This window comes from Oryctolagus cuniculus, chromosome 14 (assembly GCF_051225735.1).
Source record: "Oryctolagus cuniculus isolate XC-2025 breed Fujian yellow rabbit chromosome 14, ASM5122573v1, whole genome shotgun sequence".
In the NCBI taxonomy this organism is placed as follows: Eukaryota; Metazoa; Chordata; class Mammalia; order Lagomorpha; family Leporidae; genus Oryctolagus; species Oryctolagus cuniculus.
Window position 1 is genome coordinate 83,503,635 of NC_142880.1, and position 72,089 is coordinate 83,575,723.

General features: G+C 41.6%; 1 long non-coding RNA gene across 1 annotated transcript; it reads left to right on the forward strand.

Annotated features, from left to right (window-relative positions):
* The first annotated feature begins 14,243 nt into the window (after positions 1-14,243).
* Positions 14,244-41,965, forward strand: LOC149122416 (uncharacterized). Its single transcript, XR_016220819.1, has 2 exons — positions 14,244-14,986; positions 41,600-41,965. It is a non-coding gene; the product is annotated as an uncharacterized LOC149122416 (long non-coding RNA).
* Positions 41,966-72,089: the final 30,124 nt, after the last annotated feature.

The following is a 72,089-nucleotide window of genomic DNA, read 5'->3' on the forward strand; positions in this document are numbered from 1 at the left end:
TTCACCTCACCCTGGTTAGAAAGGCTCACATTCAGAAATCTACCAACAACAGATGCTGGCGAGGATGTGCAGAAAAAGGGATACTAACCCACTGTTGGTGGGAATGCAACTGGTTAAGCCACTATGGAAGTCAGTCTGGAGATTCCTCAGAAACCTGAAGATAACCCTACCATTCAACCCAGCCATCCCACTCCTTGGAATTTCCCAAAGGAAATTAAATTGGCAAACAAAAAGGCTGTCTGCACCTTAATGTTTATTACAGCTCAATTCACAATAGCTAAGACCTGGAACCAACCCAAATGCCCATCAACAGTAGACTGGATAAAGAAATTATGGGACATGTACTCTATCGAATACTATACAGCAGTCAAAAACAACGAAATTCGGTCATTTGCAACAAGATGGAGGAATTTGGAAAACATCATGCTGAGTGAATTAAGCCAGTCCCAAAGGGACAAATATCATATGTTCTCCCTGATCGGTGACAACTAACTGAGCACCAAAAGGGAAAGTTGTTGAAGTGAAATTGACACTATGAGAAACAGTGACCTGATCAGCTCTTGTCCTGACTGTTGATGTACAATGTAATACTTTATCCATTTTAGTATTTTTTTTTGTTCTAGTACCATTGGTTGAACTCTGTAATTAACACACAATTATTCTTTTTTTTCTTTTCTTTTTTTTAACTTTTATTTAATGAATATAGATTTCCAAAGTACAGCTTATGGACTACATTGGCTTCCCCCTCCCCCCCGATGACTTCCCTCCCACTCGCAACCCTCCCCTTTCCCACTCCCTCTCCCCTTCCATTCACATCAAGATTCATTTTCGATTCTCTTTATATACAGAAGATCAGTTTAGGATACAATAAGTAAAGATTTCAACAGTTTGCTCCCACACAGAAACATAAAGTGAAATATACTGTTTGAGTACTCGTTATAGCATTAAATCTCAATGTACAGCACATTAAGGACAGAGATTCTACATGAGGAGTAAGTGCACAGTGACTTCTGTTATTGACTTTACAAATTGACACTCCTGTTTATGGCATCAGTAATCTCCCTATGCTCCCGTCATGAGTTTCCAAGGCTATGGAAGCCTTTTGAGTTCTCTGACTCTTATCTTGTTTAGACAAGGTCATAGTCAAAGTGGAGGTTCTCTCCTCCCTTCAGAGAAAGGTACCTCCTTCTTTGATGACCTGTTCTTTCCACTGGGATCTCACTCACAGAGATCTTTCATTTAGTTTTTTTTTTTTTTTTTTTTTTTTTTTTGCCAGAGTGTCTTGGCTTTCCATGCCTGAAATACTCTCATGGGCTTTTCAGCCAGATCCGAATGCCTTTAGGGCTGATTCTGAGGCCAGAGTGCTGTTTAGGACATCTGCCATTCTATGAGTCTGCTGTGTGTCTCGCTTCCCATGTTGGATCACTCTCCCCTTTATTTATTCTATCGGTTAGTATTAGCAGGTACTAGACTTGTTTATGTGATCCCTTTGACTTTTAGTCCTTTCATTATGATCAACTGTGAACTGAAATTGATCACTTGGACTAGTGAGATGGCATTGATACATGCCACCTTGATGGGATTGAATTGGAATCCCCTGGTATGTTTCTAACTCTACCATTTGGGGCAAGTCAGCTTGAGAACACACAATTATTCTTAGGTGTTTAAATTTTAACTGAAAAGTGATCCCTGTTAGGAATCTGGAAAGCATTATGCTGAATGAAATAAGCCAGTCCCAAAGGGACAAATACCATATGTTCTCCCTGATCAGTGACAACTAACTGAGCACCAAAAAGGAAACCTGTTAAAGAGAAATGAACACTATGAGAAACGGTGACTTGATCAGCCCTTGCACTGATTGTTGATGAACAACTTAATATGTTATCCCTCTTAGTATCTTTTTGTTTATTTGTTCTACTTAATATTTTTGGTTGAATACTGTAATCAATACACAGTTATTCTCAAGTGTTGAAACTTAACTGAAAAGTGATCACTGTTAAATATAAGAGTGGGAGTAAGAGAGGGAAGAGATGTGCAATTCGGGACATGCTCAAGCTGACTTACCTCAAATGGTAGAGTTAGAAACATACCAGGGGATTCCAATTCAATCCCATCAAGGTGGCACGTAGCAATGCCATCTCACTAGTCCCGGTGATCAATTTCTGTTCACAATTGATCCTAATGATAGGACTAAGAGCCAAAGGGATCACATAAACAAGACTAGTGTCTGCAAATACTAACTGATAGAATAAAAAAGGGAGAGAACGATCCAACATGGGAAGCGAGACACACAGCAGACTCATAGAATGGCAGATGTCCTAAACAGCACTCTGGCCTCAGAATCAGCCCTAAAGGCATTCGGATCCGGCTGAAAAGCCCATGAGAGTATTTCAGGCATGGAAAGCCAAGACACTCTGGCAAAAAAAAAAAAAAAAAAAAAAAACAACAACAACAACAAAAAAAACACCTAAATGAAAGATCTCTGTGAGTGAGATCCCAGTGGAAAGAACAGGTCATCAAAGAAGGAGGTACCTTTCTCTGAAGGGAGGAGAGAACTTCCACTTTGACTACGACCGTGTCTAAATATGATCAGAGTTGGTGAACTCAAAAGGCTTCCATAGCCTTGGCGACTCATGACAAGAGCCTAGGGTGATTACTGATGCCATAAACAAGAGTGTCAATTTGTTAAGTCAACAACAGGAGTCATTGTGCACTTACTGCTCATTTAGGATCTCTGTCCTTAATGTGCTGTATATTGTGAATTAATGCTATAACTAGTACTCAAACAGTATTTTTCACTTTGTGTTTCTGTGTGGGTGCAAACTGTTGAAATCTTTCCTTAATATATGCTAAACTGATCTTCTGTATATAAAGAGAATTGAAAATGAATTTACATCAGTGAATGGAAGGGGGGAGGGAGAGGGAAAGGGGAGGGTTGCGGGTGGGAGGGAAGTTATGGGGGAAAGCCATTGTAATCCATAAGCTGTACTTTGGAAATTTATATTCATTAAATAAAAGTTAAAAAAAAGAAAAAAAAACTTCGTCAACCTCATATCCAGGATTTAATTATTAAAGGGTAATGACTGACACATCTCAAAAGAAGGGGACCCTCCGCGCACTTGTTTGAACATCACCAGACTCTTGTCAGATGAATCCTATGAAGTATGCCCTGATTTTGTCATCAGTTTCAAGGGGCATAACTTCTTTTCCAGCTGTCGTGCACCACCTCACTCTTTACCTGTTTTGCAACCAAGAAAAGACTAGTACCACAAAGTCCTCAATCTGAGAATACATGGAAAAGTTTCTTCTTGTCTTTTTGCACCTCAATATCAGCTTTTTCGTGCACAAAGATTCTACTACATTTACTTGAGCTGACTTGAGCTCCCTCTCAGTTCAGGCGTATTTTGTTGTTGCCATCATTTTCATATCTCTGGTAATTTTCTAGATGTTTTCAAATGACTTAGTCATCTGGTAATATCTTTCAAAATTGCTTTATTTTAAAGTTGGAGCCACTGTGGCTGCAAGGCCCAGCTGACAACCCAGCTGCCTTTGCCTGGAAGAAAATGTTGGTATTAGTGTTCCTGAAGGTCAAGCTGACCTAAACGAATCTACTTAAAGCTGATACAGGCAGGCATTGCTTAACAAGTGGGTTAAGTTCTGAGAGATGTCACAAGGCAACTTCATCACTGTGCAAACATAAGAGTATGCTTATACACACTTAGATGGTGTAGGGTTCTACATACCTATGCTATATGGTACACATACATGGTATATAGCCTCTGGTTCTAAGTCCATGCTGAGTAAAACTACATGAAATTAAATCAAGTACACAAGAAAATGATGACATTAAGGGGCCAGTTAAACAGGAGATACGCAAGATTGTTGCCACTATGACATGGCATAGTGTTATTTTTAAAATTTTTATTAAATGAGGAAAACAGATTTCATGAATTTCATAGGTACAATTCTAAGAAGATAACCATATTTCCTTCCTTTGCTCTCCCATTCAATCTCTCCTGATTTGCTCCTTTCTTTTTTTCTTTAATTGTTGTAGTAACATACTTTTAATTTACTTTATAATAACAAGCTTAGTGCACCATTAACCAAAATGTTCAACAAGTGAAAAACAGGCCACTGTCCCATAGGAATATGGACAAGGGCTATAAACAATAATCAAATCATAAGATGCCAGTTTCATTCTTATGCTTTTTTTTGCATAGTGTTTTACAGTAAACTTATTTTTATCAGTTTATATATAAACCAGTATAATAATCATTAAATTTTTTTTTTTTATTTGACAGGTAGGGTTATAGACAGTGAGAGAGAGACACGGAGAGAAAGGTCTTCCTTCTGTTGGTTCACTCCCCAAATGTCTACCACGGCTGGTGCTGAGCCTATCTGAAGCCAGGAACCAGGTGCTTCTGCCTGGTCTCCCATGCAGGTGCAGGGGCCCAAGCACTTGGGCCATCCTCCACTGCCCTCCCGGGCCACAGCAGAGAACTGGACTGGAAGAGGAGCAACCGGGACCAGAAATGGCGCCCATATGGGATGCCAGCGCCGCAGGCGGAGGATCAACCAAGTGAGCCATGGCGCTGGCCTATAATAATCATTTATTATCATTATCAAGTATTATGTGCTCTGTAGAATTGTGCTATACTTTTCTACAATTGGCACTGTAGTAGGCCCACTCTACCATCACCACCAATACATGAACAATGAATGCATTGTACTGTTATGACAGTTATAATTTTATTACAGCTATGAGGTTACTAGGTGACAGAAATCTTTCAGTTCCATTATAATCGATGGGACCACCATTGCACCTGTGGTCCATCTTTGAAATGTCCTTGTCCCAATCATGCTTATGTATATGAGTGGATATTTAGTAAACCTTTAGATCAAGGCTACATCTGATTTTATTACAGAGGCAGCAGTCACATTACTTGGGAGAGGAGGTTGTATGATAATTTTGTGGCATTCCCAGTGATCTTGTTTCTGCTTGTGATTAAATAACACTATGAAGGGGACTTATTTTTCTCAGTTCTTCAGCGTCTCAAGGTGACTTGATGTTCTGTGAGGTTGTTCATGTCCAAGAAGAGAGCACAGAGGCCTGGTTACGAGTCAGCCAGCTCCAGGACTCAGAGGCTAATTTCTGTTTCTCAGAAATGACAAGTGAAAGTTTTTTTTTCTTTTATCCAGCAAAAGGATAACAGAAGGTAAAAGTGGAAGTAATGAGATTTGGTAAATTCTTTTTCCAACCCCTAGTGAAATAGTGGAGCTAGGCAATCTAGATGCTAGAATCATCACATGAAATGTTAATGGCATGCTTTATCATGGATAGTTAGGATGACTTCACTTGAATCACTGATCTATCTTAACACCACTAAAACTCACGCAAAGGTTACGCACTTCCTGATGTGACTCCTAGCACATGTTTGAAATAGTCTTGCTAAAGGATTTGAATCCGAATCCAGTAATTCTCTGATCACATTACCAGTTTACAGGAACTACGGGGGAAGAACATCATCCTTAAATAACACCATGGGGTAGAATCTGAAATACAGTACCTGCAACACTGGCATCCCATATGGGCGCCGGTTCAAGTCCTGGATGCTCCACTTACAATATAGCTCACTGCTAATGCACCTGGGAAAGCAGTGGAAGGTGGCCCAAGAGCTTGGGCTCCTGCATCCACACGGGAGACCTGGATCCTGATTCCTTGCTTTGGTCTGGCTCAGTCCTGGCCATTGTGGCCACTGGAGAGTGAACCAGCAGGTGGAAGATATCTCTCTCTCTGTCTCTCCCTTTCTGTGTAACTCTGCCTTTCAAATAAATAGAGTAAAAGAAATAATCTAGTATATTTAGAAAATAAATTACATTAAAAAAAGGAGAAGTGGTTTAAAAAGGACTCACAAAACATGCAAAATCAAGGTGTAAATTCTGATTGACAACATGCCATGCTGGATGACTTTTATGAGAAAATTGAGTAGGGATTGGGGGATAGGTGGTATGAAGAAACAATTATAAACTGTGTTGGTTATGAAAACGGCATTATGATTATTTGAAAATGTTATTATCTGTTAGAGAAAAGTTCTAAACTATTGAGAAGGATATGATGTTTGATATTTATTTCAGAAAGAAAAATTTGGAAAGTTTAGAGATGAAACAAAAATGACAAAATGTTTCAAATTCTTCAAGTTGATTGATGAACCGGTCATTCTTTCTTCTGAGAAGCTCTGCAACAGTTTTTTTTTTTTTAAGTAAACATTACTTTCTCCCACATTATGTGTCTGTATGTTTGTCTCCTCCGCAGTGCATGGTAGCACACTCTATGCAACGAGTGGGGAAGACAGTCCCTGTCTCACTGTCCAAAGTCTTAGGTAGAAATAGGTCTGTTTCCCGAAGATCTATTGGGTAATTCTCATATGCTGTTGATGCTCAAACCCTTCTATTTTATAAGTATGTGGTCTCTCTGGAATGAGCCTCCCTGAAATGACAAAAGTCTTCTCCAGTTAAAATTTAAAACTATTTTCTGCCTCATTCGTTTCCTCAAGGTTATGTTTCCATCAAAACTAAAAAGGCACTTTATTGAAGGAATGGAATACTTAATAACATGAACTATAATTCATTCCTATATGGCGGCTGCCATATTCAGCGTTTCAAGGATGAGTTGATAGGCAGTTGGATGACCACAGTATTGCTTGGGAAATTTCCATGGAACGAAACATTTCAAGGCATCTTCCACCCAGGAGCAAACCTTCACTAGATGTTCAAACATTTAGAATCTCCTGTGAGCTGGGATAACAGTCATTGCCTAAAATGGATGAGAACTAAGGGCCAGTTCATGCGAGTATTATAAAGCCCTCTTGTGCTGCCTATTTTTAGCCTCAGTTTTGCTCCCAGAGATGGAGGTGAATTACTTTGTTGTCCAGCTCTCTCTGCTAAATGTGCCTCTGACATCCTCTTTATACTTACTCAGTAGATTGGCATTTTTGGTTTCTAATCTCTATCAAGATTAAAGATTCTTAATAATTTAAGGACGCTTTCTCAATGAAATTCCGTGCATCTGTCCATATTCAGAGGGTGTGGGAGCAAAATCCTGGGTTACATGATGTAGGTTGAATAGAATCATTTACAGTACTTAGTGGCTCTTTGATAGATTGTCTCTTTTGCAAATTTGTCAGTTTTTGTAAAATAGGCTGAGTGTTTTGTGATCCCCAAACTTTTACGACATAGTTTTATATGGTTGTCAATCAAAATTTTGTCTAAGAAATGTCATGTTACCATTTGAAGGTAACCCATGGCACCTCTTTAGATTGGTTTCATTCAAAAAGTGACAGGGGTGACAGGAAATGAGAATCATTTATCCTGCATGAAGACAGGGTCAACAGCTCTGCCACCGAAAGCTAAAGCTCACAAGTCTTTTCTGTTACTTTGGGGAGGCTCACTTTGCCTCCCAGCCTTTCTGTGAGTGAGACAAGCCCATGTTTAAGGGACACTGAGAGAGGGGCCGGCGCCCTGGCTCACTAGGCTAATCCTCTGCCTTGCAGCGCCGGCACACCGGGTTCTAGTCCTGGTCGGGGCGCTGGATTTTGTCCCGGTTGCCCCTCTTCCAGGCCAGCTCTCTGCTGTGGCCAGGGAGTGCAGTGGAGGATGGCCCAAGTCCTTGGGCCCTGCACCCCATGGGAGACCAGGAGAAGTACCTGGCTCCTGCCATCGGATCAGCATGGTGCGCCGGCCGCGGCGGCCTTTGGAGGGTGACCCAATGGAAAAGGAAGACCTTTCTCTCTGTCTCTCTCTCTCTCACTGTCCACTCTGCCTGTCAAAAAAAAAAAAAAAAAAAAAAAAAAAAAAAAAAAAAAAAAGGGACACTGAGAGAGAAATAATCCTCAAGGCTATTTGCTCTTCCAAAAGATTCAGGTAGGGGTAGGGAGAGGAGATGGAGAGGTTTCACTAGATTTTTAACCATTTACGTTTGCTCTCTATTGCTTACTCCTGTTCATGATTTAAAAGGGGACCTACTTTGACTACTATTTACATTAATTTTTTTTTTTGACAGGCAGAGTGGACAGTGAGAGAGACAGACAGAGAGAAAGGTCTTCCTTTGCCATTGGTTCACCCTCCAATGGCTGCCGCGGCTGGCGCACTGCGCTGATCCGATGGCAGGAGCCAGGTACTTATCCTGGTCTCCCATGGGGTGCAAGGTCCAAGCACTTGGGCCATCCTCCACTGCACTCCCGGGCCACAGCTGAGAGCTGGCCTGGAAGAGGGGCAACTGGGACAGAATCTGGCACCCCGACCGGGACTAGAACCCGATGTGCCGGTGCCGCAAGGTGGAGGATTAGCCTAGTGAGCCGCGGCGCCGGCTACATTAATTTTTATTGAACTCTTTCCTTAGTAGAACCTACCCTTTGACTATAGTATATATCAAAAATATGTTATCTCTAAAAAATAAAAATAAAAATAATTTAAGCTCCTGATCTCTTTTATTTGTTTAGAAAATGCCTAGTTCAGGCATTACGTATCTGTGAATTTAACAGTTCCAATTTATTCTTTGATGAACTTCAAAGCAAACAATTAACTCATTGACCTTGAGAGATGAGCATGTTGATTCCAGTTTATACTGTCACAGGAGGTTTTTCTTGGAGGTTAAAAGAAGAGCCTGTCATTGTAATCCACGGCTCCCTCAGTCAATCAAGCAAATTGTCATCTTCTTGAAGGGCCTAGTGCAATAAAGATCCATCTGGAGAAAAATCAGGCAGGTAAATTTCTGACAGTTTAGATTAAGATCTACCGGGAAGCCGTTGCATTTTGCTTTTGTTAAAGGGATCTGTTTTGCTCCCTGTAACCAGGCTCTTACACGTAGGGCACCTTGAGATACTCTGCCCATGATGCCAGTGAACTCTGGACCTTGCCTGCTTGGTGAAATCCTTCCATACAGAGTCCTTGTAGCTGAGTATCTGGCTATCTGTGGCTGCTTAGCACAGCACCCCAGACAGTGGCCTAGACTGCTTAGCACACCGCCCCAGACAGTGGCCTAGACTGCTTTTGGTTTGGTTTTGAGGTTCAGGAATTTGGATGTGGTCCAGCGGGGAAGACTCATCTCTGTTCCCAGGGCTCTGTTCTGGGGCTGTGGCTCGGGTCACGCAATGGCTGGAGATGGGAACAGTCAGAGACTGGTAAGGTGTCTTCCTCTTTATGGGATCTCTGGCTGCTCCAAGTGGCTTCTCCATGTGATCTCTCTGGATTCGTGGTCTTGGAGTAGCAGGACTTCTTCCACAGCTGCTCAGAGTTCTAAGAGCGAGTGTTCCAGAGCACCAAGGTAGACACTGCAAGGTATTTTATAATCTCGTCTGGGGAGTCACACAGCATCACCCTATGATATCCATTTAGTCCTTCAGGGATAGCTGCCATTGAGCCTGGGAGGAAGACTACACAAGGATGTGAATACTGGGTGGGTGGGCCATGGGGTGAGGAGGGGTGGAGCATCTGGGAAGCTGACTACCACAGTGAGTCATTGCCAGAACTGGTCAGTCTCTCACTATGTCCATTCTCAGTACCAAGACTTCTAAGTCTTCTTGCAAATGGACATAAGCTTGTTTTCCTTCAGGCATCCATTCCTACCCTTGGCAGCCCCCAACCCCACAACACCCATTGTTTTCATGGGCAGCGAGAGAGAGCCTAAAGCGTTTCTAATTCTGACTCTTCACGTTTATAGCTTTCAGTGGCTGATTACTGTTCTTAGGATGAAGATTTTTGTTCAACGGATATTTATTGAGTGCTTACTATGTCTCAACAATGTTCCAGATCCCAGGGATACCAAAGAGATAGAATGGAAAGAAATTTCAGTCCTCATGGAGCTTGCATTTCAGTGTGTGAGTGTGTCTGAGAGTAAATAAATGTTGTGTTAGGGATCAAAATAAAGCTGGTGAAGGAAAGGGAAAGGGGTTTGCAGTTTTACATCGGATGCTTAGGGAATGTCTCCTGGAGAAGACAACTTCTGAGCAAAGACTCGAAGTAGGTGAGTGTGTGAGCCATGCAGGAATCTGGAGGAAGGGAGTGTGTAGAGGGAACAGCAGGGGGGCTGGCCCTGTGGCTCACTTGGTTAATCCTCCACCTGCAGTGCTGGCACCCTATATGGGTGCCGGGTTCTAGTCCCGGTTGCTCCTCTTCCACTCCAGCTCTCTGCTGTGGCCTGGGAAAGCAGTAGAAGATCGCCCAAGTGCTTGGGCCCCTGCACCCACATGGGAGACCAGAAGGAAGCACCTGGCTCCTGGCTTCGGATCAGTGCAGCACCGGCCATGGCAGCCATTTGGGGAGTGAACCAATGGAAGGAAGACCTTTCTCTCTGCCTCTCTCTCACTGTCTATAACTCTGTCAAAAAAAAAAAAAAAAAAGAGGGAACAGCAAGCACAGAAACTCAGAGGGAAGCAGGATACTGGATGTGGGGCGTGTGGAAGAGGGCAAGAGTAACAGGAGTAAAGTCCTTGACCACCTGATGGTCTGGGCTTCTCCACGGTGCCTGAGATAGGCAGCCTTTGAAGGCTTTGGGGAGAGTGGTGATTTGGTTCAACTCACATCTCAGCAAGGGGAGAAAGAGGAAGACCGTGTATGCTGGACAATGAATGGTTTAAATGATTTGGACCCCAAACCTGTGCACGTTAGTCATGAAAGTCTTATGCTAATATGTACTAAAAGGGGGGACACAATCTGATTATGGTGCTTATGGGTAGGGCCTTTGGGAAGTAATTAGACTGGATTCAGCTGTTACCGTGCAGGCCCCATGATGCAATTCTGGCAGGTTTATCAGGGGACATTGACACACACAAGGCCTGTTCCACCTCAAGACTTTGCCAACAAGGAGGCCATCCTGAGATGCCAAACCAACTGTACTTGGTCCATCCTGGACTGTGGCCCTTCATAACTGTGAGCCAAAGTAAAGCTCTTTGTCTTTTAGCATGAGCTTGCCTCAGGTGTGAGTGTCTTGTTACAATTAAAACTGACACTATGTCAATAATCTACAAGAGAGGAAGTGGTGGCTTGGAGAACAGGATGATATAATGTGAGTGATAAGAAGTGGTCCAGTAAAAGATACATATGTTGGAGGTAGAATTGATACATTTTGCTGATAAGTTCAACTTAGGATCTGACAGGGGAGGAATCCCAGATGATGTCCAGTGATTACAAGTATAGACGTGCCATTGATTGAGATGGGGAATTATGTCAAAACAAGAGCTTTGGAGAGAGTTCAGTACCGACATGAACAACAACAATACTGTAATATGTCCCTAGACGTGGTGATGGTTAATCTGAATGTCAGCTTGACTGGATTAAGGGACACCCAGGGAGCTGGCAAGGCATTCCTTCTGACTGTGTCTGTGAGGCAGCCTGCAGAAGAGACTAGCATCTGCCTCTGTGAAAGGAGTTGGGAAATTAGGAACATCCTCCCTCACACAGGGAGTGAGGGCACCAGCCCATCAGCTGAGGGCTCAGCGAGGACACAAAGGCAGAGGAAAAATAAACTCTCTCCTCCGAGGCAGGGACACCCTTCTCCCACCCTGGGACCTCTGAACTCCAAGTTCTCTGATCTCCAGACTCCAGAACTTGCAGAACCAGCTCCCCAGTTCTCAGGCCTTCAACCTCAGATTGAGACGACGTTCTCAGCTCCCCTGGCTCTGAGGCTTCCAGACCTGGACTGAGCCCTGCTACCAGGTCACCTGTTCTCTCGCCTTCTGATGGCCTCTTGTGGGACCCCTCAGCCTCCACAATGGTTGAGGTAATTCCCTTTCCCTTCCCTTCTCATATCTCCTGTTGGTTCTGTTTCTCTGAATAGACCTGCCTAAGACAAAGGCCACACTTACCTCCCCATATCCTGAGCCCTGATCCATGCTTCTTGCACCCTGTGTTCTGTCATGCTGATTTCCCTCACGTTCTTGAATGACAGGTGCTCTCTTCCCCATCAGAGCTGGCGCACATGTGTTCTTCTGTGTTCTCTCTGTTCCTCCTTCCTCCCAACTACTTAATGCTTATTCCTGTTCACGTTCTCAAAAAAGCCATCCTGATACCTTTAGCCAGGTAAATGTCCCCATAAAACCCTCTAAGTGTTGTTTAATGCCTGAACGTGACCTCTGCAGGAGTATATGTTATGTGGGAAGAGGACCCCTTTTCAACTGCTCATACTGCTCTCTCTGGTACCTACATGGTACTCGAGGAACCAGGGAGTGCTCAGTGATTATTTGAAACATCTTCATTCTTCATTCCAAGACTGCAACACCATCACCTCTCTAACCCTAACCCAACCCTAACCTCATCACCTCATCACTTCTCATTTTGTTTTTCTTTTGCTCCCTGTATCACTGCTTTTTCTTTTCTATCTTTTTAAATTTTTAAAGCTTTTATTTAATGAATGCATTTTTCATAGGTACAACTTTAGGAATGTAGTGGTTCTTTCCCGCATACCCACCCTCCCACGCCGATTCCCATCCCACCTCCTTCTCCCTCTCCCATCTCCTTCTTTTTTATGGTTCATTTTTAGTTTGATTTTATATACAGAGGACTGACTCCATGTTAAGCACAGATTTCAAGAGTTTGCACCCCCCCCCACACAACAAATAGAGTACAGTTTGAGAACAAGATTTGCAGTCAATTCTCATACTATAACTCATAAATGACAGAGGTCCTACATGGGGAGTATCACCTCTCATTTTTAAGAACTACTTCCTTAATACAAAATATCCTGAATAGCTATTGTCAGATGGACAGAGATTTGACTGATATCTCTGGAAACCCTCTCACATACCTGACGACTCTCTCTAATGTCCATTGTGGGGAGCAACTCGGACTAGACTGTTACTGGAATTAAGACTTATTCTATGCATCTGCTCTCCCACAATATGGTGCTGGGAGAGGAGCAAACAGCTTCTACACAGCTGCCTCTCACCAACTTGACAAGCTGCAGGAGCTGCTCCTGATTGGAGGAGAGCAGCATACTCGGCGTGTGGGTAGCAGAGTTGGGATTGGTGGAAGAGGACTATAAAGGAGGAGAGAGACAACATGCACCAGGGAACATCTGTCTGAAGGAACACCTGTGCAGCCCCTGAGAGAGCTGGCCGGCGGTGTGCCGCTCCCCTGCGGAAGTGGGGAAAGTGGCAGGGGGAACCGCCCTTCCACGGAGGTGGAAGGGTCGGTAGCCAACCCGGGAAGAACCAGCAGCAAACCCGGGGAGGGCTGAGCAGACAAAAGAACAGTGCAGGGTCCTGTGTTGTTCCTCCACGAAGAGGGGGAGCGACATAATGGTGCCGTGACTCGGATATGAAGTCTAGGCAGGGTTTAGTGTCGTTCCTCCACGAAGAGGGGGAGCGACAGTCCATCAAAACCATATCACATTTACATTAGAGTCAGACTTGCCCAAGAATTTTCTCCAGTTGAAAACACACTGCCGTGTTCCAGGGCAGGTCAGGCAGTGCACTATAATTTAACACTGTAGCATTAGCCAGAAATAAATCCTCTTGTGGAGATAAGCCAGGGCCGGGGGTCCTCTTTGGCTGCTCTAGAGAGTTGGATGTAACAGCAGGGCTGTTCAGATCCAAGTCCTAACGCGGGCAGAGGTCGTCCCTGGATTGTCCTGCGTTGTCCTGGCACCCGGACCACTAACGCTCCCATCCTTTTGATTTTGTGCTTCTTCCCCACCTCTTATCTGAGATTGCCAGAGATACTCACATCTTTCCAATTTTGTAATGAAAGCCTTGACATTAAAGGGGCTTTGGAACATCACAGATGGTGAATGCAGGATCCTCTGTATGGTGGTAGGGAGTGTGGAGGAGAGGGTAACGTCCCGTCTTAGCACTCTAGAAATCCTAGCACGTAGGCAGTTTCTACACAAATTAAGATAGATCCAGGGGATGGCTGTTCATCTCTCACCTTTCCGAGTCTCTCTTGCACAAATCACCCAACTTCTAATCTCTCTGTACTTCGCTTATTCCAGCACGGGCACTCCCAATTAGCCTTTCTCTTCCAGTTAAAGTCAGTGCCAGTCAGACTTGTGAAGAAAGTGAAATTTGTCCCTTTTGAATGTATTTGTTGAAATTAGTCTGGTTGTAGGTGGTTGAAACTAGGAACTGAAACTCAAACTAATGTAAAAAGGAAATGTAGTTTTGTTCACCAAAAATGTTCAAAGGCAGGTAAAAGAGAAGTCACAGCTGAGGGAAGCCAGCCTTGCAAATTACGGGGTCTGGTTCCCATCACCCTGAGTTCAGATTCCAGCTCTGTGTTCCATCTTTTCCACCCACGGCTTCCAGCCTCAGAGTGGGAGAGGTCCATGACTTTCCTCCAGCATCTGTAGCTACACTTGACCTTAACCAATCTTGTATACCATGGGAGAGAGCATTTAGATTAGGCAACTCGGGCCGCACGTCTACTTCTGTGCTGATGGTGGGGGTGATTCTGATGACATTCCTACCCAACTCACAGCGGGCAGGGCAGTCCCCAAGCAGAAGAAATTCAGAGGCGTCCGTGCAATGATGAGGTCGGCTCCGCTGCCTTCACCACCTGCCAGGGAGGAATCTGTTTCCAGCCCTCAGTACTGGGTGGTTCTCTTCCACCCAGCAGCCTGACTCTGCTGCAGCCAAGGACAGAGCAAGGACGCGTAACTGGCTGCTTCCAGCATGCGAGGCATGACATAATGTCCAGGAAAGTGCAGCTGCTGAAAAATTTGTTTTTGTACCAAAACAATATCATTCGATTAAAATTCCGTTCATTTGGTTCTCCACCACCTTAAACTAATAGGACTTAATTAGATCCAAAGGGCTAAGGGATCCCTTTCAGAACGTCCCAACAGTCTTTCCAACATAGATGAAACTGGCCAGTTATGGAGAAAAAAGACAAAAAGTAACATATCACCAAGGAAGAGAAGGCCTGGCTGACTTGAGTGCTTCAAAGGACTACTTTGTACTCCAATTTTTAGGAAATACTTCTGGGACACGCAAACGTAAGTTCTCCTTTGTTTGAAGTTATAGCTTTCAGAGTTAATTAAAGCAGCATTTCAGAATCTAACTCGTCTTGAAGAAGAGAAGCTTCTGTGCGATTGAAACTGTCCTGTTTAGGCAATATTCTTTGGAATTATTTCTATGTAATTGGAAATGACATGGAAAATATAATTTTTGAAATTAACTTGAAAGTTAAATTAACTTGAAACACTATAAAGTTCAAACTTTCTTGCTTGGTCATAGAAGGTGAAAAGAAAAATTTCACACTCTAATTAATTTCCATGGCCCTTTGCCACAAAATAGCAAGTACAATACAACATATTTTGTACTGTTTTAATTTTTCCATTTGTTAAAATTATTTTTTGTGTTATGAAATAAATGAAACTGCTTTTTATAAAGCTTTAAGAATTTCCTTGACAAGTCTTCTCTGTGTCAAGTGTATTACCAATTAACACCTTTATTTTAATTGATTCACAATCTTTTCATGAGTAAGGGATTGAAACATATGAAGCATTCTCAGTGAATAATTCAACAAGATGGAGAAAGATAAATGGGTCATCGTAAAAATCTCAGTTTTCCTTTTCCAGGAACAATAGCTTAAAATATTTAAAAATAGATCATTTAATACTGCGGAAATAAAACCAAGTCAACAAGCAAAGGGTAATGCCATGCTTTACATGTTATGATGAAAACTCAGCACATTAATCACTAATCTGAAAGTTCAAGTCATCATTAAGATAACTAAAAAAATGATTTAAACCCAAATTCCTCCAAAAAGGTTATGACATACGGAAGTAATACAGTCATTGAGTGTACATACAGAACTTGATGTTTCCTGAGTTGTAATATCTTCTCTTGCTAATGTCAGGCTCTTTGACCCTACTCCTTTTCTACCTCCTTCCCCACATACGCCCTTCCCTGGGAGTTTCTGGGGTGGCTCAGTGAGCTCAGACCAGCTCCTGCCACCCCTCCCTTTCTTTTCTTATATTAATTAATTAATTAATTTGAAAAGCAGAGAAAGGGAGAGGGAGAAGAGGGAGGGAAAAGGCAGAGAGAGGGAGAGGGGGAGGGAGAGATTTATTCTTTCTGCTAGTTCACTTCCTAAATTCTTGTAACAGCTGGAGCCGGGTCAGGCCAAAGCTAGGAGTCTGGAAATCTTCCTGGGTCTTCCCTGTATGTAGCAGTTTCTCAGTTTCCCAAGTACTTGAATCATTACCTGCTGCCTCCCGGTGTTACTGACCCCAAGTTATTTGGCTCACGTGCAAGTAGAAACGGACAAGAGGCCAGTGTGCAGCTCAGCAAGATTTATTGGGGATTTTTCTTGAATACACGGTGGACAGCCCTGCCAACTGCCTAGATGGGGAGAGCTGGGCAGCAGCTTTTATTGGACGATGAGGAATGGCAGCTGCCCCTGGGTGCACGGCACTTTGCACCTGGCCTGGGATTCTGGCTCATACCCCTTAGCACATGACACTTCAGCTTGCAGCCTGCTCAGTATTCTTCACAGGTGCGGTTCCTTCTTTCGGACAGAACACACTCAATAAGGTGTGTTGCTTATTACAGCTACTCTAGAAGGTCATGTGTGGGTCACACTGGTCTATTCTGGGCAGGTGTGCAGGTCAGGGAAGTATATAACAGGACAGCAGGGGGTCTTTTGTGGTCAGGGTCTGGATGCTCCTTGCTCCTGATTGGTTTGGAGCTGGAGATAGAACTGTGTCAGGTTGGCACAGGTGTGTATGTGTGTGTGTGTGTGTATGTGTTGGGGGTTGCGGCCCCATTGGTCCCATACTGCTGCGATGTGTTCCTGGAGCCCCGAACTTCATCCCATGCAAAAGTGAGGGGTATGTTTCATATCAGTGCAGATGTCATAGGGGCTCAATTTACATTGAAGTCCTGGAGAGCTGTGGCTGGATCAGCTGTCAGCTTTTATGCCGACAGCTCCCAAGCACAGCCCACCTCCAGCAGGTCTCTAACACCCAGGAAGCTGAGTCTTCAGGTGGTTTCTCTGGATCTTTCCCCAGAAATCATTTCAACTATGACTTTTCTTAAATAAGTATGTTTGATTCAGGGTGAATAGTAGATAATGCAAGGTTCATTTATTTATTTTTTTAGGTACAAAGGCACAGAAAGGTCTATTTTGGGGGTCCTGTGTTTTCAAAATGTAATTGATTTTTAGGTCACTTTCCCTCATTTGTAAGTAGAAGTCTGAAACTCATCAATAAAATGTCATTTCACAGTCATTAGATATAATATAATCAAATTATTCTGAATCAACAACGTTCATGAGATTTACCTTGTTTTAATATTGGGGGAATTGAGTCCTTATCACCTTCCTCAAACATGCATCTTGAGGGTTGAATTAGCCTGCGTGAGTGTCCCTTGCTGTTGGAGTACCTGGTGCCTTGTGTGCAAACCTTTGAGGAAAATCTGAGGTGGTGCCAGCACATCCCAGGGGTCAGTGTGCTGTGGGTGGTGCAGTTGCTCGCAGGGAAGCTTCATTTGGTTGTGACAAGTAAAGGAGACGGTGGGAAATGTAAAGGAAGTGCCTCCCTGAGCAGTCATCTGCCAGGGCTTTGATAGCAAGGGCTTGGGTTGTATGCAGCCTGTAGGAGACAGGGAGGGAGCAGGAGAGTCCTTCCTGATCAAGAATCGTCCACCTTCAAACGCTGTCTGCCTAGAACTCCAGCTCAGTCTGGTTTCTTGCAGCTTTGGTGGACCCGTAGCCTGGCCTCCCTTTGAGTACAGTGTTTTAAGACAAGCCTTTCTGGAACATACTCTGAAATAGAACGTTGGCGGAGTAGACTGTTTCAGATTCTCTGCTTCTATTCCTGTGTCCCCATGCTTGCCCAGTGCCACACTCCTGGTTACAGTAAAGCAGAGAGGAGGAGCGCACAAGCCCTGGAGCAGGTGTCTGCACTTGAATCCTGCTGCTCTACTTTGCGTCTGCATCTCTTTGAACAACATCAGCTCTCCAGTGTGCAAAGTGGAAATGGGAATAATGACAGGACCTGCTGCACACAGTTCTTGCGGGGGCTGCATGAGTATAAAACTTGCGAAGAGCTTAAAAGTTACCTGGTCTGTGGCCGCCTCTCAAGAAGTGGCAGCTGCTCTTGATTGTATCTGTTTTATTTCACAGAGAGTTTTCCATTTGAGAGACCAGCTCTGCGAAGCACTCAAGTGATTTAGATGAGTGGTTTTCACCTAGGAGCTCACATCACAATCACCTGGGAGGCTTGTTAAAACCAGCCTGCAGGTCTTCACTCTCAGGGCTTCTGAGTTAGCAGACCTTTTGGAAGGCTGAGGGGGTTTAGTGAGAGTTTGCAGTTCTAAGAGTTCGTGGGTGGTGTTGCTGTCGCTGGCCGTGGACCACATTTCTAAGGTTTTGCCAGGAGTGGAGAACTCGGTGTGGAGGCTAGATGCTTTGTTGGTGGGTCTTAGTCTGCTGTGCTGGAATTCAGAGCAGGCGTCTCTGTCGCAGGGCAGATGTGGAGGGCGAATTCAGAGAAAACAGGAGTGGAGCGGGGGGAGGGATGCTGAGCTCGGTGGGCACCCCAGCCTTTCAGGTCTGGACGTCAGTTCTAATGGCGCCTGAAGGGCATCGGTGCCGAAATTGAGCGCAGCCAGGGAAGACGAAATCTGACAAGCAGTGTATTTCTTCTTACTTGTGGTGTTATTATTTTATTTTTTTGCCTCACATCCCCCCACCCCAACAGTTAAATATGGTGATTCCTACCCTCCCCATATATGCTTATTGTATTGATAATGGCTTCCTCAAATTGCTGAGATCTTAAAACCAAAGATAAAGCAAAACCTTCAAGACAAACTTCATTCTTTAGACCTCATTTTGGCTACCATGTGTATCTCTTTTGAAGACTTTCTGTTTTCCCTCTGTCTCTGATTCCCATTTCTTTGTGCCTTAGAGAATCCTATGACTTTCCGTAACAATGAATTTTCTTTAGTTTGGGACAGGAACAGCATCCTAAGAGCTTCCAGGTCACATTGTACTGGGCAGTCCTTATTTGATGCCACCTAAAGTGACAGAAGTAACAACATGAGGGAACTTTGTACAACCATGGGCCAATTTTTTTAGGACTGAAGCATGAAGCAGAAATATCCTCATGTCTTTTTATATCTATTAATGTTGCTAGGATGAGAAGAATACAGATTGTTGGGATTTCTTTTTTTTTTTTTTTGGACAGGCAGAGTGGACAGTGAGAGAGAGAGACAGAGAGAAAGGTCTTCCTTTGCCGTTGGTTCACCCTCCAATGGCTGCCGCGGCCGGCGCGCTGCGGCCGGCGCACCGCGCTGATCCGATGGCAGGAGCCAGGATCCAGGTGCTTTTCCTGGTCTCCCATGGGGTGCAGGGCCCAAGCACTTGGGCCATCCTCCACTGCACTCCCTGGCCACAGCAGAGGGCTGGCCTGGAAGAGGGGCAACCGGGACAGAATCCGGAGCCCCGACCGGGACTAGAACCCGGTGTGCCGGCGCCGCTAGGCGGAGGATTAGCCTAGTGAGCCGCGGCGCCGGCCAGATTGTTGGGATTTCTACATTGAATAAACACGGAGGCAGATAGGAAGTAAGTTTATGCCACTCCAAGTGTCATTTATACGAATGATCTTGTCCCCATGAGAAATGCTCTCAGATCAACAGATAGCATATTTACACAGGTGTGCTTCTAGGCCTACTGGCAATAGATTGGAGAAATCTCTTAATATTAGGAGCTTCCAATACCTGTCCTGGGAGGCAGAAGGCTCCTCTGCTCATTTTTCCTTTTTCCTTTTACTATCAGATCCTTCTAAAGGAACAGCAACACAAACTTCAATACACCAAGGAAAGCAGTGACCCATGTTTTGGAGTCATTTATTTGATGACAATAATCCAATGAAAGCAATTAGTTGAGCAAATGTTACAGAAATGATAGAATTTGTTCTGTGGTACATCATTAATGCAAAATGCTATCTATAATCTATCGTGTAATTTTATGTAACTTCAGGTCTTATTGCAATACTTTTTTTCGTGCTGATACAGTGGTAGAAAATATGATTGCCCCTGTGTATTAGAAAACGGTGAATGTGTTTACATTATGAGTGCATTATTAAAAATTGTATAGCTTTGCTTTTCAAGTAGCTTTTAAATTGATTTGAGAGAGAGAAAGCGATTGAGCTTCTGTATGCTGGTTTATTTCCCAAATGCCTACCCTGACTGGGGCAGGGCAGGCTGAAGTGAGAGCCTGGAACTCAATCCAGGTCTCCCACATGGGTGTGGGGACAAAACTACTCAAGTTATCATTGCTGCCTCCTTGGGTCTGCATTGCTGGGAGACAGGAAGCAGAGCTGAGAACTGAATTCAGGTTCTGTAATATGTGACAAAGGCGTCTTCACCACCAGGCTAAATGCCTACTCTCAGCTTTGATTTTTGTTGTGAGATTTCTCTTTGGTATAATTAGGGGAATTTTAGAACTTGGTTAGGTAAAGGTTTTTCAATGCTGTTGAAATGACATTTGTGGTGTTGGCATTATCAAGCAATGCAGAGGCCACCAAATACCGTCCCTTAGTGCCTCATTAACTCTCCTAGAAGTGACTTTGAAAACACAAAAGGTTCCCGTAAGTAAATGTGAAATGGCAATATAAAGTTGGCATGGAAGTTTCATAATTAAAATCTGGAAGGCTTTACTGCTGTTTCTGTACTGTGTCCTGAGGTTTACTGGTAGGTTTGCTGTTTCGAATCAATGCCCTGAGATTTTGTGGTGTGTTTCTCTAGTTGTACGGTAAGTTGGGATACTCCACTGCCCCCCTTCCTTGTGGTGTCAGAAATGAGCAAATCACCAAGACCCAGGATCCTTCTCCAGTGATGAACTGTGTGTAGCTGCTATTCATAGAGACCAGACTTGTGCAGCTTGACAGTGGGTGGTTGTTCTCTGTGATAAGAAGCCTGAAGTAAGCAGTTAGTTACTGGTGTCATTTAGCGCCTCCAGAGTGCCCTGGCCAAATTCTCTGCAATCCTTTTGGTGTTCCCCTCCTAGCTGCTGGAGCTTTAGCTATCATATTTGCTTTCCAGTCAGTGGTAAATAGGAGGGGTTGAGAAGACCCATTGAGAGCAGTTGCTTTTTGTTTCAGATGTCATATCTGTCTTCAAGGGATCCCCAGACATAAAACCCAGGGTTCTATGCATAAGGAAGAAGTTGGCAGACACCCGCTGCCACCATGACTGGCTCCCACAATGGTCTCTAAGCCCTTAAGACACACACACACACGTACACACACGTCTCTGATCTAATCCCTTCCCCAGCACACTACACCTCAGCTTTCTCGACTCCAGTTGCTCTGCCTGTGTTCCCATGATCCGCTATCTGAGTTTGGGTTGTTCCAGTAGTAGATTCCAAGAGAAGGTTTTAAAAGCAAGTGGTTTATTTGGGAGGCACAGTAGGGAAGACCTTTTTCTCTCTCTCTCCCTCTCTCTCTGAAACTCTGCCTCTCAGATAAATAAATCTAACAGAAAAAAAAAAAACCCTCACTATCAGATTCCAATTAAGATGTTTACCTGGGGTGGGGGAGGCCTATCTCAGAGTCCACCCTCAGGACATAGAATGTTCTTTCTCATGGGGTAGGGGGTGGGGGCAGCAATTAGCCCTAAACCTTATATCTCAAGATCATACTTGAACCTTCACTGCAGGATTCCAAATCCTACCTTTCCGAATAATGATTAGTGCAATAGTGAGTTCTATATGCTCTGATAAAAGAACAGTGTACAATGAGAACTTCAAGGCAGGAGTGTTGACTATATTTGAATTGTGGTGGCCAGGTGAGCAGAGGAAGGTGGAAAGAGGTTTGCAGGAGAAGAACATTTATCAGTGTGGTAGACAATTCTAAAGACAGTCTCTGACCGAAATTCTCTATTCTAATCCCTGTAACATGTACATACAATGAGGCAGTGCTCTCATGATTAGGTAATGTTATGTGGCAGAGCTGCTCCTGAGAGAGATTACCCAGAGAGGCCAGATCTAATCATATTAGCTCTTAAGAGCAGAGAACGCTCTCGGTAGTGGCAGGAGAGGAATCCAGAGATATTCAGGCATAGACATATGCAATGAGAAGGAGTGCAGGCAGCTTGGAGACATGAAGGGCAGCCTTCATGTCTTCTAACGGGCTTCCACATTTGTGAGATAATACATGCATGTAGTTTTACGCCTCTACATGCATGGGAATTTGTTATGCTGTGCAGCAGTAGAAAACACACCAAGGACGTTTTGCATAGGGTTACAAAAATCCGTGGGTGTTTCCCAGACCAACTGAGATAAAAGGCATTTTCCAGCAGACTAGGTAGAGCAGGCGCTGTCGGCACCCACCCACACCTGTTGTGCCTATCGCTCCATGACTGCCAGCTGCCAAAACCTGACTCTGTTTAAATGCTTTCTCAAAAGTGGCACAGCCAAAGAGCCAAGGAGGTAACATACCAGAGAAGAGCCTTCCACCAGTGACTGACAGTAGGCAGTGTATAAATGCCTCAGCCCTTCACTTTGCTCAGACAGCCCCAGCATGTACCCCTCATGCAATGGATCGCCAGTTGCCATGGTGGCAGCAGGCTTGTTAACGCTGTCTTTACTAGCTGCCTTCTCTTCCCTCTGATTTCCTATGCCCTGGGGATGGACTCTGGGCTAGGTCTCCCCCACCCCAGGGTAAACATCTTAATTGGAATCTGGTGGTGAACATTTTTCTTTTATTTTTTAGATATAATTATCTGAGAGGGAGAGATAGAGAAAATGGTTTTCCATGGATTGGTTCACTCCCCAAATGGGCACAATGGCCAGAGCTACACTAATCTGAAGCCTGGAGCTTTTTCCAGATCTCCCATGCAGGTGCAGGGGTCCAAGCACTTGGGCCCTCTTCCACTGCTTTTCCAGGTCTTAAGCAGAGAGGTGGGCCGGAAGAGGAGCAGCCAGGACAGGAATAGGCCCCCATTTAGAGCCGCAGGTGGAGGCTTAGCATACTGCGCTGCAGAGCTGGCCCCTAGCGAGGGCCTTTGTAAGCCTATTTACAGCTGTGACCTAGAGCACACTAGGGAACATGCCCAGCTGCTTTGACCATGAACCAATTGGGTTTGTTTATGGCTGTACTATTTTTTAAAAATATTTATTTATTTGAAAGAGTTACACAGAAGGAGAGGCAGAGAGAGAGAGAGAGTCTTCCATCTGTTGGTTCTCTCTCCAATTGGCCACAACTACAGGAGCTGTGCTGATCCGAAGCTAGGAGCCTCTTCCGGGTCTCCTACATGGGTGCAGGGGCCCAAGGACTTGAGCCATCTTCTGCTTTCCCAGGCCATATCAGAGAGCTGGATCAGAAGTGGAGCGGTTGGGATTTGAACTGAGACCCATATGGGATGCCGGCACTGCAGGCTGTGGCTTTACCCACTACACCACAGTGCCGGCCACCAGCTATACTATTTAACACTGTGCACTCTGGTCAGGTGGTTGGGGATAACTGATGTTATCCACTGGCTGTCATTAGTCCCTCCCATAAATAAGGTAAATGCTTCTAGTAAAACTTTTGGGGGTGATTTCCTTTGGATTTAACATTGTGTCTGAGTCCTCTTGGACTTCAGGTTCTATAGTATGACACCCCCAAATTTCGTTTTCTTAACAACAAAGTTACCTTGTTGGGTTGTTGTGAAGTTTAAAGCAGGTAGTATATATAAACTACCTCTCACAGCGTTTGACACATCATGTAGAAGAAATATTTTCTAAACAGTAGCTTTTCATTTTCATATGCTTATCTCTGTCCTCTTCACCATAAACCCACAGGCAGTATGGATTATGTTTTATGCATATTTGAATTTCTAGAGTTCAGCATAGATCCTATGTTCCTTTGTGGATTTCAGTATTTGTTGAAGGAATAAATACATGGTCTCTCCTATCCAACAATGAGCATTTCAATATATTTCTTCATTTTGAGAGTTGTTGAGACCCTGTAGAGTAATTGGTGTGAATGTAGTTTGCTAGGGATAAAAAAAATGCCCAAGGTATGGGATATGTTTGGTACCCAGTTGATAAAGGCAGAGGCAGGGCATGGTACCCAGAGAAGGCAACTCTGTGTCATCAATGATTCTTGATGATCTGTTAGTTTTAGTTATTTCTTATTGAGGGCAATTGGCTAAAACCCATCAACTTGCTATAATTGATTTTGCCAATAAGAATACTTTTTTAAAGTCTAGGATTATGAAGATTAAACCACATGGTACCAAAAACGTAAGTGTTTTCAATTGATCAGAAGTTATTGCAAGGGAAAAACAGAAGACATAACACAGAGGATGGAGCCTATATTCACGAAGGAATACAGATTTTTTTTTTTAAATAGAGGGTGAGGGATTAACATTAAAATCACTCTAATTTACTGCTAGGGGATTCAGGTTGCATGTGGGAATTTGACCTAGAATAACTTGTAGACAAGTTGGAGAGCCTTTGTTTGGAAGAGATTTAAACGAAGATGCTAATAAAGGTAGACATAGTTAAGTTAGGTCTGACTGGTTCAGTGCTTTGGCTAGACTGTCAGCTTAATTTATTTGAACAACCTGTCAACTAGATTTATTTTAATGAATTACTCCCACCATTAAAAAAAAACTATGGGTTGTTTTTGTTACCAATATTAGGATGTTATTAAATCAGCTGTTTAATGAAGACTACATGATGGAAGCAATTATGCGTGCTAGTTCAGCCTTGGACTTTATTGCTCTAAATGTCAGTAGATCATTTCCTGTCAAAATATTTTGCCAGCTTTCAGTGGATGAACTTCACAGTCTGGAAAATTCAGCACTTCCCTGCTTTTCAAGGGCAACAGTGCGGACGCACACTCACCAAGGTGCTTCAGTGGGTTATGAGATTATTCCTAAACAGAAGTCCTGAACAGCAGTGCGAGGCACTTGTCCCGTGTTAACATCATAATGAGTTTCTCATGAGGGATTTAGCGATTCACATTGTGGGTTACTGGAGAGATTTGCAATGAATTCAGTTCTGCAGAGCATATCACTTTAAGCATAATATTCATGAAAGATGCTCTGGAATGAAAAGCACTCAGCCACTCAGGAGTCCACATTTCATGTTTTTAAGTGAACAAAACTTCTTTGAAACCCACAAGAGGAAAATCAATTTTTGTAGCAAAAAGCTATTGGAAGGTAATTGTGGGACATTCAGTCACACAGAGTTTAAGAAAAGAGTTTTTTAAAAAAGGTGACAGATGGGGGCTTTTTATTGTGGCACAGTCGGTTAAGCCATTGCCTGTGGCTTTGGCAACCCATATGAATGCCAATTTGAGTCCCAGCTCTCCACTTCTGATCGAGTTTCTTGCTAATGCACCTGGGAAGGCAGTAGAAGGCGGTCCAAGTTCTTGGGCCCCCAAGCTAGAGGCCTGGATGGAGTTCCAGGCTCCTGGCTTTGGCCTGGCCCTGCCTTGGCTTGCATGGCCATTTGAGGAGTGAACCAATGGATGAAAAATCTCTCTCTAATTCTACCTTTTAAATAAATAAATGTTAAAAATATAGCATTTGCGAAAGCAATTTTCCCATTTTTGTTACACTGAAACTTTGGTTTTCCATTTCAAGTCAGTTGGAGATGACATCGAAAACCCCTGCTGAGTGGTGCGTTCTCATTCACTGATAAATGATGTGCAAAGAACTCCTCTCACACATCGAAAAGAATGATTTTTTCTTCTTGTATTCCACGTGTAACAGTTGAATCAGCATTTTTTCTTGAGGTTAAGTGTTGTTGAAAGTGTGTGTCTAAGTTGAAAGTTTACAGAAAGGGAGAATATTTCTAATAATAAACTGACTGACTAATTCATCAGATCTTTTTCAAGTGCCTCAAGTAGATGAAGTGAGTTGATTGGTCACAGATATCATTATTACCAATGCATGCAAACTCTATCTTCAGTATCATCGTTTTTTAAAAAAATCAAACTTCCTTCAGTCCTTATGCTCAAATGCATGCGTTTACCTAGATATTTGTTTATCCTTTTGAAAATTTCCTGTTGGTTTGTGTGCATGTTTTAAGATGGTGATTGTATGTTATCTACTACTGTGTGAGACTCCTTAGGTTTAACTCGGTGTCACCGTAGAGCTCCCTCCATGTTGTTATGGATTGCATCTGACTGTCACATAGTTTATTAGCGTATGCTTGGCTTCCTTCTAACTCTTTTCTACTGTACATAATGCTGCAATACCATCCTCACACAGGGTCTTGTGCATTCGTTCCGTAGAATAATTAAAATCAAACGCTGTGTTCCTACTCTATTGAGTTCAGATTGCCCCATGCTTTTCATTTTCATTGCTGGGTTTCTTTGAGCCTTGTTTTCAATGCTTGGGAATTTGGTTTGCAGCCTCACCCGGGGTTGTGTTTCAGCCCCTCTCACTGCATTGACAGCTTCCCACTTAGCAGTTTTCGGGTTATCTCAGGTTTTGTACTGAACGTTGTCTCATTCTAAGAATCAACAACACCGAGCCTGTGGGCACAGGACTCGGGTCCTGGCCGGGAAGGTGTTTTTGGTCGTTTATGTGTCTCGGGTGTGCAGCTACCCTCAGGTGATAGTCTCAGCTAGTATTTCAGATGTTTTCAGGGGGAGGATCGCCAACTCCAGTCCTTCCTGGTTTTAAGTGGTGGAATGCACATGTTATTTCTCATTTAAGTCCTTTAGGTCCATATTAGGAATCACACTGGTCTTTCCTGGTGTAAATTATCCTTGTTACATAGTGTCTCTACCAGAAGCACATAGTTAGGAATTTTTAAACTTTTTTTTTCATCTAATTTGTTTTCACTTGAGTCCTTGACATGCCTTAAAATCTGCATATGTTGCTGATCTTGAAGCTCCAGTTCAAGTTTCTTTCTTTAAATTTTATTTAAGGTATTCAAGTTTCATGTATTTCATATATACAGATTTAGGAACATAGTGATAATTCCCACCCAAGCTCCAACTCTTCTGCCTCCTCCCTCTCCTATTCCCACTCTTACTTTTTTACAAAGATCTATTTTCAGAGCCGGCGCTGTGGCTCACTAGGCTAATCCTCTGCCTTGCGGCGCCGGCATACCGGGTTCTAGTCCCAGTCGGGGCGCCGGATTCTGTCCCAGTTGCCCCTCTTCCAGTTCAGCTCTCTGCTGTGGCCCGGGAGTGCAGTGGAGGATGGTCCAAGTGCTTGGGCCCTGCACCCCATGGGAGACCAGGAGAAGCACCTGGCTCCTGCCTTCGGATCAGTGCGGTGCGCCGGCTGCAGCGGCCATTGGAGGGTGAACCAACGGCAAAGGAAGACCTTTCTCTCTCTCTCTCTCACTATCCACTCTGCCTGTCAAAAACAAACAAAAAGATCTATTTTCAGTTTACTTTATACTCATAATGTTAACCCTACATAAGCTTTTTTTTAATAAACAATTGAAATTCTTTTTAGACCCTTGGTTCACATGACAAGGAGTTCATAACTGGGTTGAAAGGTCCTAAAAATATATCTGTTTAATTTCAATGTTTTTCTACTGCAAAAACACCATCTTGGCACAAGTCTTCAGAGTAATTGACTGTCTCTGGTATCAGATCTGTCCAGTCCTTTGGCCTGAGAAGAAGTATCTTGAAATTCTAATTAAATGACTTTTGAATTTGAAAAATCTCTGTGTGTGTCTTAATTTCTAAATTGCAGTCAATGGTTCTCTTCATAAAATTATCAGGCATGATATTTTGGATGTGATTTCTGTAAACACCCTGATTATCAAACTTTATGAAACTCCCTCCCTGATTCTTCAAGAAGCCAGCAACTTCCTCCTCTGGTAGGGAGGACCCAGGACCCTACAGGCTCTTTCTATAGCTTCCCAGGAAAAGCTGCCATTGGTGGTCACCAATATCCACTTTGTTTTCTTCTTTTTCTCCTAGGAGTTAAGCTATTTGTATCTCAATCTCTGGAAGCATTTTTGGAGAGGAGGACAGGGGCTCCTTGAAAGTAGTCTGTGGATGTAAAAACCTTTGCTTTTAAAAACTAGAAGTCCAGGGTTGGTATTTATTCCAGCATGCATTTTGTGTATGTATCTTTTAAATCCTCCCATAGGCAACTCTGCATTTTAAGTACATAGTTTGAGATTTTGCGGATTTTTAGAATTGTATAATGACTACTATGATCATAGTATGTTTTTATGACCTAAAACAGATTTCTTGTATCCCTTTGCATTCGGCACCCTATTCTGACTCATTGGTTTCTATTGATCACTGATCTTCCTATCACCACAGCTTGAACTTTTCTAGAATTTCATATAAGTGGAATTGTAAAATGATTTTTGATAATGAATTGTCTCCATTGTCATGATGTAATAGTTCTATCTCTGGAAGTGTTTCTTTTTACACATCTGCTTTGTTTAGTATTCATATAGCCACAGCAGCTTTTTATATTAGTTATAGCATAGTATATAGTTTTCTACCTATTTCTAGCTCCATTGAGGCATATTTGATGAGTAAAAATTGTTAACTTAGGATGTACAACTTAATGTTTTGATGTATGGATACAATGTGAAATGATCACTACAAGCAAACTAATTAAGATATACTTCATAGATACTTTTTCTTTTCTTTCTTCTTTTGTGAGAACATTTAGGATCTACCCTGTTAGCACATTGCAAGTAAATAGCACAGTAGTGGTAACTATAGTCACCTTGCAGCTTGTAGGTATTAGATTTCCAGAATGTATACCTCTTGTAGGTATTAGATTTCCAGAATGTATACCTCTTGCCTAGCTGAAACCTTGTGCCTTTTGACCAACATCTTTGCTTTCTCCCTCTACCCAGCTCCTGACAATCACAATTCTCTCTGCTTCTGTGAGTTGAACTATTTTAGATTCCACAAAAAAGTAAACCCATACAGTGTTTTTCTGTCTGTGTCTAGCTAATGTCACTTAGCACTGTTTTCTCCAGATTCACCCATTTTGTCGCATGGTAGGGCTTCCTCCTTTTTAAGGCCCTCATTTTCATTATCCACTGATCTGTTGCACACATAGATGGTTTCCATGTCTTACCTGCTGGGAATAAAGCTGCAACGAACATGGGGTTTCTGATATTTTAGAGATCCTGATCAAATTTCCTTTAGATGTATAACTGGTAGTAAGATTGCTGGATCATATTTGAAAGGCAGAGTTGAAGAGAGAGAGAGAGACAGATATCTTCCATCTGCTGGTTCACTTCCCAGATGGCCGCAATGGCCGAAGCTGTGCTGATCCTGAGCCAGGAGCTTCTTCCAGGTCTCCCACAGGGGTCCAGGGGCCCAAGGACTTGGGCCATCTTCTACTGCTTTCCCAGGCCATAGCAGAGAGCCAGATGAGAAGTGGAGCAGCTTGGTCTCGAACTGGCGCCCATATGGGATTTCAACACTTCAGACCAGCGTGATAACCTGTTGCACCACAGCGCCGGCCTCATGTGGTTTCTATTTATACATTTTGAAAAAGTTCTAAAACTACTTCCTGATTTAAAAAAGTGTTACATATGTGTGTTTGATGTAGTATGAATACATACTGGTTCTTTTGCTAAAGAATTAATGTTAATTGTTGCTATTCTTGCATCCTGTTCATGTAATGTCAGTTTTTTGGGGGCTTTATTTTCTTATAAATCACCACATACCAAAAAAAAAGTAAGATGACAGGGAACTTAAATATGACCTTAGAAATAAATGCGGCCGGCGCCGTGGCTCACTAGGCTAATCCTCCGCCTTGCGGCACCGGCACACTGGGTTCTAGTCCCGGTCAGGGCGCCGGATTCTGTCCCGGTTGCCCCTCTTCCAGGCCAGCTCCCTGCTGTGGCCAGGGAGTGCAGTGGGAGGATGGCCCAAGTCCTTGGGCCCTGCACCCCATGGGAGATCAGGAGAAGCACCTGGCTCCTGCCATTGGATCAGCGCGGTGCGCCAGCCGCAGCGCACTGGCCGCGGTGGCCATTGGAGGGTGAACCAACGGCAAAAGAAGACCTTTCTCTCTGTCTCTCTCTCTCTGTCCACTCTGCCTGTCAAAAAATTAAAAAAAAAAAAGAAATAAAATGCAGCTTCTGTTCTGATATATTTCAAGGCAACATTGAACAGACCACATATTAGCAGTCTGTACCCATGAACAACATGCCCTTCATTTTTGCATTGTCATTCATTAATGTATACGTTTTTGAAATGACATGTGACTTTGCCAGAATTATCTTCATAATGGAGAACTGCCTACATGAAAATCCAGTATGCTGACCATCCACAGACTAGACAGTCGTAAGCAGTAGGGTTATTCTGGAAATGATTATAGCCCCATGCTGAGCGTGTCTGCTATACAGAGACTGTCTACTGACCCTGAAGCCCAGGCAGCCAACTGTCCAGGCCATCTGTAAACAGTGAATGACATGCAGGCAGATTTTTTTAAAATGAGAAATAAATTTTACTCAATTTTCTCTTGTACATTTACTTTGCTTGTTACACATAAATAGGAATTTTTATGACAAAGATTCTCAACTTCAGTTTCTCTGCTAGCAACAGCATTGTCTGGGAACATGCAAGAGATGGAAATTCTTGGGCCTAACTCTAGTCTTATTGAATAAGAGACTCTGGAGCTGGGCTCAACCAGCAATCTGCATTTTAATAAGCACTCTCTCTGATTGAAATACTTTCTTAAGTTTGGAAGTCACTGGTCAATGGAATTTGGTAGCACAGAAAATTTATCAGGAAGAAAATTAGAAAGGTCAATCCTATAAAAAAAACTTTTCTAGATAATTATGCTCGACTTTCTGTTTGTAGAAACTTGATGCTATTTTATAGTAAAACTCACCTTAAGATCCATGTCCTTAAGAAAATGTAGGAATTCTTCAGTTCCTTTGTCTTATGAGAAATGCCTCTTTAACAAGAGACAAGCAATAACGACAGTCCATTCTAAAATTCAAATATTTACTTTGGTTTCATTTAAATAACCAAAAGTTAACAAAGTCAGCACTTCATACTCCAAAGTTATTAAGTATAAAACCAAACAGGCTCAGTGAATTTCCAAGTGTTTAGCTACGGGATTCATTAGTGACCTGAGCCTTCCCTATTCTCAGTGCTCCACACTCCATGTCTCTAGATTTAAATGTAGCACTCTACCTGTGCTGATCATCCATCAAAGTATCCAGTGAGCAAACTGGCCATCATTTCTTCCTCAATAATATCTCGTGGTTTATTTCCATTAGTTGAAGGAAATATACTATAGGACCAAATGAATTCATGTTAATTGGAAGTAGCTGCTTGTTAGCCCATACTAGTTTCCAACAAAGCATTTGAAACATTGAATCCAAAAACAAAGGACAGACTTTTCAAGTACCATATGGGAGATATTTTGAGTTATCCAGATGTTTCTGACTTTATTTAAATACTATGCAGGTGATCAGTGAATATTTGTACTTTCTTGCCATCACATGGTGGTTGTGTTCTGGGTCAGCAGTGACCCTTTTCTCTGAGAACTTATTGTGCTCAGAGCTCATTTGCATGAATGAACACATCAGTTCTTTGGCCACTGATCAGTTAGATTGCTTATGATACTTAAAAAGTTATGGGATAAAGCATGCAACATAAAGTTTACTAACCATTTTAAAGTTTGTTATTGTTAATTTTATGTACATTTTGGTGAAAGAAATCTCTAGAACTTATCATCATGCCAATCTGAAACTCTAGTTAGTGAACAACAACGTGACCTGTCCACCTTTGGAAGTTACTATTCCACTCTTTGCTACTTTACAAGCCTCAGGTAAGTGGAACATGTAGGATTTGTCTTTAGTCGCTACCTTATTTCACTCATTGAATACCCTCAGGTTCTTATCTGTGTTGTAGCATGTGATGAGATTTTCTTCCTTTTTAAGGGTGAATAATATTCCATTGCTTAAATATACTACATTTTGTTCGTCCATGTATCTACTGAAAGATATTTAGGTTTCTTCCATCTCTTGGGTGTTGTAATTAGTGCTGTTATGAAAACAGGAATGAAAATACCTCTTTATTTTTCTCAAGATTTATTTTATTTATTTGAAAGATAAAATGACAGAAAGAGAGGGAGAGATGGTGAGAAAGATCTTCCATCTATTGGTTCACTTACCAAATGGTCACGATGGCTGGGACTGGACCAGGCTTAAGCCAGGAGCCAGGAACTCCACCTGTGTATCCCATGTGGGTGTCGGGGTCCCCAGCACTTAGGCCATCTTCCATTGCTTTCCCAGGCACATTAGCAGAGGGCTGGGTCAGAAGCTCTCTGATATCGGATGTCAGCATTGCAGGCAGTGGTTAAGCCTGTTATATCAGAACACCAACATGAAGACCCTACATTCAAACTAATCTTTTGAATATAACAAAAGTCATATTGCTAGATCATACAGTAATTCTATCTTAAATTTTTAAAAAACCTCTTTATTGTTTTCCAACATGGCAGGCACAAAGGTTCTACTTTTTCTACTTCCTCACTCAAACTTGTCATTTTCCATTTTTCTGAGAGTAGCCTTCCCAGCAGGGTGATGTTTTGTTATGGTTTTGATTTGCATTTCTCTGAATAGTGAACTCGTGCATCTTTTCATATGTTTTTTGGGCCATTTGTACTTCATCATTGGAAAAATGTCTATTCAATTCTTTTTGTCTATTATTTATATCAAGATATTAAACTTCTTAATTTTTTTTGTTCTAAATACATATCCCATATATCAACCTAGTCTCAGACTTTATTTGTAAATATTTTCTCCCAGGCCATATGTTGCCTTTTCATTCTGATGTAGTTCACTCTGTGTATTTTTGCATCTGTTAATTGTACTTTTGGTGTATAGCCAAGAAATCATAGGCAAATCCAATGTCACAAAGATTTACATCTGTCTTGTCTTCTACATGCTCATGTAGTTTTAAGGAGCTAACATGTCATGTTCAGTAACATTTTTGGGAAATTTGTGTTTACTTTTAAACACATATTGTGACTATTATATATGAAATAAACCATTTATTTGAGATAATAGTATGAAGAAAGACAAAACTCTAAAATTTGCCCATCTGTTGAGATACTATAACATGAACTATTTCAGGTTCTTCTTCATAAGCAATACATGATTTTTTTAAAAAAATTACCATGCATTGAAAAAAATCTTCAGGAACAAACTTGTAGTATTGTGTTTCAAGCATGGAAGACAAACCTTATTTTTTATTGAAATATAAAGCATCTCCTATTTATCAAATGCCTGGCTTTGAGACTTTTTCATTTTGGCTAAGTTATGATTGCTAAAATTCATATTTGGAGGGTGGTGCAATTGCAGAGGTGCAATCACTGAGCTCAGAACTGCGGTTTCCCGGGGGAAGGACTGGCTGTTTGGCAGTGCAGGGATGGCATCTCAGAGTTTTGTATTTATCTGTAATTCTGGAAAAGAATAGCAAACCACCAATTGAAGAGCTTCCGATTTGACAGATATGGCTTTACAGTCATTCTCTCTAAAGGCAAAATGCAAGTTTCACAGTGCAAGAATTGCCTTATGGCAATTTTATTTTCAGGATAAAATGAAACATAAGTAACTTAATTCTGAAGATATGGGATGAGAGTGCAGTGCTTTTCTAATATGGGCTCTGTTGAATTCTATGATATCTGGCTAGAATAAAGGCTAAGCATTTCTGACCCTCAAACCAGAAATTGAGGAAGAGACTCATATTTATTGATCTGGAATGGTGTTTCTTCGTAAATTTACCAGTGTTGTGAAAAGAAAGTTTGCGAGAATTATTTATGCCTCAAGCCTCACTGAGATTGAATAATAGGTTGAATAACATTGAGGCACTATTTAGTGATTTTAATAGCAGAAAAGTGAGTTAGCAAATTACATCCTTGTAAACTCACAGTTCAATAGGACTCCTAGTGGGTTTAACAGATACTTAAGCTGCTTCTCTTTGCTTATGAAAGAATAAAGAAGTTGAGGGTTTTTTTTTTTTAAAGATTTATTTATTTGAAAGGAGAGCTACAGAGAGGTGGAGAGGTAGAGAGAGGTGGAGAGGTAGAGAGAGGCAGAGAGAGAGCAAGATCTTCCATCCACTGGTTCACTCTCCTAATGGTCACACCTGCTGGAGCTGGGCCAATCAGAAGCCAGGAGCCGGATCTTCTGGGACTCCCACAAGGATGCAGGTGCCCAAGGACTTGCTCCATCTTTGACTGCTTTCCAAGGCACCTTGGAAGGGAGCTGGATTGGAAATGGAGCAGCTGGGACCAGTGCTAATATGGGATGCTGGCACTGCAGATGGTGGCTTTACCTGCTATGACACAGGGCTGGCCAAAGATTTTTTTCTTTTTTAAATTTCACTAGTAGAAAGAGAAGGACTGGGGCCAGTGCCATGGAGCTGTAGGTTAATCTTCTGCCTGCGGCTCTGGCATCCCATATGGGCACTGGCTCGAGTCCTGGCTGCTCCACTTCCAGTCCAGCTCTGCTGTGGCCTGGGAAAGCAACGGAGGATGGCCCAAGTGCTTGGGCCCCTGCACCCACTGGGAATCCTGGAAGAAGCTCCTGGCTCCTGGCTTTGGATCAGCACAGCTCCAGCTGTTGCAGCCATTTGGGGAGTGAACCAGTGGATGGAAGACCTTTCTCTCTGTTTATCCCTCTCACTGTCTGTAACTCTACCTTTCAAATAAAATAAATAAAATCTATTTTTTTAAAAAAAAGAAGAGCTGAGTAGATTTTGATCACCTGATTCACAAGGGAGAAAAGCTCAAGTAAGGAGTAGACAAATAAAAGGGAGTTGGTGATATTTCCCTGTGATTTTCTGAATGACATAATGAAAATAACCATGTACAATGATTCTGCAATAATTTGAATGACTTATATACAAGTCAATATTATATGTGCTGGGGATACATCATTTTTTTTAAAGATTTATTTATTTGAAAGAGTTAGAGGAGAGGTGTGGGGGGGTCTTCTATCTGCTGGTTCACTCCCCAATTGGCCAAAACAGCTGGAGCTGTGCCTATCTGAAGCCAGGAACCAGGACTTTCCTCCGGGTCTCCTAAGTGGGTGCAGGGGCCCAAGGACTTGGGCCATCCTCCACTGCTTTCCCAGGCCACAGCAGAGAGCTGGAGTGGAAGTGGAGCAACTGAGACTTGAATCGGCACCTATATGGGATGCTGGCACTGCAGGTGGTGGCTTTACCAGCTATGCCACAGTGCCGGCCCCATGAGATACATTATTTTAAAAAAAAAAAAAAACCAAGCCATGAATAGAAGGGAGTGAAGGAAGAAAAGAGGAGGGTAGGGGGGAAGAGAGTGGGAGAGAAGAGAGAGAGAGATCTCCTGTCTGCTGGTTCACTGCTCAGATGCCCACAGCAGCTGGTGCCAAAGCTAGGAGCCCATGAACCCCATCCAGGTCTCTGATATGGGAGACAGAACTCTACTAGAGCCTCACTGCTCCACAGGATCTGCCTTAGCTGGAAGCCAGCCTCAGGTGAGAAGCTGGGACTAGAACCCAGGTGTTCCAATGTGGGGTGCAGGCACCCCAGGCAATGAGCTGACTTCATCACTATGCTAACCACCCTCCCCCAAACTTGTATTTTAAAAGGATCACTCTGATGCCTTGTATATAAAAGATTACACAAGGATAAGATTAGATATTTTCAAGGTTCATTTCTGCTTTTATTTAAATAAATGCAAATGTTACACCTACAGTATTATAAAGCAGTGTACTAAATTTTTGGAAGAGGAATAGAATTCCATGACTTTTAATGTGTGCTGTGTAACTGGCACCACCATTAGGACAGAAAATCTGGATACATTCTCCCCTTAAACGTTTATATACAGGTTTTTAAGTACATGAAAGTTTTCATTTCTCTAGGGTAAATAACAGGGCTTGGGGTTGCAGGGTCATATGATATGTGTATGTTCAAGTTTGTAGAAATTGCTGAGTTGTTTTCCAGAGACTCTGAACAAGTTTGCATCCTTCTAGCCATGAATGAAATTTATAGCTGTGCCATTTCTTTGCTAGCACCATCTACTGCATTTTTTTTTAAAGAATTTGACATTCTGAAAAATGTGTAGGTGTATATTATTATAGCTTTAATTTGCAGTTCCCTAATGTCTAATGATGTTGAACAACTTGCAGTATGCTTATTTGATGTCTATATCCTCTTTGGTGAATTGTGTGTTCAAGTCTTTTGCCTGCTTACTCGTTGCATAATTTTCTGTTGAGTTTTGAGGATTCTTTATACAGTGGGAAAAGAGATGCTTTCTATTGTGTCACAACTATAAGGGAAGAACGACACTGTGGCAGGACCTGTCCCATTTCCCTAAACCTATTTCTAGTTCCTGTTGCTCTACATCTATGAGAGTGGAGTAGAGGAAAGTGTCCCAGAAAGGAACTGGTGGCAGTGTCCTTGGAGCTGGGCACGTGGTGCTGGATGCCCCTTCTTACTCCTGCCCCTACTGGGAGGTTACTTGTAGGGTCAAAGCAGCTTGCGAGGAGCTTCCTTAGGAGAAGCTTCCTTTAAAAATCTTGGATCAATAGCAAAGGAAGCAGAGTGCAGAGACATCCAACAGAATGGGAGAAAATACTTGTGTAAGCTACTTCTCTGACAAAAGATTAATATCCTGACTATATCAGCAACTCAAAGAACTCAACAACAAAAACACTAATCCAGTTAAGAAATGGGTAAAGGATCTGAACAGATAGTTCTTAAAAGAAGTATAAATGACCGCCAAATACGTGAATTTATGCGCAATGTCACTGGCCATCTGGGATGTGGTGAGGAAAACCACAATTAGGTATCACATTACCCCTGTGAGTATGCTTTTTATCAAAAAGACAGGAGTAACAAATGCTGGGGAGGGGAGGATGTGGGCGGAGGACTCATATACACTGTTGGTGGGAATGTAAATTATTTCAGACACTAGGAAAGTCAGTATGGAGATTCCTTGATAAACTAGAACTAGAACTGTCACAGGATCCAGCAATCCCACTTTGAGTATATTTCCAAAAGACACGGATTCATTGTACCAAAGAGACATTTGATCCACAGTGTTCACTACAGTGTTGTTCACAACAGTGGAGATTTGAAATCAACAGTGGTGTCCATCATCAGATGAATGGCTAAAGAAAATGTAGTGTATATGTATTTATAATGGGACACTATTCAGCCATGAGGAAGAATGAGATCTTACTGTTTGCATAAAAGTGTCTGAAACTGGAGAACATCATGTTAAGTGAAATAAGCCAGACACAGAAAGGTATCTCCAACATACGTGGAAACTTAAAAAAGCACAAAACAAAAAAACCTCCATCTGAACACAGAACATTCATTAGTATGGGTTGGGAAGAGTAGTTTTTTTTTTTTAATAAATAGAGACTGGGTGTGGTTTATGAACTGTGACAAATGTCATTTGAATATGAGATGTTATTAAAAGGGGAAGCTGCGTTCGGGGAATATGGGCACTCTTTTTTACTACTTTACAATTTTAGTCTTGTAAATCTAAAACCATTCTGAAATTAAAGTTTGGGAAAAAAGAACAGAAAATATGACAACAACAAACGTAGCATGCCACAGAGTGAAAGCTGTGTCACCTTGTTTTCTTGCTGAACAGTCATGTGGATAGAGAACCTGCTCATTTGCCCTCTGTGTCTGGCTCTTGGAATTTGAGAATTGGAGAATGAATGTGTTTGGGAGGGCGGGCAACAGCAGAGATCCTCATGCATCCTGCTGCAGTGGTAATGACGTGGGGGCTCCCAAGTCAGGTTGAAGCACCGGAGGAAGCAGAGCTTGGGACATTCTGTATTTTCCCAGCAGGGATGGGCAGCAGGTAGAGAAAGAGCAGAAGAGGGGGTGTTCTATCAGACCAGGAAGGAACAGAGGGGTTCCACAGAGTTTCACTGTGCCCTAGAAGAGGTCCAGCCTATGGTGCCACAATCACTGTGGCGAGTCTACCTCGGCTAGGAAGCCTTGACCTCAAAGGAAGAGGGCGGCAGTGACCAGAAGGAGTCGTGCATTCCTTCACTCTTACTTCTTCACTCCCCCCACCCCCACTGGCCTCCACCACATGAGAGCCTCTGAAGAGGGATGGTGGAGGATTGCTCCTATAGGCAGCCATCGCTTCGTCCACTCCCAGGGAAGAAACAGACAGGGGAAGAAAAGACAAGCTCTGTGTTCCTTGCTTGAGATCCTCCAGCTTTGGCCAAGACAGAGGGGTTTCCTGAGATGGGGCTCTCAGGGCAGCAACTGAGCAGTGCCAGGCAAACTGGGACCGTTGATCACCCTCCTCCAGGTGACAAGCATGACTTGTGATGGGGAGTAGTGACAGTCGTCCAGGAGTGTGGAACTGGAGTTTTGAAACTGACAATTTGAAAAATGCAACATACAGGAAAAAAATCATGTCATACAGTTTAAGGATAGAATGAACACCCTGGTACCCAGCATCCACTTAAGAAATGGAACATTGCAGGTATTGGAGAAGCTCCCTGCGCCAGTGTTGCCGCCTTCTCTCCATGCGGTATTTCTGATTGTCAGTTTTATTCATATAAAAGAGAGTGACATGGAGGGAAAGACCCAGCCCCCTGCAAACAACAGGAGATGGAGAGGGGGAGAGCGAGAGAGAATGAGTGTGTGTGCTGGAGAATGAGCTCCCACTCATTGGTTTACTCTCCAAATCCCTGCAACACTGTGAAAGCAGAAACTGGAAATAACTTCTTCCATGTTTTAGTTCCCCAAATGGCTGGAGCAGCCAGGACTGGACAGGACTAAGGCCAGGGACTCCTTCCTGGACTAGCACATGGGTGGCAGAGGCCCAAGCCCTTGGGCCCATTGTCTGCTGCCTTCCCGGCTGCATTAGCAGGGAGCTGTATGAGAAGCAGAGCAGCTGTGACTCCAACTGGCACTAATAAAGGATGCTTGTGTAGAAAGCCTAACCAGCTGCTCTATAATACCAGCCTCTCTTTAATTCTTTGACCATATTTATAATCTTCTAAATCCAACATTAGTGTTGGTTTGTATTTATTACTTTTTTTTAAATATATTTTAAGATTTTATTTACTTATTTGAGAGGTAGACTTACATAGAGGGAGAGATGGGGAGAAAGGTCTTCCACCTGCTGGTTCACTCTCCAAATGGCTGCAACGTCCGGAGCTGGGACGATGTGAAGCCAGGAGCTTCTTCTGGGTCTCCCATTCAGGGGCAGGGGCCCAAGCCCTTGGGCCATCTTCCACTGCTTTCTTGGGCCATTAGCAGAGATCAGAAGAGGAGCAACTGGGACTAAAATCAGTGCCCATGTGGGGTGCTGGTGCCCCAGACTCTATTCTCATTTTCATCAACTGCCTTTTTTCTTTGGCTAGGATCACAAGGCTGTGTTTCTTTGCATGTCTTGTGTTTTTTTTTTTTTTTTTTTTGGGAGGGGGTAGGCTTTATTAAAACCTGAGCACTTTTGCAACTCTGAATTCTAAATGTTTATTACTGATGGGTTTTATTATTGATATCAGTAAGCTGCTTGGACTTAAACGTGTAATAGCTTCCCCTGTAGTGTGTGGCTGCTGATGTCTCTACTTGGCTTGTATGGATTTTTTGTGGTGGTAAGTTTGTTGCACCACTTTGATCTTTCACACAGTTGCTTCATTGAGATGTGCTTCCCCTATTTTAAGAGCACAATTAAATTATATTTGGCATGTCCAGAGTTGTAAAGCCATCAGCACAAAGGAATTGAGAACATTCATCATCACCAAAAGAAGCCTTGTACACATGAACAGTCATTCCTAATTTGTCCCCAGTTTTCCTTGATGCTAGTCACAGACAACCACTAATTTATTTTCTGTCTCTCTAGATTTGTCTATTCCAAAAAGTTCATGTAAATATAATCATATGTTGTCTTTGTGGCTGGGTTATTTCACTGAGCAAATTTTCAAAGTTTGTTCATGTTGTAACTTGTATTGATAATTCCTTTTTATTGCCCAAAATATTCCATTGTTTGGATATACTACACTCATTTATCACAACTGATAGATGTTTAAGTTTCTATTTTTCTGGCTATTATGAATAATATTACCAGGAACACTAGTGTGCAAGTTTTTGCCTGTATATACGTTTTCACATTTCTTGGGTAAATGCCTGGGACTGGCATATATGGATTGTGTAGTAACTAACATTTTGGGAAATCGTATTTTCCAAAGCAGCTGTACCGTTTTACAATCCTACCAGCAGTGTATGACAATTGCAGTTTTATCACACTCCTAACAACACTTGTTGTTGTTTGTCTTTGTAGTCGGAACCATCCTAGTGGGTAGTTTGTATTATTCCCGTAGCTGACTACTTATGTGTCACCACTGTGTATAACTTATAGGTTAGGTAGAGGTTTGGGTAGAGGTTGTGCGTACCTGCAAGTCTTCTGGGTTTTGCTGATGGATTTGCTTGGATTTGGCTTGGGGCGCTCATTTGAAGTTAAATGGCTTCTCCAGTCTGTCTGGGCTTCCGCACCTATGTTCTGAGTGAGCCAAATGCGTCTAGAGCTTATCTAGGATCACTTCTCAGCCTTTTGGCTAAGATCAAGTGTAGAGCTTATCTAGGACTTCCCGTTACATTTCTGGTAGTTTGTCCCGCATCCAAACTAAAACCTCATAGTCAGGCTAGCAAAACTATGCGTTTTCTGTTTGTTTCCTGCCACATCTGCTACTTTGCTGTCAGTGACTCTTGTAGAGGACAAGCCTGCTGATTTTTATTCCTTGCTCTACCCTGGTAGATCTTTCCTTCTAATTAAATGAGCTTGACTGGGCATGGGAGCAGTTACAGCAAAGGAGGCCTCAGGCTTCTGCTGTTCTTCTCATATTTGGAGCAGTTTTTCTTTTTTTGATTTATTTATTTACTTTGAAAGAGTTACACAGAGAGAGAAGGAGAGGCAGAGGGAGGGAGGGAGGGAAGGTTGGAGAGATCTTCCATCCGCTGGTTCACTCCACAATTGGCCACAATGGCCAGAGCTATGCTGATCTGAAGCCAGGATCCAGGAGCTTCCTCCAGGTCTCCCACATGGGTGTAGGGGCCCAAGGACCTGGGCCATCTTCTACTGCTTGCCCAGGCCATAGCAGAGAGCTGGATCAGAAGTGCAGCAGCTGGGTCTCAAACTGGCGCCCATATGGGATGCCAGCACTGCAGGCAGTGGCTTTACACGCTGTGCCACAGTGCCAGCTGGCCCCTGGAGCAGTTTTTCATGAACTGTTCCTCTATTTGTTACATAACATCTTATGATATCTTTGTCTTATTAATAAACCACATGCAGCTTGATATGACATTTATATAATCATTCAATATAAATATATTCTAATATCCATATATTTTTTTAAGTTTTCCAACTTCTTAGTTCTTACATTTTTTTCTAATTTGTTATCTGTCTATATTGTGGTAAAGTATGTATAAAACTTTTTGAAAATGTTCCATATGTATTTGAAAAGTAGAGTGTCTATTCCAATGTGTTGTAATATTCCAAACATGTTCTTCATGTCTAACATTCCATATGTTCATCATTAATTTTGTTCTATTTAAATCAACTATATTTTTTTGGATTATAGTTTGGTTATTTTTTAAAAAATATTTATTTGAAATTCAGAGAAAAATCAGCATCTTTTACTCACTTATTCATTCCCCAAATGCCCACAACAGCTTGGCCTGGGGTAGGCTGAAGCCAGGAGCCCAGAACTCAATCCAGGCTTCCCAAGAGGGTGGCAGGGACCCAACTACTTGAGCCATCACCTGCTGCCTCCAAGGGTGCACATGCGCAGGAAGCTGGAGTCTAAAACACAGGGCTGGACCTTGAACTCAGGCTCTCTGGTATGGGACAGGAGCATCCCCAGCAGCGTCCTAATTGCTGAGTCAAATGCCTGCCTTTATGTTTTGCTTTTTGAGGACAAAGAAAAAAAGTATGTGAAAAATTTCCTACTGCAATTCTTCTTATTTCTATCGGCTTTATTGCATTTACTATAAAACCATGTTAGGTATCCATAAATAAACTGAATATTATGTAGCAAATATCTATGGTATCATCTTTGGCCTTGAAGTCTACTTTTTGTTTTATTGGTGCAATTACTTTGTTTTTTAAAACATATTTTCTTGGCCTATTTAAATTGTTTCTAAATGCTTTTTTTCCTTATCTATATTCTTTTGGGTTGTCTTTTTCCATTCTGTATATTGTTTCCTTTTATAAGTGTATGTACTCCATATATTTATCCTATGTAGCATTCATATGTATCATAATTAACTCAATCTAATGTTAATATACATTGTTATCCTTTTGAATGAAAACTATAGATCTTTCTAATTCTTCTCATTTTTTAAAGATTTGTTTATTTGCAAGACACAGTTACACAGAGGAACACACACACACACACACACACACAAGCACAAAGGTGGGGGAGGTGAGGGGGGGAGGGAGAATCTTCCATCTGCTATTTTCATTCCCAAATGTCCGCAAAGCCTGGAGCTGGACCAGGCCGAAGCCAGGAGTCAGGAGCAGCCAGGACATGAACCAGTGCCCAAATGGGATGCCAGTGTCACAGGCAGTGGCTTTACCAGCTATGCCAAAACACTGACCCCAATCTTTCTCTTATTTTTATGCTGCTATACTTGCCCATGGCCACACATATGCCTAGAATCCATCAGCTCAGGGTTTAAATCTTTCGTTCTGTCTTATGCCTGAGGATTTTTACGAGCATGTTGTAGCATCTCCAGTACTCTCACTTCTTCTCACTTAATTTCAGTAATTGAAACAGCAACATTGAGCTTTGAAGGGGGAGGAGAAACGCATTCTGGCCTCCATACGGAAAACACTCAGCTCCTGTGGAAAACAACCACTCTGCCATTTCTGATGTGTCTATTAACTTGTCTTTCGCACTTGCTTTTCCTCGTCCCCCCAACTGTCTCTTTACTCTTCTGTCTGATGAATGCTCTTTACTCCTTTGATTTTTTTTATGATAGCATTTCGTATAAGAGGCTTTTAAAACAGTGTTCTGTAAAGTATAATAGCTTTCTCAGTGCCTGAAACTTGTTTTTCAGAACTTGTTACACACGAGACAGATCTGCTTCTCTTGCAACAAAGATGATAACAATTCTGTTGCTTTTGCTTTTCCTCTGAAGTGTTCCACAAACTAATTAGTTCACGTTAGTTGGCATATCTGTCTCCTTCACAGAACAACGCAGAAATATGTTGAAATGCATCAAAAGTCAACAAAGCCTTGATTTCCAACTCGCCTGCCCCACGTCCCCCATGTAAGTGGTTCTGGATTTCCCCTGGACGGGTCCTGTCTGTCTCCTTGGCTGTCCCTTCTCATGAATTTCCCCTCCGAGTGCTTCCATGAAATCACACTTTGACACATGGTGCTCCATATGCAAGATCTTCACCCACTCCAACAAACAAAGCATTTGTCCAGATGTCACCGACGTTACTTCTAAATGTCAGAGAAGCATGTGACAGAAAAGGATGTGGCACTTTTCTGGATCTCATGGTGATACACTAAAGCATTTTACTGATAGTAGGCAAGGATGAAAAGTGAGAGTTGGAAATCAGAAAAGAGCTTAGAGAAGAAACACGCTGTGCTTCATATCCAGCTTTTGAAGTTAATACACAAAAGAGGAAGAATGGAGAAATATCTTTTGGAAATTATTTTAAAATATGTGAGATTTTAACAAAACAACATGGACAAGGAAAAATCAAAGAATCATGATTTGATGTGGTTTGAAATTAGGATCTGAAATTGGAGAAAATCTGACCAGTTTCACTTTTTTCCCTTTCTTTTCTACCTCTTACACTTTTTAACAGTCTCTGTACCAAAATAACCTTGTGTTGATTGTATCTGGTTACTAAAGAAAGAAGAGCAGTTTTCCTTTTTTTCAGGGAAAGGGTTTATTGGGGAACACCCTGTAGACTGGAGTGAAGGGGCAGCGAAGGAAAAGGAGAGAAGGAGACTGTAAGAGAGAGAGACAGAGGAGGGAGAAGAGAGATGAGAGGAGGAGAGAAGCCAAGAGAGGCCAAGAGAGCGCAGGAGAGAGGGACCAAGAGAGCAGAACCAAGGGAGAAGAGTCAAGAGAGCACGTGTTCAGGAACAGGCCCTTTTAAAACTTCACCTGAGGGCGGTCAGGGAAGCAGGAGCAGCGAATCCCATTAGGATGGGGGTGGAGCCTGGCTCAGGTAGCTGGGCCATGCGGCCACCTGGCTAAAACGAGCAATGTTTTTTGAGCATCAGTGCCAGGTCCACATCTTTGTGGCCTGTTCTGTTGCTGCACAGTTACACGTGTGCTTTACTGTCATCAGAAATTACCAGTGAATAACAAACCTTATGCAGAGCTTACGCTGTGTGAGATGCAGCACTGAGGATTTCTCGTATGCTAACCTATACTGAGCGTGACTCTATGAATGAAATGAAGTTACAGAGAAGTTATGTTACCTGCCTGTAGGAGTCGAGCAACAAATCTGAACCCTGTATATCTGGCTCCCAGAACTTAGACTCCTACTCTGTGTTTAATGCTGCCTTAAGCTTACTGCTTAAGCTCTTTATGGGAGGGCCAAAGTCTATGTATTCTTGAGAATATGGCAGTGTGGGAAGGTCCTGTACTCTAAATTAGGCTCTTATTGTTCCATTGCTAGGAACAGTGCTACGAATCTTCTCTTGTTTACATGTATTTTTTAAGTTTCTGAATTCTAGAGACACCGTCTGCATTCAGGAAATATTAGTGGAACAGAATCTGTTGTAAAATTATTTGTGTTTCTGTTGAACATGGACCTGTTTTCCTCCATAATGTACAGTCATCCCTCCTTATCTATAGTTTCTCTTTCTTTGGTTCCAGTTACCCATGGTCCACCATTGTCTGAGATGAGTAAATGGAAAATTACAGAAGTAAATAATTCATAAGTTTTAAACAACTTTGTTACAATATATTGTTGTAATTATTCTATTGTTAATCTTTTATCATGCCTCATTTTAAAATTAAACTTTATATAGGTATATATGTGAAGAGACAGCACAGTGGGCATAGGGTTCAGTAATACCAGTATTTTCAGGCATCCATGGAATGTCTTGGACATATCCTGTGTGGAGAAATGGGGGTTACTATCTATAGGCTTCTAAAAATAGAGACTCTGCGATACACTTTTATATGCTCACTATTTCCTAGCACAACTTTTTACTCTTTTTACAACATATTTATATTATGTTTTTAACATACATAGGTGAATAGAAATTGGAGATCAAAGATAGAAATATTGTTTGGACACTTAGGAGTTCAGCTTGTAAAGGGGGTAAGAATGAATACAGAAAAAAAGCTACTAGCTTTCAAATGGGATCATTCCAGACAGAGAAAATGGTGGGTGAGATTCTTTGTGATTGAGGGAAGGACAGCGATGCAACTGAATCTTCCTCTATGATTGTATTTTATCTTTATGTGTTACACTCATGTATGAGAGGGCTTCAAACAGCTCATAGAACATGGAATAGGATGGGAAGTTTATTTTGGTGGGAAAGAATTTAGAAATCCATGCATACAGTGGATCTTCAGTAAGTTCATGGGAATGTCTGTCAAGTGAAATAAGTCAGACACAAAGACAAAAATTGCATGTTCTCTCTCATATGTGGGAGCTAAAACCAACCAAGCAACTAAACAAACAATTCAATCTGAATACAGAATGGTGATTACTGGAGGTTCAGAGCAGTGTGGTGGTGGGGGCAGAGAGGGAGTTTGGATAGTAGGTACCAAATCAGAGTTCAAGTGAATGATTTCCTGGTGTTACATAGCATTGTGGGGTGACGATAGTTCACAAAAACCTAGAATATATTATGTGAACAAATAGAAGAAAAAAGCTACAAGCCTCCAATCATGGGGAAATAATGTCAAAGAAGGGGAAATGCTGATTACTCTGTGTTGATCATTACAAGTGTGTAGATGTGTTGAAATATACTATAGCCGATAAATGAGTACAATTATTCTTAATAATGCTGTATATCCCCAAATTCAGAAAAAATAATCATGATGAAGACAAATAGAAGGATCTTTAAAGAGATGGGTAAAGGCACAAGGAAAATGCAAAGTCCTTGGAAAGAGTAGCTAACTTAGGGAATTAGTTGCCTGAATAATCAATACCTTTGTTCCCAGAGAAGCCCACCAATGGACTTGGAGTTATCTGGGAAGGAGTTCAAGATTCGCAGTCTCAAGATGGTGCTAAGTTGATAACTGGTATTTTCAGGCTGAAATGTTTGGAGGAACTGTAACTTCTAAATGGGCTATTTGGCTGGGGTTTTCACTGACAGAGCAAGTCAGAATGATTCTTCTGGGTACAGTGTCCTTTACAACCCAAGGCTGGAAAATAGCCTTGATCACCAGAGACTGGCATGGGGGTGCAATAGAGCTGAAGAAATGAGTCTTGTGAAGTACCCTTACCTTCCACTACCTTCTTTATTATTTTATTTCATTAATTAGGATTTCTCATCCCTAGAAACCTTTTATTTAAGGAATATAAACTTCATAGGTTTCATAATTACCATTTTAGGAACATACTGATTCTTCCCACCATACCCTCCTTCCCACCCACTCTTCCACCCCTCTTCCTCCTCCCTCTCCTATTCCCATTCTTGTTTTTCACTAAGATCTATTTTCAATTAACTTTATGCACATTCGATTAACTGTTTTTTAAAGATTTATTTATTTATTTATTTATTTGAAAGTTACACAGAGAGAGGAAAGGCAGAGAGAGAGAGAGAGAGGGTGAGAGAGAGAGAGAGAGGTATTCTATTTGTTGGTTCACTCTCCAATTAGCCGCAACGGCCAGAGCTATGCTGATCTGAAGCCAGGAGCCAGGAGCTTCTTCCGGGTCTCCCACGTGGGTGCAGAGGTTCAAGGACTTGGTCCATCTTCTACTGCTTTCTCAGGCCACAGCAGAGAGCTGGATCAGAAGAGGAACAGCTGGGACTAGAACCGGCACCCACCTGGGATGCCAGTGCTTCAGGCCAGGGTGTTAACCCACTGTGCCACAGTGCCAGCCCTGATTAACTCTATGTTAAGTAAAGAGTTCAACAAATAGTATGGGGGAAAAAAAACTTCTTGAACAATCAAGGCAAGGGCTATTCAAAGTCATTGCTTCTCAAAATGTCAATTTTACTTCTATAGATTACCTTTTAGGTGCTCTATTAGTTATGACAGGTCAGGGAGAGCATGTGGTATTTGTCCTTTTGGGGCTGGCTTGTTTCCCTAAGTATGATGGTTTCCAGTTTTATCAATTTTCTGGCAAATGACTGGATTCTGCATTTCTGTTTTTTTTTTTCTGTGTAGTAGTCCATGGTATTCGTATCCCATAGTTTCTAGTCTTCAGTTGGTGAGCATTTGGGTTGATTCCATATCTTAGTTATTGTGAATGGAACTGCAATAAACATGGGGGTACAGATAACTCTTTGATATGCTGATTTCATTTCCCTGGGGTAAATTCCCAGGAGTGGATGGCTGGGTCATATGGTAGATCTGTATTCAGATTTCTAAGGTATCTTTATACTGTCTTTCAGAATGGCTTTAACTGGTTTACTTTCCCACCAAGAGTGGATTATGGTACATTTTCCCCCACAGCCTCACCAGTTTTTGTTGTTTGTTGATTTCTGTATAAGCTGTGCTAACTGGCATGAGGTGAAACCTCATTGTGGTTTTGATTTGTGTATCCCTGATGGCTAGTGATCCTGAGCATTTTTTTCATGTGTCTGTCACCACTTGGATTTCCTCTTTTGAAAAATACCTGTTTAAGTTCTTTGCCCATTTCTTAACTAAGTTGTTTTTTTGTTGTTGTTGTTGTTCATTTTTTTTTAAGGGAAAGAGTTTATTGGGGGAAGCCCGACAGACTGGATGGAAGGGGCAAAGAAAGAAGAGAGAGAAAAAGAGAGACAGACAGAAACAGAGGTCAGGAAACAGAGAGGAAGAGAGAGAGAGGGAGGAGAGAGAGAGAGAGAGACATGTTCAGGAGCAGGTCCTTTTAAAACTTTTCCAGGGGCAGGCAGGGTAGTAGGAGCAGCAAATCTCATTAGGATGGGGTAGGGCTGACACTGGTGCTTGGGGCATGTAGCCACCTGGCTTCCAGCAATGGCGGTGGGGGCTAGAGCCTAGGAGTGGAAATGGGGGAGTGTCTCTGGACCCTTGTGAAGACTGATAGCCGTGATTTAAAGCTGATCCCAAATAAGACCGGGAGAAAAGCCACTCAACTTTTGCAGGTAGAGGGGTTTGTCTGTGGAGAAAATCCAAAACAATCATACAATATTGAAAGGGGGAAAGGACCACCAATATACGCAGGCCAGGAATAGAGCCATTGAAGTTAGAGTAGAGGCTATGATTACAAAGGAATGAGGCCCAAGTGGGCTAGACAGGGTCTAGAACAAAGGATATAGGACTTAGGTGCTGTCTAAGCCACAACCAAGTTTTCTGATTGAGAGACAAATAGAAACTGACAGAAGGGGCTTGATAATAGTAATTTGGTGGGTAGGGTACATCATAAGGGAGATGTGAACCTCCTTGGGAAGGCACCTTGTTGACTTCCATTACCTAGCTGGCTTAGGAGGAGAGCTGGCCAGGTAAAGGCAGGTGTCATCTCTTACAGGAAGTTTACAGTTCTGCCTGAAATGTTACTGACTCTACATGGCTGTCCACTCAGCAGCAGTGGTTACTTGGAAGCTGGGCTAAGTAAATTGCTTTTCAGCGTAGAGTCAGCAAGATCTCTGGCTCTGACCTGGGTGTCCTTTGACTCCATTGCAGTTCCATTTCCAGGGTCCCAACTCTTGGCTGGCAGAGCTGCCAGGGCTCTTCATAAAATGACTTCTGCTGAAGCCCCAGGCTTTCCATATTGAAAGCCACTCAGTGGACTTGTCTGTTGGGTCTTTTTGAGGGCGGATCACTGTACAGAGCAGCCTTTAATAGGTCTGACACCTATCTTCACTGTTGTTCAGTTTTTTAACTATTGATATATTCTGAATATTAAATCTTTATCAGTTGTATAGTTTGTAAATAATTTCTCCCATTCTGTCAGTTGCTTCTTTACTTTGATGAGTGTTTCTTTTGCAGTATAGAAGCTTCTTAATTTGATGTAATCCCATTTGTCAATTTTGACTTTGATTGTGCCTCTGAGGTCTTTTCCAAGAAGTCTTTGCCTATGCCAATGTCTTGCAGGGTTTCCTCAATGTTCTTTAATAATTTGATGGTATTGGTTCGTACATTTAGGTCGTTAATCCATTTTGACTGAATTTTTGTATAAGGTAGAATGCAGGTTTCTTGCTTCATACATCTACATGTGGAAATCTAGTTTTCCCAGCACCATTTGTTGAAGAGTCTGTGCTTGCTCCAAAGATTGGTTTTTGTGACTTGGTCAAATATAAGTTGGTTGTAGATGCATGGATTGATTTCTGGAGTTTTAATTCTGTTCCATTGGTCTATTCATCTGTTTTGGTACTAGTACCAGGTTGCTTTGATTATGACTGCTCTGTAGTATGTCTTACAATCTGGTATTGTAATGCCTCCAGCTTTGTTTTTGTTGTATAAGATTGCTGTAGCTACTTGGGGTCTTCTGTGTTCCCATATGAATTTCAGCATCATTTTTTTCTATATCTGAAAAAAAATTCCTCGGTATTTTTATTGGTTGGTATCACATTGAATCTGTAAATTGCTTTTGGTAGCATGGACGTTTTGATGATATTGATTCTTCCAATCCATGAACATGGAATATTTTTCCATTTTTTTGTAACATCTTTTATTTCATCTTTAATGTTTTTTAATTCTCATCCTAGAGATCTTTGACATTCTTCATTAAATTTCCAAGGTATTTGATTTTTTTTGTAGCTATTGTGAGATTGATCTTAATTTCTTTCTCAGCCATGTCATTATCTGTGTATACAAAGGCTGTTGAATTTTGTGTGTTGATTTTATATCCTGCCACTTTACCAAACTCTTCTATGAGTTCTAGTAGCCTCTAAATGGATTTGGGCCATCCTCTGCTACCTTCACAGGCAGGTTAGCAGGGAGCTGGTTAAAAAGTAGAGCAGTGGGGCCTTGAACTGGTGCTCAAATGGGTTGCCTGTGCTGCAGGTCAGGGCTTTAACCTGTTGTGCCACAGCACTGGCCCCTACCAAACTCTTTTATGAGTTCCAATAGTATTTTAGTGGAGTTTCTTGGGTCCCCTATGTATATAGTCTTGTCATTTGGAAATAGGGTTAGTTTGACTTCCTTCTTTCCAGTTTGTATCTTTATGATTTCTTTGTCTTGCATAATGGCTCTGGATTAAACGCCCACGGCCGTATTAAATAACAATGGTGAAAGTGTACATTGTTGTCTGGTTCTGGATCTCAGTGGAGATACTTCAAACTTTTCCCCATTCAATAGGATGCTGGCCATGGGTTTGCCATAAATTGCCTTGATTATATTGAGGAATGTCCCTTCTGTACTCAATTTGCTTATAGTTTTCATCATGAAAGAGTGTTGTATTTTATCAAATGCTTTCTCTGCATTTATTGAGATAATCGTATGGTTTTTGTTCTCCAGTTTGTTAATGTGGTGTATCCTATTGATTTGCAAATGTTGAACCATTCCTGAATATCAGGGATAAATTCTACTTGGTCCAGGTGATGATCTTTCTGATGTGTTGTTGGATTTGATCAGCTAGTATTTTGTTGAAGTTTTTGCTTCTATGTTCATCAGGGAACTTGGTCTGTAGTTCTGGTTCTCTATAGTGTCTTTTTCAGATTTAGGAATTAAGGTGATGCTGGCTTCATAGAACAAATTTAGAATGATTCCCTCCCTTTTAATTGTTTTGAGTATCTTGAGAAGAATTGGAGTTAGTTCTTCTGTAAATTTTCTGGTAGAATTCAGCAGTGAAGCCATCTGGTCCTGATTTTCTTTGTGGAATAATCTTTATTTCTGATTCAATTTCTGTCTTGGTTATTGGTCTGGTTAGGTTTTCTTTGTCTTCCCGGCTGAATTTAGTTAGGTTGTATTTCTCCAGGCCAATGATGTGTATTTTAATTATTATTATTTTTTTTAAAAAACAGCTGTTTCTTTTGCTGGTCTTTTTTTTTTGTTTCAATTTTGTTTATTCTCCAATTTTAATTGTTTCTTTTCTCCTATATCTGGGTTTGGTTTGTTGTTTTTCTAGGTCCTTAAAATGCATTGATAGCTCATTTATTTGATGCCTTTCCAATTTCTTGATGTATGCACCAATTGCCATAAACATCCCTCCTAACATTGCTTTTGCTGCATCCCATAAGTTTTGATATGTTGTATTGTTGTCTTCATTTGTTTCCAGAAATTTTTTCATTTCTCTTTGATTTCTTGAATGACCCAGTGTTCATTCAGGAGCATGTTGTTCAGTCTCCATGTGTTTGCATATGCGCTAGGGATTCCTGAGTTGCTAATGCTTCATTCCATTGTGGTCTGAGAAGATGCATGGTATGATTTTGATTCTTTTGAATTTGCTGAGACTTGCTTTATGGCCTAGTATGTGGTCAATCCTAGAGAAATTTCCATGTACTGCTGAGAAGAATGTGTATTCTCCAACTATAGGATGAAAAGTTCTGTAGATATCTGTTAAGTCCATTTGATTTATAATGTTGATCAAATCTGCTGTTTTGTTGCTGATTTTCTGACTGGCTGATCTGTCCAATGCTGAAAGTCGGGTATTGAAGTCTATGTCTTTAGATCTATTAACATTTCTTTTAAGTAGCCAGGTTTCCTGTAATTGGGTGCTTATACATTTATAATAGTTACATCTTCTGATTGAATTGATCCCATAATCATTACGTAGTGCCCTTCTTTGTTTCTTTTAACAGTTTTTGTGTTAAAAATCCATTTTGTTTGATAATAGGATGGCTACATTAGCTCTTTTTTAGTTTGTACTCCCTGGAATATATTTTTTCATATTTTCAGTCTATGTGCATCTTTGTTGGTGAGATGTTTTTCTTGTAGGCTGCAAATGTATAGATTTTGTTTTTTAATCCATTGAGCCAATCTGTGTCTTTTAACTGGAGAGTTGAGCAAATTTACATTCTTGCTACTTGGCCCTGCCATTTTTTCCATAAATATTTTTATTGTTTACTTTCGATTTCCTTTGTACTTTTACTGGGAGATTTTATTTCTTCTGCTTCCTTTGTTGTGATGACCATGTTTCTGTGTATAGCGTGTCCTTAAGCATCTTTTGTAAGGCTGGATGGGTTGTTGAATTCTTTCAGTTTCTCTTTGTCATGCAAGGTCTGTATTTCACCTTCATTCATAAATGAGAGCTTTGCAGAATACACTATTCTGGGTTGACAGTTTTTTTTTTCTTAAGATTTGGAATACATCTCGCCATTCTCTCCTAGCCTGCAGGACTTCTGATGAGAATTCAGGTGTGCGTCTCATTGGAGGTCCTCTGAAAGTAATTTAGCATTTCTCTCATGTACTTTTTAGAATCTTCTCTTTATGTTTTACTGTGGAGAGTTTGACCATAATGTGTCATAGTAAAGACCTTTCTGGTCATTTTAATTGGGAATTCTGTGTGCTTCCTGTGCTTGGATGTCCCTTTCTTTCTCCAAATTAAGAAAGTTTTCTGTAATTATTTTATTATAAAAGCCTTCTAATCCATTTTCTCTTTCCATGCCTTCAGGAACTCCTCATACTTGTATGTTTAGTCTTTTGATAGTATCCTGTAGATCTCCAACAGTGTTTTGTAGTTTTCTAATTTCATCTTTGTGTTTTTTTTTTCTGACTATAAAATTTCCAGATATTTGTCTTCTAACTCAGATGTTCTTTCTTTTGCTTCACCTATTCTTTTGTTTTGGCTTTCCATCAAATTCTTTATTTGCTCTATTGAATTACTCATTTCCAAAGTTGCATTTTGATTTTAAGATCTCAATTTCATGAGAGAAATTTTCTTTTGTGTCATGTATTGATTTAATTAGTTCATAGGTTTGTTTCTGGTTACTTCTAAGTAATCCTATGATCAGTTTTTTGAATTCCATTTCTGGCATTTCTTCAATCTCTTCATCTTCACATTTTATTATTGAAGTGTTAAATTCTCTTGGGGGCTAATGTTGTCTTCCTTATTCTTGTGTCTTGAATTAGTGCATTTATTATTCAGCATATGTGGAGATACTTGTTGGTTTCTATTTTTTTTTTTACCCTGTGATGTCTTCTATCTTTGGACTATGCCTCTGTGGCTTAGTGAGTGACCACTTTTTCAGTGAATACCCAGAATTGTGCAATAGGTGTGGCCAGGGAGCTCTGTTCAGAGCTCCAGGGTGAATGGTGTATCCAAAGTGACACCAGGCTAGGTGTGGTAAATTTCTTCTTTTATTTATTTACTTATTTTTTTTTATCAGGTGATGTTTGTTCTGCTTTGTTTGTGTAGTCTCCTGCTTACCTCTTTTCCTCAAGGGAGATTAGTGCCTCAGTGCTAACTCCAGTGGGTCCAATATTCATCTGCGCTGCCTCAAGAACCACACAAAGGATCTCTGCAGTCCTTCGTCTGAGCACAGATCCCACAGCAATGACCCTCACCAGGAAATCAGGAAGCCCTGTGCATGTGGAGTCACCCACAGTGACTTCCCAAAGTCCCAGCCACACCCTGCACCCTCCCATGTAGCTCCAGTGTTTCATAGTCCTGGCATACAAGCCTCTAAGAGTTATGAGCACCCAGCCCCCTGTCAATTCTCCCAGCCAGACTTGGGTGTCTCAGCTCAACTGGTTGTTGGGCACACAGCAGCTGGCACAGCTGATATGTATGTCCAAAATGGTGTCCACCCTTTCTCAGCTTGTTAGAGGTTGCTGGTGCAGGGTGGTTGGGGAGAGAGAAACATGCCCCACCCCCTTTTTTCCCTCTAGTTTGGCAGGTTCACTTTCCCCCACAGGGCTCCAAGCTGGGCCCATGCCAGGCTCTTCCTGCAGCTTTATCACCAGTGGCTTGGCCTACTGTAGATTGGTCTCATCTTACTCTCCAAAGTTGGTGCTGAGGATCTTGGCTACTGGGGTCCAGAGCTGTGCATGTCCATGCCCTCCGTGTAAGTTCATAGTGTTCCTCTACTCTTATACTCTTATTTGCATGAAGTTTCCTCTTCCATTTTCTCTTTAACTGTTTTTTTTTTTTTTGACAGGCAGAGTGGACAGAGAGAGAGAGAGAGAGAGAGAGAGAAAGGTCTTCCTTTACTGTTGGTTCACCCTCCAATGGCCACTGCAGCTGGTGCACCGCGCTGATCTGAAGCCAGGGGCCAGGTGCCTCTCCTGGTCTCCCATGTGGGTGCAGGGCCCAAGCACTTGGGCCATCCTCCACTGCACTCCCGGGCCACAGCAGAGAGCTGGACTGGAAGAGGAGCAACCGGGACAGAACCGGCACCCCAACCGGGACTAGAACCTGGTGTGCCGGCGCCGCAGGCGGAGGATTAGCCTCTTGAGCTGCGGCGCTGGCCCCTCTTTAACTGTTCCCTGAGACTATGCTCTTTTTTTAAACTATCTTCCCTTAGACTAGAGAAGGAAGCTCCCTTCCTGTCCAACCATCTTGGATCACCTTCTTCACTAGCTGGTAGGAGCGGTCTTCAGAAAGTTCATGGAAAATGGAATTGAAAGATAATGAATATTTGAGGACCTTGCTCCTACATCACTTTGTAGCATCTCCAAAATTTTCTACCCTAGTCCAGAGATCCATTTGTCATGTAATTCTCTCATAAATGTATTGTACTTTGTCTAAAAGCATACAAAATCAGTCATTTCTTCTGATTTGGCTATCTTGTGTAGATCACCATGTACATGTAAATGTAATGAAAACTTTGATTTTTGTCTTATTAATCAGCTCTTGTATTAAGTGTGTTCCTAGATCCAGCCAGAATCCATGTAAGAACTAAGAGGCAGAGGGCATCTCTCTCTAAGCACTATCATTATGGGTAAACTGGCAAGGATAGCAGATAGCAGAACTAATTTTTTAAAAATATTCAGTTTTTATTGATTTGAAATTCAGTTAGAGAGAGAGTGAAAGTGAGAGTGTGAGTGAGTGAGAGAGAGAGAGAGAGAGAGAAACTCCTATCTACTGGTTGATACTCTAGATAGCCTCCATGGCCAGGGCTGGGCCAGGCTTAAGCCAGGAGCCAAGAACAACTTCCAGGTATTGCTTGCAGTTAGCAGGGGCCCAGGAACATTAGCAGGTAGCTGGATTGGAAGTGGGGCAGTGGGGAAACAAATTGGTGCCCATATGGGGTTCTGACTTTGCAGGTAGCAGATTTACCCGCTATGCCACAATGCTGGCCCAAACTCATTATCTGATGTTGACATTTTTTTTTAAAGCTTTATTTATTTATTTGAAAGACAGAATTACGAGATGCAAAGGCAGAGAGAGAGGTCTTTCATTCGCTGGTTCACTCCCCAGATGGCTGCAACGGCCAGAGCTGCGCCTATCCAAAGGCAGGAGCCAGAGTTTCTTTAGTTCTCTCATGTGGGTGCAGCAGCCCAAGCACTTCACCTGTCTTCTACTGCTTTCCCAGGCCATAGCAGAGAGCTGATCAGAAGTAGAGTAGCTGAGACACAAACCAGCGCCCATATGGGATGCCAGCATTGCAGGCGGCAGCTTTACCTGCTACACCACAGCACTGGCCCCTTATATTGACCTTTCTATCCCTATAAAAGATTAGGTAAAAAGGAAGCACCTTTTAAAAAAATGAGAAACTTAAAAACATTTAATAAATTCAAGAAATATTTACAGGGAAGATTTGGCCAAACATAAAATTAGATTTTTCAGAGACCATGTAAAATTTTAGTCTTCACATTTTTGTGTCATTAACTTTGATAGTGCACTTTAAATCCAATTGGATGTGAAACATTGTGATCTAATGTTCTTTCATAAGTCACATTTATAGACAATGCTAAATAATTTGTTTTTGCTTGATAATATTGCTTGTTTCTTCACATTTAATTTTGCTCTCTAAACGGTTTCTAAAGTAAGCAATTTTAAGGCTTTAAGGCCATTCCTCTGATTTTCCTCCTTTTGATTCCATGTACTCTGCATGATTTTCTGATTATGATTTGTCTCCTAAATGGATTTTAAAAAGGAATTTAGGGCCAGCGCTGCAGCTCACTAGGCTAATCCTCTGCCTTGCGGCGCCGGCACACCAGGTTCTAGTCCCAGTCGGGGCGCCGGATTCTGTCCCGGTTGCCCCTCTTCCAGGCCAGCTCTCTGCTGTGGCCAGGGAGTGCAGTGGGAGGATGGCCCAAGTCCTTGGGCCCTGCACCCCATGGGAGACCAGGATAAGTACCTGGCTCCTGCCATAGGATCAGCGCGGTGCGCCGGCTGCAGCGCGCCGGCCGCAGTGGCCATTGGAGGGTGAACCAACAGTAAAGGAAGACCTTTCTCTCTCTGTCGCTCTCTCTCTCTCACTGTCCACTCTGCCTGTCAAAAAAAAAAAAAAAAAAAAGGAATTTAGGCATTATGAAGTGATCCTAGGTATTATGGCCTGATTTTTTGCATTGGCATTTAGGTGAATAGAGCAGTCTTTGGCAGTGTGGTTAATACAAGAGAATGATATCAATCTCCTAGGAATTGATGAACACTGGGAACACTGACAAAATAATTTTAGACTTTATTTTTTATTAAAATTTATTTAAGAGTCAGAGTTACAGACAGAGAGATACAGAGAGGTCTTCTATCCATTGGTTTACTCCCCAAATGGCTGCAGTGGCTGGAGCTGATTAGAAGCCAGGAGCCAAGAGCTTCTTCTGGTTCTTCCATGTGGGTGCAGGGGCTCAAGCACTTGGGCCATCTTCTACTACTTTCCCTGACACAACAGCAGGGATTGGAAGTGGAGTGGTGGAGCCTAACTGGTGCCTACATGGGGTGCTAGTTCTGGCTTAACCTACTATTGTATAGTGCCAGCCCCTAATTTTAGACTTCAAAAGTGATAATGTGGAGCTAAACTGTGGCATAGAGGGTTAAAGCACTACCTATGATGTTGGTACCCCATATGTATTCTGATTTGTGTCCCAGCTATTCCACTTCCAATCTAGTTCTCTGCTACTGAGCCTGGGGAAAGCAGCAGAAGATGGCCCAATTGTTTGGGCCCCTGCCACCCACCTGGGAGACCTGGAAGAAGCTCTTGGCTTTGGCCTGTCCCAGCACTGGCTGTTGGCGCCATCTGGGGAGTGAACCAGTGGATGGAAGACCTGTTTCTGACTCTCCCTCTCTCTGTAACTCTGAATTTCAAGATAAATTAATAAATCCTTTTTAAAACAGTGGTAATAAACCCAAGGAAGTACTGTCTGAATCTGTGGTAGGGTGCACAAGTGAAAGGAAGACAGGACAAGGGAACTCTTCTGAAAAGTGCCGCCAGGCTAACCCAGTGTGCCTTCTTTATTGATAAGGATTGCAACAGCATATTGTACAACACATGTGCATGTTCATATAACTGTAAGGTTTCTCTAAGACATGTTTTGCAAGACATACTAGATACACATGTCTGGGAAGGCAGCTGTACGTCCTTATGAAGCCGATGTTCCCACAGGGCTTAATGCTCTTCTTGTTAGTAGGCCCTAAACTATCATCAATCTGTCCCTGCAGTCACACTCTGTGTTCTAGGTATAAAATCTTATTCTCCACAAGTCTGCTGTAGGGCTAGTTCATTGTCCCAAGGATCTCTTCAACCCATGCTATGTGAACCCTGCTGGGTGTGATCTGCTGGCTATGTGGCACACCTGGGGCGTGTGTCTTCCTAGCCAGCCAGATCATGGAGCAGGGTGGGCCTGCTTGTTTGGCAGCTTCCAGGAAGGACAGAGTAGAGCTGTCTTTGGTCAGCTTTGTGGAATGATTGTTCTATATATGACTTAACTTTCCTCTTGCCTCTTTCCTGTCTTATTTCCAGAAATGAGCCAGATACCTATATGCAATGTAATTCTGCAAGTATCTGTTAAGTATTATCAAGTGTTAGTTTGTGTAATGTCGTAAGAGATATACAACTGCTCCCGATACTTTGTTTTATACATAGAATGACATATACAAAGTACTGCTGGGGGAACTATCACTCATTCATTTGCCATTCCTAGATACAGATCCTATCATTATGAAGTCTCAAAAATAAATATATATTTTCTATATCTAATACTGTCTGGATAGGTATGGTATTGGCTCATGGAATAGTGATTCTTGAAGTAGTAATAATGTTTTTTAGAATGTCTTTTATGTTATATGTTGTAGTCCTAAGAGAACAAGGATCAGTCCTGGGAACAAGGATCAGGGCTCTAGGTGGGTGACTGACTTGTTCACATTCCTTAGGTCACCCACCTGGACCACAGTCTGATAGACATAAAAGAATGAGGGTGGACTGGAATTCCTCTAGTAGCCCTGGCTGCTCTAAATGGGAGTTGTTTTTCAATCTCCTTACTTCTGCCTCTACCCCAAAGTTTCCAATGACTTTTCACTCTTCGCAGAATAAATTTTAACCTGCTAGGCCTGTATATTTTAGACAACCCTGATTTAAAATGCTTTCCTCCTTTTCTCATTTTACTGATGGTTCTAATCATATGGTTGATATTGGTGATGCTTCCTCTGAGCTCTTTCTGCTCTTCCCACTCTTTCCATTGTAAAATTGTGCACAAAATCTACCATACCTTAGGGGTAAAATGGGTTTGTGGAAAATCACTCAAATCCTATGAAATTCTCTGACCAGGGCACTAACAAAAGCAATAATAATTCCAATGTAAATTTTAGTATCATTTCAAAAGACTTGGCTTGGTAAATTCTAAACACACCAGAAAATGCTACAGTAAATGTAGGATTTAATCATTAAAATACACTTTAATGATGGAGGTGAGAGGGAGATACTAGGCAAGATTGCAGCTACTGAGTTAGAGATGAGTAAGATGTAGGAACACCTGAGAGAAGCTGCAATGAGCTTGCTGATACAGAGTACCTGACCACACTGGAGAGACAGAAGGGCAGCAATGCGCAGAGGCTGCTGTGTTCAGCTGTGTCGGTATTCTCTGAGATCAGCTGCTACTACTTGGAGGCACACACTAATGGTTTGCTAAAATTTGTATTTAAGTAAACTTCCTTGTTATCCTGGTGTCATTCCTTCCTTTACCAATCCTATATCATCTAATTTGCATTTGGACCAAAACAAATTATTCTCATTTTGTTTTAGGTGTCAACAACAATTTTTTTTAAATTTGTTTTTGCTTGAGAGAATGTTTTCACCTGCTGATTCATTCCCCAAATGCCCACATGATAGGGACTGGGCTAGGCTATATCCAGAAGCCAGGAATGAAATCTAGATCTCTCATGTGGGTGGTGGGGACCCAAACCCTTAAGTTGCTACCTGCTGCCTCCCACAGAGACATCAGTAGGGGGCTGGGATTGGGAAGGGAGCTAGGAGTAGAACCTATGCATTGATGAGGATGTGGGCATACTAACTACCAGGCCATCCCTAACCTTAACAGATACTTAGATAACCACGATAAAGGACTTTGACATATGAAGGATTTCACTGGGCACTCAGTTTGCTAATTTGTCTCCTATACAAAATATTTCAGATAATAATTACTTTCAGGATGGAAATCTCTTTTGCTCTTTTATGAGGTCCTGGAAGGGGACCATGGCTGAAATCTGTTTGGATTCTCTCACATGCTTTATGTTAACCTAGTAGATGGTCAGGATGTTCTTGATTAATGATTCACTGCCCAGTATGCAAGCACACACACACACACACACACACACACAGAAGTAAGTGTTTAAATCTTATTTCTCTAACTCAGTTTTCAAATCACCATTCTAAATATTTCTCTGACCAATCATGGGTAAATTTACGTTAAATAAATTAACAAGGTTTACATTCATTAAATCATGGAGGGAAAGCCTATATCATTTTCCTTAGACTGTGTCTCATTGAGGTCACTGCTGTTAGAAATGAAATGTGGCTGCTGAGGGAAGCTGTCCAGAGGGCACCATTGCTACTTCTACCCTGTGGGGTTGTAGGGAAAAAAAAAAAAGCCCAAACAATTGGGAGCATTGCTGGGTTTGTAGCCTAGAAAATTAAAAGCGCTGATGACAGAGGGAAGAAGTTGGGAACAGAGTGTCTGTGTGACGGATCGAGCATGCTGCGTACGGTGCTTGGGGGGGGGGGCTCCTTGTCAATGGGTGTGTGAGTGCCATGGCGCACTTCACACATGGGGACAATCTGCAAGACTCTCTGTGTTGCCTGTGAGCATGTTGCGAAGACTATAGGCTGTGAAGATAAACAGTAAGAAAATATTTGCTCTTTCCATTTTTCTAACAGAATGCTGGCAGAGTGGTCTCTAAGAGATTTCACAAGCTATGTAGGGCTCGACATCCACACTGAGAGCGAGGAAAAGGGACACAACCCCTTTAGAAGCTGGGGAATTTCTTTGTTCCTCAGATGCCATTTCAACCAAAAGGAACTTCATGTCAGGGTGGGTGAAATTCTTAGCTTTTCTACCAGGAAAAGGCATATTGCGGTGGGGGAACCGATGAGAGTAACCCTGTGAGGTATATGCCATGAACAGGTATTACTGGAGGGCAGAAACACTGACAACAGGTGACACATAGATGCACAGTAGGTAAAAGGGACCATAGGTATAGTGGAGTGCTTAGATAGTTTCAGTCCATTACTTCTTCGCCTTTTGGCTAAGATCAAGTGTGAAATTTCAATGCATCCCCCAAAGTTTCATGTGTTGGGAGGCTGGAGGGACCTTTAAGAGGTAGAGCCTGGTGGGTGGTGCTTAGGTCAATTGAGGGTATGCTCTTGGAAGGCATGGTGGGAGGGACCTCGTTCTCTGTCTGGCTTCCTGTTTTGTGATGGGCCCTATTCCTCACACAGGGCCTCCTGTCATGTGACATAGCCAAAAGGGTCCTCGAAGTAGGGCTGAGGTAGCACAAGTACCAGGCCCTTGAATCTCCAGCACTGTGAAGTAAAGCTGTTCTGTTCTTTGTAAAGTCAGCCTGCCCTAGATGTTTTGTTGTTGTAACACAGAATGGACTGATACTCAGGACAGCTGGAGAGAGGTAGGATTCCAGAAACACCTGGAGTTAAGGAACATGGTGCCTTGGTGTTACCAATAGTCACTTTGTGTCATTGCAGTGGTTAGCCACCTTCACCAGTGTCTTTATTGGCTCAGTGGGACTGAAAATGGACACTAAGTATAATGAGTGACAGATACACTGAAAACTGGAGTCCGAGGTTGAGAGCTTCAAGTCTCCATAGTTACTAATGTTATTTAGATGGTTCTTAGATGAAGTAATTTTAAGTCTATGCATTCAATGTCCATTTCTCCTCTTTTAAAAATTATTACGCAAATGACCCCTTTTATTGTCATTATATTTTCCCTGTGCTTTATAATTTCTTCCTGTGCTTTAAAACCTTATATCTTTTGGTTAAAAAGAATGTCCAATCAGTGTAGCTTCCCTTGTAAATATTTGCTTCTGTTTAGCAGTAGTGCAGAAAAAATTTTACAAAAAAAAAAAAAATCCACCCCCCTCCCGCCTCTAAAACAGTATTTAAGATCAAGTAGATCTGAATTTGAGTGATGGCCAGGGAAAATAACAAGCTCTGCTTCAAAAAATTGTGTAAAGATTGATTTTCAGTGAATTTTAGTGTTCTCTGTTGATCAGAATACCTTGGGGAGACTTAAAAAATACAAATGTGCAGACCCTACTCTTTAAAGATTCTGAAACCATTTGTAGCAGACCCAGGCAAGTTTTTTTCTCCCATAGGATCTATTTATTTATTTATTTATTTACCTAGACATATTTTATTTAAGATATACAAACTTCATGCATTTCATATATACAAATTCAGGAACATGGTGATTCTGCCTGCCCTATTTTCCCTCCTGCCCACACTCCCACCCTTTTCCCTCCTCCCTCTACTACTCCCATTCTCTTTTTTTATAGAAATATCTATTTTTAATTAACTTTATACACATAAGATTAACCCTACACTAAGTAAAGAATTCAACAAGTAGTATATAAAAAAATTCTTCCTCAACAGTTGAGACAAGGGTTGTTCAAAATCATCACATCTCAAAGTATCAATTCCACTTCTAAAGATAATCTTTTAGGTGCTCTATTAATTACCAAAAAACAGGGAGAACATATGGTATTTGCCCTCTTGGGACTGGCTTATTTCACTAAGTACAATGTTTTCTAGTTTCATCCTTTTTTTTTTTTTTAAACTACAGGATTTCATTTTTGTTTTTACCACTGTGTGGTATTCCATGGTATACATATGCCATAACTTCTTTATCCAGCTAACAGTTGATGGAAATTTTGGTTGATCCCATGTCTTAGCTAATGTGAATTGAGCTGCATTAAACATGGGGATACAGATAGCTATTTCGTTTCATTTGGGTAAATTCCCAGGAATGGGATGGCAGAGTCATATGGTTGGTCTATATTCAGATTTCTGAGGTATTTACATACTGTCTTCCACAGAGGCTTTACAAGATTACATTCCCATCAACAATGGATTAGGGTATCTTTTCCCAGATCTTCATCAGCATTTATTGTTTGTTGATCTCTGTATGAAAGTCATTCTAACTGGGGTGAGGTGAAACCTCATTGTGGTTTTGATTTGTCTTTACCTGATGGTTAGTGATACTGAGCATTTTTTCATATGTCTGCTGGCCATTTGTATTTCCTTTCTTGGAAAATGCATATTGAAGTCCTGTGCCCATTTCTTAGATGGTTTTGTTGTTGTTAAGTTTCTTGAGCTATTTGGATTCTGGTTATTAATCCTTTATCAGTTGAATACTTTGTAAATAATCTATCCCATTTTATCTGTTGCCTTTTCACTCTGCTGTGTGTGTTACAGTGCACAAACTTCCAATTTGATGTAATCCATTTTGTCAATTTTGGCTTTGATTGCCTGTGCTTTTGGGTTCTTTTCCAAGAAGTCTTCCTGTATCAATGTCTTCCAAGGTTTCCCCAATGTTCTCTAATAATTTGATGGTATTGGGTCATACATTTAGGTCTTTGATCCATTTTGAGTGGATTTTTGTGTAAGGTGTAAGGTAAGGTCCTGCTTCATACTTCTGCATGTTGAGATCCAGTTTTCCCAGCACCATTTGTTAAAGAAACTGTGCTTGCTCCAGAGATTGATTTTAGCTCCTTGTCAAAGATAAGTTGGTTGTAGCAGTGTGGATTAATTTCTGGAGTTTCTATTCTGTTCCATTGGTCTACCCATCTTTTTTTGTACCAGTACTAGGCTGTTCTGATTATAACCACCCTGTCACATGTCTTGAAATCATGTATTGTGATGCTTCCTGCTTTGTTTTTGTTGTGTAAGATTGCTTTAGCTATTTGTAGTTGCCTGTGTTCCATATGAATTTCAGCATTGTGTTTTTCTATGTATGAGAAGAATGTGGTTGGTATTTTGATTGTTATCTCATTGTATCTGTAAATGCTTTTGGTAGTATGGATATTTTGATGATATTGATTTTCCAATTAATGAATATGGAAGATTTTTCCATTTTTACTGTCTTCTATTTCTTTCTTTAGTGTCATCATCGAGGTTTCTGATGTCTTACTTAAATTTATTCCAAGGCATTTAATTTTTTGTAGCTATTGTGAATGGGATTGATTATAGAAGTTTTTTTTTCTGCTGCATTGTCTGTGTATAGAAAGGCTAATGATTTTTGTGTGTTAATTTTATATCCTACCATTTTGCCTAACTTTTAAAAAATATTTATTTATTTGAAAGTTACAAGAGAAGTAGAGGCAGAGAAAAAGAGTGGTCTTCCATCTGCTGGTCAACTCCACAAATGGCCACAAGGGCAAGAGCTGAGCTGATCCAAAGCCAAGAGTCAGCAGACTCCTCTGAGTCTCCCAAGCAGGTTCAGGGGCCTAAAGTCTTGTGCCATCCTCTGCTGTTTTCCCAGGTTCATTAGCAGGGAGCTGGATCAGAAGTGGAGCAAGTGGTCTTTGAAGCAACACCTATATGGGATGCTCACGCTGCAAGTCAGGGCTTTAACCTGCTGCAACATAGCACAGGTATTCCAAACTCTTTTATGAGTTCCAATAGTCTCTCAGTTGGGTCTTTTTGGTCCCCTATATATAGAATCTTGTCATCTGCAAATAACGATAATTTGACTTCCTTCTTTCTAATTTGTATCTCTTTGATATGTTTTACTTGCCTATTACTATGGCTAATACTTTAAGTAATATATAGAATAATAATGGTCAGAGTGGGCATCCTTGCCTGGTTCTGGGTCTTAGTGGGAATGCTTCCAACTTTTCTTTATTCAATAGGATGCTGGCCATGTATATTGCCTTGATTGTGTTGAGGAATGTTCCTTCTATACCCAATTTGCTTATAGTTCTCATCATGAAAGGGTATTGTATTTTATTAAATGCTTTCTCTGCATTTATTGAGATAATCATATGGTTTTTCTTCTGCAGTTTTTTATTTTTATTTTTGACAGGCAGATTTTTAGACAGTGAGAGAGAGCGAGACAGAGAGAAAGGTCTTCCTTCCATTGATTAACTCCCCTAATGGCTGCTATGGCCGGCACGCTGCACCTATCCAAAGCCAGGAGCCAGGTGCTTCCTCCTGGTCTCCCATGTGGGTGCAGGGCCCAAACACTTGGGCCATCCTCCGCTACCCTCCCAGGAAAAAGCAGAGAGCTGGACTGGAAGAGGAGCAACTGGGACTAGTACCCAGTACCCCAGCCAGGACTAGAACCTGGGGTACTGGCACCACAGGTGGAGGATTAGCCTACTGAGCCATGGCACTAGCCTCTTCTGCTGTTTTTAATGTGGTGTTTCACAGTGATTGATTTGTGAACACTGAACCATCCCTGCATACTAGGGATAAATCCCACTTGGTCTGGATCTTTCTGATGTGTTGTTGGACTCCATTGGCTAGGATTTTGTTGAGGTTTTTTGCATTTATGTTCATCAGGGAAACTGGTCTGTAGTTCTAGTTCTCTGTTGTATTTTTTTCTGGTTTAGGAATTCAGGTGATGCTGGATTCATAGAAGGAGTTTAGGAGGATTCCCTCTATTTCAACTGTTCTGAATACTTTAGAAAAAATGAAGTTCTTTAAATGTTTGGTAGAATTCAACAGTGAAGCTGTCTGGTCCCAAGCTTTTCTTTGTTGGGAAGGTCTTTATTATTGATTGAATCTCCATCTTGGTTATTGGTCTGTTTGTGTTTTCTATGTCTTTATGACTAAATTTGGTAGGTTGTATGTATCCAGGAATCTATTAATATCTTCTAGGCTTCCCAATTTTTTGACATAGTGCTCTTTGTAATAATTCCTGATTATTCTTTTCATTTATGTGGTACCTGCTGTTACATTTCCTTTTTCATTTATAATTTTATTGATTTTGGGTCATCTTGCCTTTTTTTATTTGTTTGTTTATTTTTGTTACTTGGGACAATGGTGGATCAATTTTATTTTTTTTCAAAAAAAAAACAGCTCTATTTTGCTGTTCTTTTCTATTTTTTGTTTGAATTTTGTTTATTCTCTAATTATTTCATTCCTCCACTAATTGGGGGTTTGATTTGTTTTTTATCTATTTCCTTGAGATGCATTGACAGCTCATTTATTTGGTGACTTTCCATTTTCTTTAGGTGGGTACCAATTGCTATAAATTTTCCTCCTAACACTGCTTTTGCTGTATCCAATAATTTTTTTTTTATTTGACAGGTAGAATTATAGACAGAGAGAGAGAAAGAGTGAAAGGTCTTTCTTCCACTGGTTCACTCCCTAAATGGCCGCTATGGCCAGAGCTGCGCTGATCCAAAGCCAGGAGCCAGGTGCCTCTTCCTGGTCTCCACTGCCCTCCAGGGCCACAGCAGAGAGCTGGACTGGAAGAAGAGCAACTGGGACTAGAACCCAGCACCCATATGGGATGCCGGCACCACAGCAGGAGGATTAACCAAGTGAGCATGGCGCCGGCCCCATCCCCTAAGTTTTAATATGATGTATTGTTACCTTCATCATTTCCAGGAATATTTTTATTTCTCTTTTGATTGCCTCTATGATCCGCTGTTCATTCAGGAGCATGCTGTTCAGTCTGCATGTTATGGAGATTCTTGACTTGTTGATTTCCAGCTTCATTCTATTGTGGTCAGAGAAGATGCATGGTATGATTTCAATTTTTTTTGAATTTGCTGAGACTTGATTTATGCCCTAGCATGTGTTCTATGCTAGAGAAAGTTCCATGCACTGTTGAAGAATGTGTGTTTTGAAACTATAGGATGGAAAGTTCTGTGGATATCCATTAAGTCCACTTGGTTTATAGTGTCAATTAACTGTTGTTTCTGTGCTGATTTTCTGTCTAGTCGATCTGTCTGTTGCTGAAAGTGGAGTACTGAAGTCTCCCATTACTATTTTATTGGAGTCCATGTCTTTAGATCCTTTTACATTTCTTTTAAATAGCCAGGTGCCCTATAATTAGGTGCAATTATGTTTGTTATAGTCATATCTTCCTGTTGAATTGATCCTGTAGTCATTACATAGTGCCCTTCTCTGTCTGTTTTAACAGTTTTTGTGTTAAAGTCTTTTTTTCTGATATTAGGATAGCTATACCAGCTCTTTTTTGGTTTCTGTTGATATGGAGTATCTTTTTCCATCCTTTTAGTTTCAGTCTCTGTGTATCTTTGTTGGTGAGATGTGTTACTTGTAGGCAGCAAATAGATGGGTCTTGTTTATCAATCCATTTAGCCTGTCCATATCTCTTAACTGGAGAGTTGAGGCCATTTACATTGAAGGTTACTATTAATAAGTAACAGCTTGGCCCTGCCATTTTTCCATAAATATTTCTATTTTTTTACATTGGATTTCTTTTGTTCTTTTCCTGGGAGATTTTCTGCCTTCTTATTCTTTCATAGTGATGACCCTGTTTCTGTGTTTCTGTGTGTATCACATCCTTAAACATCTTTTGTAAGACCAAATGTGCTGTGACAAATTCTTTGAATTTGTTTGTTATGAAAAGTGTTTATTTCTCCATTCCTAAGTGAAAGCTTTGCAAGATACAGTATTCTGTGTTGACAATTTTTTTCTCTTAAGACTCGGAATATATCTTGCCATTCTCTCTTAGCCTTAGGGTTTCTAATGAGAATTTAGCTGTGAGTCTAATTGGAGATTCTCTGAAAGTAATCTGGTATTTCTCTCATGCACATTTATGTACCTTTTCTTTACATTTTACTGTGGAAAATTTGACTACAATATGTCGTGGTGAGGATGTCTTCTGGTCATGTCTACTAGGAGTTCCTTGTGCTTCCTGTATTTGAAGGTCCCTTTCTCCAAATTTGGGGGCGTTTTCTGTAATTATTTCATTAAAAAGGCTTTCTAATCCATTCTCTCTTCCCATGCCTTCAGAAACTACTATGTCCTGTTTGTTGGGTCATTTGATAGTATTCCATAAATCTGAAAACTGTTCTTCATTTTTCCAATTTCTTCTTTTATTTGGTCTGACTGTAAAATTTCGAGATTTGTCTTCTAACTCGCATATTGTTACCTGTTCTTAAAGCTTTCTAATGCATTTTATTTGATCTATAGAATTCTTCATTTCTAATATTTATTTTGGTTTCTTTTTAAAATCAATTTCATAGGAAAATTTTCATGTAAGTTGATTTCTTTAATTCATGGATTTGCTTCTGATTATTCTGATTACTTTGAATTATTCTGAATTACATTTCTGACATTTCATCAATTTCTTCATCTTCACATTCTAGTACTGAAGTGTGCTGTGTTCTTTTGGAGCATCATGTTGTCTTCTGTAGTATTATTTCTTGAATTTACGCATTTATTTTTAGGCAATTTTGGAGATACTTGGTTTTTTTCTTTTTTTTTCTTTTCCTCTGATGGCTTTTATCTTTGGACTGTGCCTTTGTGGCTTATTGGAGTGTCTGCCCTTTCAGTGAATATCCAAAGGTATGTGCTGGGTGTGGCCAGGGAGCTCTGTTCAGTGATCCAGGGTGAGGGGCTTATCCAAGGTGACATCTAAGTTGTGCATAGTCTCTCTCTCTCTCTCTCTCTCTCTCTCTCAGTCTCTCTCTCTCTCTCTTATCAGAAGGAAGGGTTTGATCAGCTCTGTTGGCATAGTCTTACCATCACCTCCTCTCCTCTAAGGCGACCAATACCCAGGCGCTAACTCCAGTGGGTGCAATATTTATCTGTGCTGCCACAAGAACCACATAAAGGATCCATGCGGTCCTCAGCATGAGCAGGTATCCCACCACAGTAACCTACTCCAGGCAGTCAGAGAGCTCTGGGCTTGTGGAGCTGCCCCCAGCAACTGCCTAGAGACCCAGCTCTACCCCGTGCCCTCCCACACAGCCACAGTGCTTCCACAGTCCCAGCACTCAAGGCTCCCACAGTCATGGGGCGCCGAGGATCCACTCTGCCCTGCCAGTCCATCTCATCCACAGATAGGCAGAGTCTCTTGCAGAGGTAGCCACCTGTGAGCACTTTGCCTAGGCGACCTAAGCCCCAGTTGCTGTGACATGCTAGGAGGCGGATGGCACCTCACAGTTTTTTGTGGGTGCCCGGCTCCCTGTCAATCCTCTCAGCCAAATTCAGGTATCTCCTTTTGGCTGTTTGTTTGGTGTGTGAACACAAGCTGGCGTAACTGTTAGGTATGTCCCAAAAGGTGACCTTCCTCTCTTAGCTAGTGGCAGGGCACCATTATTGGGGGTCAAGGAGACAGAAACATGCCTGCCTCTTTTTTCCCTTATGTTGGTAGGTTCACTGTCATGCCAGGTTCTCTCCTCAGCTTTATTGCCAGTGACTTAGGCTGCTACAGTCTGGTCTCGCCTCCCTCTCTAAAGCTGGTGCTGAGACTCTCAGCTACTGAGGTCATATTTTGTGTCCATGGTCGTGCTATGAATCCACACCCTCCGTGCAGATCCATAACATCCCTCTAACTTATGCTGAGTTTCCACTGCAGTTTTCTTCCTAACTCTGCCTTGAGATTGCACTATCTCCACATTTAAAAAAAATTTATTTTTATTTTTATTTTTGACAGGCAGAGTGGCAGTGAGAAAGAGAGACAGAGAGAAAGGTCTTCCTTTGCCATTGGTTCACCCCCCAATGGCCACTGCAGCCGGTGCATTGTGTTGATCTGAAGCCAGGAGCCAGGTGCTTCTCCTGGTCTCCCATGGGGTGCAGGGCCCAAGGACTTGGGCCATCCTCCACTGCACTCCCGGGCCACAGCAGAGAGCTGGCCTGGAAGAGGGGCAACCGGGACAGAATCCGGTGCCCCAACTGGGACTAGAACCTTGTGTGCCGGAGCCGCAGGTGGAGGATTAGCCTGTTGAGCCGTGGTGCCGGCCATCTCCACATTGTTAAGCTATCTTTCCCTACTGGAGCAGTAAGCTCCCTCCCTATTCTGCCATCTGGCCATTCTAAAGTATATGTTTATTTTTCAAGTGATTTTTAATTATTTAGCCACAATTTCCTCATGTTTTCATATTATCATACCTTATTTTCTTTAAATACAGCCATTTTAGAAGAGGGAACATGTCCTTTCTGCTAAATCCTATCACACTGCATTTAACTTGTAAAGTACTAATCCTGTGAAATTCACAAATTGAAGCTGCAGAGGGGTTGCACTTACTTGGAGATCTCCCTTACAGCCCTAGTCTAAGTAGGAAAAAACCTTTTACAAAATAACACTATGAAATTCTCATGATTATACAAATCTAACATCTTTATGAATTCAAGAATTCTACTGGATTTTTAAGAGTTGACGATGAAAATAGCTTTGCATTCAGAAAACAGGGCTTCCACCAAGATGGCATAACTTGAAAACTGACGTCCTGGACAGAAGTCTGTTCAGTTTTTCAATCACTGTAAAATTACCTCTACTTATTTTTATTTTAATCCTTAGATACCAGTAAATGCCAGACTGAACTGTTTGCATAAAAATCCTAGTAAGATGAATTTTAAGTGTTCATTAGAATGGGGACAATTCTTCAAATTCCTAAGAATGCCCCACAGGCCTGTGGGGTTACTGGAACATTTCTGGGTTTGTAGGATCCTTTTATGGTTTCCATGAAGTGTATCAATGCTTTGGCAGTTCTAGACCAGCATCTAGAATATCTGCTTAAAAACTGGTGTTATGGTGCCTTGGGTACTATCTCGCCAAGTTTCTCGAAGCATCTTGTCAGTGTACTACCTTGGATGGGCAGCTTTGCTCTTTGCTTCTTTTGCATTTTCTTTGGAATGAATAGAAAGATGTTAAGTTATGACAAAAAGACCATCTTTCAAAAACCAAATTGTGTGAGTGTTGTTGGAATATCTAATACATGGACAGACTAAGGGAAATCAACAATATGTTGATGCTGTAGTTGACCTGGTGCCAGATTTCAATTAATTCAGCCAGAAAGCCATATTTTTAAAAAAACTTTTGAGGTCCTCAGGCTCAGTTAGATATAGGGTAGTTTGATTTGACATGTGAAGGTGAAAGAACAGTGTCTGTTACATGTAGTTGCTCAATTCTGCTGGTAGTGGTGGTGGTGATGGTGGTGGTGGTGGTGATGATGATGACGGAACAGGAAGGGAAGGTTTTTCTTCAGCCATCTAGGTTATAACTATGTTATCTACAGTTCTTGGATTCTTGAATGGGTCATCAAGTTTATAGTGACTCGTTTTGAAGGAGAGGATGAGCATAGGTGAATGGTGCCCTGAATTCTGATTTCAGAAAAAGTAACACAAGGGGGGAAAAGATTTGGAAAAACAAGGGAATGGCCTGCAACTTTCACTTCCTATTTAAGTTTGAAGGAGCATTATTCTAAAAAAGTAGCCTAATTAACTATAGCTATCTCCATCAAAGTATATGTGTTTAAAAGCAATATAATGAAATCACATTATCAGAGGGGAGAGGTAGAAATAGATATCATCTCTTTCTGAATTTCAATAAAGTCCAAATCAGTTATCTCTAAGTACTTTTTCCAACCTAAAATATGGTAGGTTGTTGTAGTGCTATTCACAAGTCATTCAAATACTTTTTGTCATTTTTAAGGGAGAGTTAGTTTGTGTGCACAAGGTACTAAGGACACTTAAAAGAAGCATAGCCCTGACTGTTAATGAACAACTTAAGACATTATCCCTCTTAGTAGTTTTTTTGTCTGTTCTACTTAATATGACTGGTGTAATTCTGTAATTAATACACAGTTATTCTTAAGTGTTGAAATTTAACTGAAATGTGATCCCTGTTAAACATAAGAGTGGGAATAAGAGAGGGAAGAGATGTATAATTTGGGACATGCTCAAGCTGACTTGCCCCAAATGGTAGAGTTAGAAACATACCAGGGGATTCCAATTCAATCCCATCAAGGTGGCATGTACCAATGCCATCTCACTAGTCCAAGTGATCAATTTCAGTTCACAATTGATCATAATGAAAGGACTAAGAGTCAAAGGGAGCACATAAACAAGTCTAGTACCTGCTAACACTAACCGATAGAATAAATAAAGGGTTAGTGATCCAACATGGGAAGTGAGATACTCAGCAGACTCATAGAATGGCAGATGTCCTAAATAGCACTCTGGCCTCAGAATCAGCCCTAAAGGCATTCGGATCTGGCTGAAAAGCCCATGAGAGGATTTCAGGCATGGAAAGCCAAGACACTCTGGCAAAAGATCTCTGTGAGTGAGATCCCAGTGGAAAGAACAGGTCTTCAAAGAAGGAGGTACCTTTCTCTGAAGGGAGGAGAGAACCTCCACTTTGACTATGACCTTGTCTAAACAAGATAAGAATCGGAGAACTCAGAGGGCTTCCATAGCCTTGGAAACTCATGACTGGAGCATAGGGAGATTACTGATGCCATAGACAGGAGTGTCAATTTGTAAAGTCAACAACAGGAGTCACTGTGCACTTACTCCTCATGTAGGATCTCTGTCCTTAATGTGCTGTGCATTGAGATTTAATGCTATAATGAGTACTCAAACAGTATATTTCACTTTGTGTTTCTATGGGGGTGCAAACTGTTGAAATCTTTACTTAATGCATACTAAACTGATCCTCTGTTAAAAAAAAAGAAAGAAATTATCAACTCCCAACTTGACTCTCACTGGGATTAAACATGACAATAGGTCTGATCTGATTTCATCATCATTTAAAAAAAATCATCTATTATTTTTCACTTTATGTTTCTGTGTGGGAGCAAACTGTTGAA